Raw genomic sequence first — 72,089 nt, forward strand, 5'->3', positions numbered from 1 at the left:
CATACACTTGTGACACCATGTCTTGGCACACACATTGGTAGAATTTGGTGTCTTATATTTTTTTCTTGGATTCAAATTTTAACGATATATGTCTAATTTATTAGTTGGCTTGCCTAGCTATGGTGTTGGGCGCCATCACGACCTATAGGTGACATTGGGTCGTGACATGATACTTACTGGGTACCGACCGTGGTGTACTCATACTACACTTCTGCACATTTTTGTGCAGAGCCAGGTATTGTAGATATCGGACTTGAATAGAGCCTAACTGGGATCGTAAGGATTCAAGATAGAGCTGCTTGGTTGTCGCAGTCCCTTGGAGTCTTTTCATTTCATTGTACTGTTAAGTTTTGATCAAACAATATTGTATATTCAGTCCTCGTGATCATTCCATGTATTCGGTTAGATTTCGTGACTCAGTACTACCAGTCTTGGGAGGTTGTCTATCTATATTTGTTCCGCTGTTAGTTTTGATTACTTATTTAATTTTTAAAAAAATAGGTTCAAAATGTAATTGAAATCGGCTTACCTAGTCTTAGAGACTAGGTGCCATCACGATGCCTGTGGTAGGATTTTGGGTCGTGACAAGTTGGTATCAGAGCTCTAGGTTCATAGGTTTTACGAGTCAAGAACGAGTCTAGTAGAATCTTACGGATCAGTACGGAGACGTCTGTACTTATCTTCAAGAGGCTACAGAATTGTCATGAAATTTCCACTTCTTTCATTCTTGTCATGTGGAATTTGTCGAATTTGGAATTTGAGCCTTCGTATCTCTATTCTCTCGCAGATGGTGAGGACATGTGCTACCGAGTTAGTTGAGCAGGCATCTGCACGTACTGCTAGGGCTGCAAGAGGTCGGGGCCGAGGTAGAGGTCGAGGAAGGGTACGTGTTGCGATTAGAGCGCATGTCAGAACAACAGTTGAGGAGCCACCAGTAGCTCCAATTGGGGGACAGGTACCAGAAACACCTGTTGTTACTCCTGGACTTCAGGAGACTTTAGCACAGTTCCTTAGTATGTATGGTACATTAACTCATGCGGGATTGATCTATGTTACACCAAATATTTCGCAGATCGGGGGAGTAGCTCAGACTCCTGCCACAACTCCAGAGCAGCAGGTTCACGTTGGTCAGATGCCGGGTGTAGTACCGGTACAACCTGTTATTCCGGTTCGGCCTGAGGTCAGGTCCGAGGCATCAGAAGAAGAACAAAAGAACTTGAAAGGTTTAAGAAGTATAGTCCACCTACTTTCAGTGGCACAACTACAGAGGATGCCCAACGATTTTTAGAAAATTGTCACTGTATTCTCCGCACCATGGGTATTGTGGAGGTGAGCGGAGTTACCTTTACTACATTTCAATTGTCAGGCGCATCGTATCGGTGGTGGCAAATCTATAAAGAAGGTAGACCAGCCGATGCAACACCACCAACTTGGGATCAATTTTCGGAAATGTTCTTGAAAGAGTTTGTTCCCCAGACTCTCCGAGATGCGTGGCACACAGAGTTTGAACGGTTGCGTCAGGGCATTATGACAGTGTCAGAATATGCTATCAGGTTCAGTGAGTTAGCTCATCATGCACCTATCTTAGTTCCTACAATCAGAGAGCGGGTCCGCAGATTCATTGAGGGGCTCAATTATGAAATTAAAATATGCATGGCTCGAAAATTGCAAACTGATACTCTATTTCAACAAGTAGTGGAGATTGCGAGAAAGATTGAGGTTATTTTAGGCGAGGAAAGGGAGTATAAGGAGGCCAAAAGGTCTCGAAGATCTGGAGGGCTCAACAGATTTTACTCTTCAACTAGGACCCATTATAGCGGAGGCTCGCACAGTCGGCCAGCTCAGTCCACACATCAGATTACTCAGAGTGCTCCAGTAAGTTCTTACGATGCACCACCGGCACGGAATTCCTATAATGGTTATTCCAGTTATCCGGCACAGACTCAGTACGAACAACCGCGACCTCGGAGGGGTTGTTATGAGTATGGTGATACTAGGCATATCATGAGAGATTGTCCCAGACTTAGGAGGGGTAAATTTCATCAGAGCACTCAAGCTACAAGTTTTATTCCAGTTAATACTCCACGTACACAATCAGTTAGAGGTGGAGGACAGGCGGGTAGAGGGCGCCAAAGAGGTGGAGGCCCGACCCGTTGATATGATAGCTATGATTTGGCTGAGGCCGATACACCATATGGTGTCGTTACAGGTACGATCCTGATTCTGTGATAAAAGGATATTTTTTTCCTTTAATTTGATTATGTTCTGAATATTGAGGTGAGTCCTCCTATTATGCTCCACTTATGGGTGAGCTTCGTAATTTTTGTGACCCACTTATATATTTATCCTTGTTGGGAGATTTGAAGATGTGAGCCAGTGTCTGTCATTTTATTTTTGTACACCATGGAGGGCTATAAGTCCAAAAGTAATTTTTTTTTTATTCATGAACAGTGGATTTAATGTGTTTTGGAATAATTAATTCCATTTTTTTATGAATTATATGCCCTATCGGTACGAGGGTTCATTATGTGTTGTAAAAATTGTTTATGAAATATATTGAAAATAAGAAAGAAAGGAAATTGAAATTTCAGTTGGCACAATGTGCATAATACTCGTAATTCGGAGTTGAGGACGAGATCCTTGCATTTTTATATGATGTAAAATATTTAAATCGGGCTACAAGCCGCGGTGGAAGTTATATAAGGACGAGGTCCTTGTGGTGAAATATTTATGAGTTCAAAATTCTTCCTGTGTGAAATTTAATTTGTACAATAATATTAATAGGGAGTCATGCCTGTTAAGCTTATTTGATAATTCTTGAATATTTTCTGTGCATATTCAGCCATTTTTGTGTTGTAAACATTGAGTTTTAGCCTATGAAGTGAGTGCTAATGTGGCGTTAAATGTGACTGATTAATCCGAGTAAGTAATCATGAGGTCTTCATGCCTCACATTCTGTTATCAATGTTGTGAAAATTTGAAATGAGGTGTTGGTTAAAATGAGATTAATTGAGGATGCTGGAATTAATTATGAATAACTTTTAAGACCAGAGATGTGGTGATAAACATATATATGATGTGCTTCATGTCCTGATATCATTATGATAATGCAGTGTTTGTAATACCGAGATTGGTGTTATTGATATATACCTTGTGGTATTTTACTGGGTTGTGGATGTGTTGTTAGGAGTTGTTTTGGTGTTACTCTGGCAGGTGGATAGGCCCAATTACAGGTGAGACTCTGCCGAAATTTTTGAAAAATTTGGGAGTTAGAAAATAAAAAAAAATTGGGAGATTGATATGTGCGAAAGGAGAGATAAATTATGTTATATGTTTAAGGGCGAATGATCCTAAGCGGGGAAGAATGTAACACCCCAGAAAATTTTTGAAGTACTTCAATACTATCAAGAAAGTTGATATGTGCGTAGACACGAGTTGCTATAGCCAGTTGAGACTAATACCGTGCGTTGTTGTGAAAAAATCAGGCCTTTTGAAAATGTTGGAGTGTAAAAAATTGATCTTAAAGTTTACAATTATGGATAAAAGAAATAATCTCAAATGAGATGGTATTGTCGGGCTTATCTCAAATACGGTAACGTGGGATCAACTGTAAGAATATGTGTAAAAGTAAAATCATCAATTTGGTAACCTCAGAATAATTCTTAGCACGTTCGAGGACGAATGTTTGTCTAAGAGGTGGAGAATGTAATGACCCGATCGGTCGTTTTGAGAATTTAAGTCCCGCTCAGTGGCATAAGGCCCTACGTAGCTTCGTATTATGTGTATTGACTTGCGTGCATGGTGGAATTCAGTTACCGGATAATTCAGAGTGATTTGGGACACTTAGTCCCTAAAACGGAAGCTTAAGTCTTAGGATTTTGACCGTAGTCGGAATTGTATGAAGACGATTTCGGAATGGAGTTATGTCAGTTCCGTTAGCTCAGTTGGGTGATTTTGGACTTACGAGCATGTCCGGACTGTGAATCTGAGGTCTGTAGCTGATTTAGGCTTGAAATGGCGAAAGTTAAATTTTTGGAGATTCGGACCGGAAGTGGATTTTTTGATATCGGGGTCGGAATCTACTTCCGAAAGTTGGAGTAAGTCCGTAATGTCAATTATAACTTGTGTGCAAAATTTAAGGATAATTGGAGATGATTTGATAGATTTCGGCATCGATTGTAGAAGTTGAAGTTTCAAAGTTCATTAAGTGAATTGGGGTGCGATTCATGATTTCGATGTTGTCTGATGGTATTTGAGGTCTCGAGTAAGTTTGTGTTATGTTATGGGACTGGTTGGTATGATTGAATGGGGTCTCGAGGTCCTCGGGTGTATTTTAGGGTGGTTTCGGATCATTTCGGGCTATTTCGGAACTGTTGTACCTGGTATCTGATTTCCTTCTTCGCGAACGTGAAGAGAGCCACGCGAACGCGAATAAGAAATCTTGGGGGTGCTGGATTTGGCCTTCGCGAACGCGAAGTAGAAATCGCGAACACAGAGAGATGCCTGAGGAGCCTATGCGAACACGAGGGGCCAGTCGCGAACACGTAGAAGGAAATGGAGGAGTTGGGCCTGAGGTCGTTTGGTCTTCGCGAACGCGAACGCGAAGGAGCAGGTCATCTGGTCATCGCGAACGCGACGAGGAAATGTGGGAGCAGGAACATTTGGCCTTCGCGAACACGAAACTGGTCACGCAAATGCGAAGAAGAATTTGAGGCAACTGGGTTTTGGCCAACGCAAGACAGAGGTCGCGAGCGCGAAGAAGGCCTATCTGGGCAGAATTAAAAGTCCCAAAAACGGGGGTTTGAGTTCATAGCACAAAATCAAATTGGGAGCTCGATAGAAGGCGGTTTTTGGAGAGATTCTTGCGTGCGTGTTTGGGGTAAGTGATACGTATCTAGTTTTGATTAAATTCCATGATTATGCCTTTGAATTCATCATTTAATTCGGATTTAAATGGAGGAAAATCAAATTTTTTGTAAAATCTTCCAAAAATGAAAATTTAAGATTTGGAGGTCGAATTGTTATTGGAATTCGATAAAATTGGTATGGTTGAACTCGTATCGGAATGGCTATTCGGATTTCATGAAAATTATGTCGAGCTCCGAGGGGCGGGCCCCATGTTGACTTTTTAAAATAAATTTTTCAGTTGATGTTTTATTATCCGGAAATGTTTCCGATGAATTTTAATGAAGTTATACAATTAATTTGGATAGATTTTAGCTGTCCGGAGGTCAATTTAAGCAAGAAGACTATTTTGGATTACCGGCCTACTTCAAAAAGGTAAGTGTGTCTTGCTTAACCTTGAGTGGGGAAATTACTCTTTAGGCATCAGGTCTTATATGCCATTTGTGATATGTGAAAAACCGAGTACGTACTTGGGTTTATATGTGCAAAATTTATTGAGTTTAAGTCTTGAAAATATTGTGTAGTAAATTAGATAATTGTTGGCATATATTTAATTATCTATTTGCCATGCCTCAAATCACATTTATTGAATTTGTTTTTATATGACAATTTGATGTAATTATTATTTGTTCATTTATGTGAATTCCGTGAGTTTGATGGTTGATATTCTTAGAATTTAATTTTCATTATGAATTTTCTCTATGCAAATAATTAATTAAGCAAGCTTAAGAAGATGTGCTAATACAATTACCTAAATTTGGATTAATGAGGGCTTTGCTTTATGCTGAATAATTTCTATCTCTGTTGATTATTTTTGTGGTGTTATACACATTGTGTGGAGTTTTCGGCTATTTGTTGCGAAACTAATTGACTTGGTTGTATCTTTGAAATTTTTGTTGTGGCCATTGGGCAAATTGTGATATGAATTGATTTTGTTACGTTGTCGTGATAATTTTCCGTGTAAATTATTGTGTTGTGTGAGTTATTCGGAAGAGTAATAAAATGCGGGGATATATACTTATCAATCAATTCACTACCAGAATACCGACCTCACCTTTCAAAATATTCAACAATAATTCCATGAAAATGATCAAATAAATAAGGAGTAGTAACTTAAGTAGGAATATCTTAATTAAATAGGCAATTCTTCACAATAAACAAATTCCACCTGCATGCTTTGACTCAACCATAACACATAAGTACTGGTCACCTCACATATACATTGTACCCGCACATTAAATCACGTAGCAAATAGACAAATAAGTCTTACTCCCTCAAGTCAAGGTTAACCACGATACTTACCTTGATTTGCAACCAAATTCAAGATTCCAATAAACCTTTACCTCGCGAATTCGTATCCGAAATCCTCAAATCTAGTCATAAACAATTCAATATACTCAATACAAAACGTAGGAATTGATTCCATATGAATTTACTAATTTTCCGGATTAAAATTCTAAATTCATTTTCAAAATCGACAGTGGGACCCACATCTCAAATCCCAAAAAAAATTACGAAAACCGAATACCCGTGCCGATACGAGTTAAGCCATATAAAAATTATCAAATTCCGACATCGGATTTGCTTTCAAATCTTCATTTTACATTTTTGGAAGATTTTATAAAAATCCCAATTTCTTCCATCTAAATCCAAAATAAACGATGAATATTGACATGAATTTATGAAATATAATCACTTTTAGATATAGAATACTTACCCAAGTCGAAATCGTGAAATATCCCTTTTGAATTGCCTAAATCCGAGACTCAAAACTCAAAAATGAGTAAAAATGGCTAACTTCCGATTTTATGGGTTCTGTCCAGCATTTTTGCACCTACAGACTATATTTTTGCACCTGCAGACTCGCATTTGCGAGACAAAGCTCGCATTTGCGGAATAGGGCTACCCAGCAGAGGACCGCATCTGCGGTCCTTCACGTTGTAGAAGCGAGTCCTCCGCATTTGCGGTCTCTCAGCCGCAGAAGCGGCATCGCTCCTGCGCGAAATGCACCGTAGAAGCGGTCAAGAGGTGACCAGTACCCATGTCACATAAGCGACCAAAATTCTGCAGAAGTTGCCTCGCACCTAAGGCCAATATTGCGCAGGTGCGACGCACTGGAACCAGACTTGTGTTCTTGAACAAAAATGTTTGAAATTCATCCGAAACTCATCCGAGCACTTCGGTACCTCGTCTGAATATTCCAACAAGTCCCGTAACATAATGCGGACTTACTCGAGGCTTCAAATCACGTCAAAGAATATCGAAATTACAATTCACACCTCGATTCAGTCTTTTGATTTTTCAAACTTTTCACTTTGCAAAACTCGTGCCAAAACATATTAAACAAACCCGGAATGACTTTAAATTTGCCACACAAGTCATAAATGACATAACAGAGCTATTCAAATTTTCGGAATCTCAATCTGAGTCCGATATCAATAAAGTCAAATCTGTGGTCAAACTTTGGAAACCTTTAGCCTTTAGATTTCTAATTTTAGTTAAATGGCGATAATTTGAGCTAGGGACCTCCAAATTCAATTCCGGGCATACGGTTAAGTCCCAAATCACAATACGAACCTACTGGAACTGTCAAAATATAGATCCCGATCCGTTTGGTCAAAATGTTGACCGAAGTCAACTCGATTGAGTTTTAAAGCTCTATTCCACATTTTTATTAATTTTTCACATAAAAACTTTCCGAAAAATTATACGGACTGTGCACGCAAGTCGAGGAATGATAACTAGTGCTTTTTGAGGTCTTAGAACACAGAAATAAATGTTTAAATTAAAGATGACATTTTGGGTCATCATATTCTCCACCTCTAAAACAAACGTTCGTCCTCGAACGTAATTAGAAAAGTACATGAGCTGGTGAAAAGATGTAGATATTTACTCTGCATGTCCGACTCGGACTCCCAGGTAGCTGCCTCAATTGGTTGACCTCTCCATTGCACCCGAACTGAAAGATAACTCTTAGATATCAACTTCGGACCTGCCGGGCTAGAATAGCCACCGGCTCCTCCTCATAAGTCAAATTTTTATCCAATTGGACTGAGCTGAAATCTAGTACATGGGACGGATCACCATGGTATTTCCGGAGCATGAATACATGAAACACCGGATGAACTAGTGATAAACTAGGTGGTAGTGCAAGCCTGTAGTCTACTTCACCCACCCTTTCAAGAATTTCAAAGGGTCTGATATACCTAGGGCTTAACTTGCCCTTCTTTCTGAATCTCATTACACATTTCATAGGTGAAACTTGGAGCAATACTCTTTCTCCAGCCATGAATGCAACATCACGAACTTTACGGTCGGCATAACTCTTTTGTCTAGACTGAGTTGTACGAAGTCGATCCTGAATAATCTTGACCTTATCCAAGACATCATATACCAAATCGGTACCCAACAACCAAGCCTCTCCCAGTTCAAACCAGCCAACGAGCGAACGACATCGCCTCCCGTATAATGCTTCATATGGAGCCATCTGAATGGGTCAACTAGTGTCACGACCCAAATTAACCCTCCGTAAGGTGTCGTGATGGCACCTAGTCTTTACGACTAGGTAAGTCTAACATTTGCGGAAAATATAAAGAAAACACAATATTTTAAAGATAAACAGTATATTTTAAATAGCCAAGAGTAGTACCACTCGGCATACACAAAATAATTTCCCAAGATCCGGAATATCACTAAGTCACAAGCTGCTATAATTTATGTGGCTCTATACAAAAGTCTGAAGATAATAAAGAAAATCTCTAGACGAGGGAGTAGAAGGTGACTCCGAAGATCTGCGGACGCAAGCAGAAATACCTTGAAGTCTCCTAGAATCAGCAGCACGCACTAATCCCAAGGCTGATAGCTCGTACCTGGATCTGCACACGAAAAACATGTGCAGGAAAGGGCATGAGTACACCACAATGGTACCCAGTAAGTGCCAAGTCTAACATCGATCAAGTAGTGACGAGGTCAAGTTAAGGCCCTATCGGAGTAAATATAGTAATTTAAACAGTAAAAGATATAAGTAAAATTTACCATAACACAGTTAAAAAGGGAGCCCTCGGCTCAGAACAAGGTAAACACAGTGGAAAATCTCTCGGGATATCATCCCATAGTATCAAATGAATATGCAGTACATGGGGGATCTCCCGGAATACGTCCGTAGTCCCAAAGTAAATATGTAGTGTTAGGGGATCTCCCAGAATACGTCTGTAGTCCCAATTTAAATATGCAGTACATGGGGATCTCCCGGAATACGTCCGTAGTCCCAATTTAAATATGAAGTATCGGGGGATCTCCCAGAATACGTCCGTAGTCCCAATTTAAATATGCAGTACATGGGATCTCCCAGAATACGTCCGTAGTCCCAATTAAAATATGCAATGCAAGATGAAATGGCAGGTATGGCATCGAGTTATACAGTTTATACTGGACACAGATAAGGAAAATAAGGACTTAACTAAACAAGACGCACAGAATGTCAATTAGGCAGTTAAAACATGTAAGCATGCTTCTCTAGTCTAAGTTTCACAATTAAACGTATTAGTGCAATTTAATAAGAAAAAAAAATTTATGATTTAGAAAGGAAAATGGGATGTTTGCAATAATAGCCTGTGTACGTACTCGTCACCTCATGTACACGGCGCCCACACACCAAATAATATTAAGATATCCTAAGGGGGAAGTCCCCAATACAGGGTTAGGCAAGCCACTTACCTCGAACCGCTCAAATCAATGATATCACGTTCTTGCCACGAGTATCCGACTCCAAATGGCCCGAATCTATTTAAAATAGTACAATAACATCAATACGCGCTAATGGAATGTATTCCACAAGAAATCTACAAATATTAGGCCAAAAACCTGAAATTGGCTCAAACCCGGCAAGTCACAATAGCAAAAAAATATTTGGGGAAAGCAGTTAATAGGGGATCGGGGCTATTACTCTCAAAACTACCGGCCGGGTCGTTACATCCTTCCCCTCTTAAAACAATCGTTCGTCCTCGAACGAGTATAAATACATACCTAAAACTGTGAAAAGATGAGGGTACTGGCTGCGCATATCCTGCTCGGTCTCCCAAGTCATCTCCTCGACCGGCTGACCCCTCCACTGGACCTTTACTGAAGCAATATTCTTTGACCTGAGCTTTCTGACCTGCCTGTCCAAAATGGATACTGGCTCCTCAAATAAGATAGATCTTTGTCCAACTGGACATAGCTGAAATCCAATACATGAGTCGGATCACCGTGATACTTCCGAAGCATAGACATGTGGAACACCGGGTAAACTCCTGCTAGGCTGGGAGGCAAGGCAAGCTCATAAGCAACCTCCCTAACTCGCCGCAATATCTCAAAAGGACCAATGAACCTCGGGCTCAGCTTTCCTTTCTTCCCGAACCTCACGACACCCTTCATAGGCGGTACTCGAAGCAAGACCCACTCACCAACCATAAATGCCAAATCACAAACCTTACGGTCTGCATAACTCTTCTGCCTGGACTGGGCCGTGCAAAGTATCTCCTGAATCACCTTCACCTTAACCAGGGCATCCTGGACCAAATCTGTACCCAACAATCGGGCCTCGCCCGGCTCAAACCATCCCACTGGAGACCGGCACCGCCTACTATACAAATCCTCATACGGTGCCATCTGAATGCTGGACTGGTAACTGTTGTTGTAAGCGAACTCTACAAGTGGCAAGTATCGGTCCCATGACCCTCCAAACTCTATCACAGAGGTACGGAGCATATCCTCAAGAATCTGAATTGTGCGCTCGGACTGCCCGTCCGTCTGAGGGTGAAAGGCTGTGCTCAACTCCATCCTAGTACCCAACTCCTGCTGTACGGCTCTCCAAAATCGTGATGTGAACTGTGTACCTCTGTCTGAAATGATGGATACTGGAATACCATGAAGGCGGACAATCTCTCTGATATAAATCTCAGCCAACCTCTCGGAAGAATATGTAGTCAACACTGGAATGAAATGGGCTGACTTGGTCAGCCGATCCACGATCACCCAAATAGCATCGAACTTTCTCAAAGTCCGAGGAAGTCCAACCACAAAGTCCATGGTGATCCGCTTCCACTTCCACTTTGGGATCTCTAACCTCTGAAGTAATCCACCCGGTCTCTGATGCTCATATTTCACCTGCTGACAGTTGAGACACTTGGCCACAAACCCAACTATATCCTTTTTCATTATTCTGAACCAATAGTGCTGCCTCAAGTCTTGGTACATCTTCGCGGCACCCGGATGAATGGATTACCGCGAGCTATGGTCCTCCTCAAGAATCAACTCCCGAAGCCCATCTACATTGGGCACACAGATCCGGACCTGCATCCTCATCACACTGTCATCACCAATAGTCACATCTCTGGCATCACCTCGCCGAACCCTATACTAAAGAAATAGAAGATGAGGATCATCATACTAGCGTTCCCTGATACGGTCATAAAGAGAAGACCGAGCAACCACACAAGCTAATACCCAGCTAGGCTCTGAAATATCCAATATCACGAACTGGTTGGCTAAGGCCTGAAAATCCAAGGCTAAGGGCCTCTCATCTGCTGGAAGATATGCCAAACTCTTTGCCCGGCGACTCAGGGCGTCGGCTACTACATTGGCCTTCCCCGGGTGGTATAATATAGTGATGTCATAATCTTTAAGTAGCTCCAACAACTTCCGCTAACGCAAATTAAGATCCTTCTGCCTGGACAAGCACTGCAAACTCTAACTGGATAATTCTTCTCATGCACCTTCAACTGTCTAGATGCGTAGGCAATCACCCTACCGTCCTGCATTAATACCGCTCCAAGGCCAATCCTCGAGGCATCACAATAAACAGGCATCACAATAGACAGTGTATGACCCTGAACTTGTAGGCAATACTAATACTAGGGCTATAGTCAAAGCAGTCTTGAGCTTCTAAAAGCTCTGCTCACACTCTTCAATCCACCTGAACGAAGCACCCTTCTGGGTCAGCCTGGTCATAAGTGCTGTAATGGATGAAAATCCCTCCACAAAGAGACAGTAATACCCCGCCAAACCAAGGAAACTGCGGATCTCTGTAGCTGATGACGGTCTAGGCTAACTCTGCACTGCCTCCACCTTCTTCGGATCTACCTTGATCCCATCACAAGACACTATGTGGCCCAAGAATGCCACTGAATCAAGCCAGAATTCACACTTAGAAAATTTTGCATACAACCTCTTCTCCCTCAAAGTCTGAAGCACGGTCCTCAGGTGCTGCTCATGATCTTCCTGAGACCGGGAATATACCAGGATGTCGTCAATAAACACAATGATGAAGGAATCAAGATAGGGCCGGAATACACTATGCATCAAATGCATAAAGGTTGTTGGGGCATTGGTCAGCCCAAATGACATGCCAAGAAACTCATAGTGACCATATTTGGTCCTGAAAGCAGTCTTCGGGATATCCGGCTCCCGAATCTTCAACTGATGATAGCTAGAACGCAAGTCAATCTTGTAAAACACCCTGGCACCCTGTAACTGATCAAATAAATCATCAATGTGAGGCAAAGGATACATGTTCTTCAGTGTAACCTTGTTCAATTGCCGATAATCAATACACATATGCATAGAACCATCCTTCTTCTTTACAAATAAAACCGGAGCACCCCAAGGTGACACACTAGGCCGAATGAAGCCCTTATCAAGAAACTCCTGCAACTGCTCCTTCAACTCCTTTAATTCAGGAGGAGCCATACGATATGGAGGAATAGAGATGGGCTGAGTGCCGGGCAACAAATCAATGCCAAAATCAATATCTCTGTCGGGCGGCATGCCTGGAAGATCAGCTGGAAACACATCTGGGAAGTCCCTCACTACTAGAACTAAGTCAACTATAGGGGTATCAATACTGACATCTCTCACATAGGCCAAATACGCATCACACCCCTTCTCAACCATTCGCTGAGCCTTAAGAAATGAAATGGCCCTGCGGGGAGTATACCCTAAGGTACCTCTCCACTCTAATCTCGGCAAACCTAGCATAGCCATCGTCACATTCTTAGCATGACAATCAAGAATAGCATAATGGGGTGACAACCAGTCCATGCCCAAGATAACATCAAAATCTACCATACTGGGAAATAATAAATCGACTCTGGTCTCAAAACCACTAAGAGCAATCAAACACGACCGATATACGCGGTCTACAATGAGAGAATCTCCCAGAGTAGTAGATACATAAACAGGGGAACTCAGAGAATCCCGAGATATCCCCAAATGTGGAGCAAAATAAGAAGACACATATGAATACGTAGAGCCTGGGTCAAATAATACTGATGCATCCCTATGACAGACGGGGACAATACCTGTGATAACTGAATCTGAAGGAACGGCCTCTGAACGGGCTGGAAGGGCATAGTATCTGGCCCAGCCTCCCCCTCTAGGGCGACCTCGACCTCCCCGACCTCCACCTCGAGCTGGCTGAGAAGGTGGGGTAGCAGCCGGTGCTAGAAGAATGGCCGGAGGATCCAGTGGAGCATGTGGAGGCTGATAAGTCTGTGGAGGTGCACCCCTCCTGGCTCTGGGCAATCTCTAACCAGGTGACGAGTGTAACCACACTCAAAACAACCTCTCGGAGGACGCGGCGGCTGAGTCTGACTCGGACCTGGCCGCTGGACTGGCCGGTAATAGCACCTTGAGTATGAGGCATACTGGATACTAGCGGTGCATAATAGGGCTCCTGAGGTCTAGGAGGAGCTGGGACACCGCTAGCTGTTGGAAGAGCTGAATGAACAGGGCGACTCACAAAACCCCTACCATATCGTGCTACTGGTGCACAAGCTCCTGAATAATGACCAGTCTCTCGAGACCTCTTGGCCTCTCTCTCCTCTCGGTCACGGGCGAACATGCCCTCCACTCTCCTGGCAATGCTCACTGCCTGCTGATAAGTGATGTCCATCTCCAACTCCCTGGCCATACCGGTCCGAATACTAGGGTGGAGTCCCTCAATGAAGCGACGAACCCTCTCTCTGACTGTAGCAACCAGAGCTGGTGCATAACGAGCTAACCCACTGAAACAGACTGCATACTCAAACACAGTCATAGAACCCTGACGCAACTGTTCGAACTCTGCGCGCCAAGCATCCCTGAGGCTCTGAGGAACATACTCACGCAAGAACATCTTTGAAAAGTGAGTCCAAGTGAGTGAGGCTGCCTCGTCCAGACTACTCAGCTCATAGGCATGCCACCACTGATATGCTGCTCCCCTCAGCTGGAAAGCGGTGAAAGAAACACCACTCATCTCCACACTGCCCATAGTGCGGAGAATACAATGACACTCCTCAAAAAAACCCAGAGCATCATCTGAATCTAGTCTGCTGAAAGTAGGTGGGTGGTACTTCTTATACCTCTCAAGTCTGAGCTGCTCTGCCTCAGAAGCAGCTACCCTGATCTCATGTTGAACTGGAGAAACTGAGGGCATAGGAATATACTCTGGGGCCTGATCAACCTGGACCCTCTGCTCAGGGGTGCGGGCTGCGGGAGTCTGTGCCCCTCCCCCGGCCTGAGATGTAGCGGGAGCTATCAGAAATAGTCCAGCCTGAGCCAGAGTGCTGAACATGCTCAAGAACTGAGCTAAAGTCTCCTGGAGGGCTGGAGTAGCAATAGGGATCTCCGGAGCTGGCCCTCCAGCTGGAGCTGCTGGGGGCTCCTCTGACGCAGCTCTTGCAGGTGCTCGGGCTGCACTGCATAATCGTCCTCTACCCCGACCCCAGCCTCTGGGGGCTCTAGCAGCGGGCTCGGATGCCTGATCATCGGTCCTCCCATTGTGGGTCCTCACCATCTGTGAGAAAGAATAGGATAGAATCTTAGAATTTTTGGTGTCAATAACTCGCACGACAAGGAAATCAAAGAAATATTATTGTTCCTAACAGTTACATAGCCTCCCGAAGATAATTACGGACGTCTCCGCACCAATCCGCGAGACTCTAATAAACCGGCTTGTGACTCGCGACTCCTACGAACCTAGTGCTCTGATACCAACTTGTCACAACCCAAATTAACCATCCGTAAGGTGTCGTGATGGCACCTAGTCTTTACGACTAGGTAAGCCTAATATTTGCGGAAAATATAAAGAAAACACAATATTTTTAAGATAAACAGTATATTTTAAATAGCCAAGAGTAGTACCACTCGGCATACACAAAATAATTTCCCAAGACCCGGAATATCGCTAAGTCACAAGCTGCTATAATCTATGTGGCTCTATACAAAAGTCTGAAGATAATAAAGAAAATCTCTAGACGAGGGAGTAGAAGGGGACTTCGAAGATCTGCGGACGCAAGCAGAAATACCTTGAAGTCTCCTAGAATCAGCAGCACGCCCTAATCCCAAAGCTGATAGCTCGTACCTGGATCTGCACATGAAAAACATGTGCAGGAAAGGGCATGAGTACACCACAATGGTACCCAGTAAGTGCCAAGCCTAACCTCGGTCAAGTAGTGACGAGGTCAGGTTAAGGCCCTACCGGAGTAAATACCGTAATTTAAACAGTAAAAGATATTAGTAAAATTTATGATAACATAGTTAAAAAGGGAGCCCTCGGCTCAAAACAAGGTAAACACAGTGGGAAATATCTCGGGATATCATCCCGTAGTATCAAATAAATATATGCAGTATATGGGGGATCTCCCGGAATACGTCCGTAGTCCCAAAGTAAATATGTAGTGCTGGGGGATCTCCTGTAATACGTCCGTAGTCCCAATTTAAATATACGGTATAGGGGGATCTCCCGGAATACGTCCGTAGTCCCAATTTAAATATGCAGTACAGGGGGATCTCCCGGAATACGTCCGTAGTCCTAATTAAAATATGCAGTACAGGGGGATCTCCCGGAATACGTTTGTAGTCCCAATTTAAATATGCAGTACAGGGGCATCTCCCGGAATACGTCCGTAGTCCCAATTTAAATATGCAATGCAAGATCAAATTGTAGGTATGGCATCGAGCTATACAGTTTATACTGGACACAGATAAGACAAATAAGGACTTAACTAAACATGACGCACAGAATGTCAATTAGGCAGTTAAAACACGCAAGCATGCTTCTCTAGTATAAGTTTCACAATTAAACGTATTAGTGCAATTTAATAAGGAAAAAAAATAATTTATGATTTAGAAAGGAAAAACGGGATTTTTGCAATAATAGCCCATGTACGTACTTGTCACCTCACGTACACGGCACCCACGCACCAAATAATATCAAGATATCCTAGGGGGGAAGTCCCCAACACAGGGTTAGGCAAGCCACTTACCTCGAACCGCTCAAATCAACTTGATATCATGTTCTTGCCACGAGTATCCGACTCCAAATGGCCCGAATCTATTCAAAACAGTACAATAACATCAATACGCGCTAATGGAATGTATCCCACAAGAAAACTACAAAGATTAGGCCAAAAACCCGAAATTGGCTCAAACCCGGCAAGTCACAATAGCAAAATAACATTTGGGGAAAGCAGTTAATAGGGGATCGGGGCTATTACTCTCAAAATGACCGGCCGGGTCGTTACAGGTAGATGTTATTATAGGCAAACTCTGCAAGTGGAAAAAACTGATCCCAAGAACCTCCAAAGTCTATAACATAAGTGCGAAGCATATCTTCCGATATCTGAATAGTGCGCTCTGACTGTCCGTCTATTTGTGGATGAAATAATGTACTCAACTCAACCCGTGTACCTAACTCATGTTGTACAGCCCTCCAGAAGTGCAAGGTGAACTGCGTACCTCGATCAGAAATCATAGACACGGGCACACCGTGAAGGCGTACAATCTCGCGGATGTAAATCTCTGCTAACCGTTCTGAAGAATAGGTAACTTCTACTGAAATAAAATGTGCTGACTTGGTCAACCTGTCCACAATGACCCATACTGTGTCGAACTATCTGTGAGTTCGTGGAAGCCCAATAACAAAATCCATAGTGATACGCTCCCACTTCCACTAAGGAATTTCTAACTTCTGAAGCAAACCACCAGGTCTTTGATGCTCGTACTTGACTTGCTGACAATTTAAACACTGAGATACATACGCTACTATATCCTTCTTCATTCTCCTCCACCAATAAAGTTTTCGCAAATCTTGATACATTTTGGCGGCACCTGGATGAATAGAATACCTGGAACTGTGGGCCTCTTCCAGAATTAATTCACGAAGCTCATCCACATTAGGCACACAAATATGACCCTGAATCCGCAGAACTCTATCTTCCCCCACAACAACCTGTTTGGCACCACAGTATCATACTGTGTCCTTAAGGAGAAGCAAATGAGGATCATCATATTGTCGCTCTCTGTTACGCTCATATAAAGAAGACTAAGTGATTATGCAAGCTAGAACCCGACTAGGTTCTGAAACATCTAACCTCACGAACTGATTAGCCAAAGTATGAACATATGCAGCTAACAGTCTCTCACCAATCGGATTATACGCAAGACTGCCCATACTCACAGCCTTTCTACTCAAAGCATCGTCCACTACATTGGACTTTTCGGGGTGATACAAAATGGTGATATCATAGTCTTTCAACAACTCCAACCATCTTCTCTGCCTCAAATTGAGATTTTTTTAACTTGAACAGATATTGTAGGCTACGATGATCAGTGAATACCTCACACGAGACATCGTAAAGGTAATGCCTCCAAATCTTCAGAGCATGGACAATGGCTTCCAATTCTAAATCATGAACATGATAATTCTTCTCGTGAACTTTCAACTGTCGCGACGCATATGCAATCACCCTGACATCTTGCATCAATACTGCATCAAGCCCAACGCGAGATGCATCACAATATGCCGTATAAGATCCTGAACCTGTGGGTAATACCAACAATGGCGCCATTGTCAATGCAGTCTTAAGCTTCTGAAAGCTCAACTCACACTCATCTGACCATCCGAATGGAACACCTTTCTGGGTTAGTCTGGTCAATGGGCTTGCTATAGATGAAAACCCTTCCACGAACCGGCGATAATAACCCGCCAAACCCAAAAAACTCTGTATCTCCGTAACTGAAGTATGCTTAGGCCAGTTTTGAACTGCCTCAACCTTCTTAGGATCCACCTTTATGCCTTATGCCGATACAACATGCCCCAAAAATTCAACTGAGTTTAACTAAAATTCGCATTTTGAAAATTTGGCATATAACTGATTATTATTCAGAATCTGAAGCACAATCCGAAGATGTTGCTAATGCTCCTCTCGACTACTGGAGTAAATCAAGATGTCATCAGTGAATACAACCACACATGAATCCATATGGGGATTGAACACCCGATTCATCAAATCCATAAATGTTGATGGGGTATTTGTCAGCCCAAATGACATCACTAGGAATTCGTAATGCCCATACCGAGTCCGAAAAGCTGTCTTAGGGACATCAGATGCCCTAATTTTCAAATGATGGTAACCAGACCTCAAGTCGATCTTTGAAAATACCTTGGCACCCTGAAGCTGATCGAATAAGTCATCAATTTTTGGCAGTGGATACTTGTTCTTGATAGTAGCCATGTTCAGCTACCGATAATCTATACACATTCGCATTGAACCATCTTTCTTCTTTACAAATAATACTGGTGCACCCCAGGGCGAGACACTAGGTCTAATAAATCCCTGATCAAGCAAGTCTTGTAACTGCTCCTTCAGTTCTTTTAATTCCTGCGGGCCATACGGTATAGTGGAATAGAAATGGGCTGAGTGCCCGGAGCCAAATCAATACAGAAGTTTATATCTCTGTCGGGTGGTATACCCGGCAAATCTGCAGGAAATACTTCTGAAAATTCACGAACAACTAGTATTGAGTCCATAGAAAGAACATCCGCACTGGGATCGCGAATATAAGCTAAATAGGCTAGACACCCCTTCTCGACCATACGTCGAGCCTTCATATAAGAAATAACCCTGCTGGTAGAATGACCAGGAGTTCCTTTTCACTCTAATCGAGGTAACCCGGCATGGCTAGGGTCACCATCTTGGCATGACAATCCAATATAGCATGATAAGGTGACACCCAATCCATACCCAAGATGACATCAAAATCTACCATATCAAGAAGTAAAAGATCTACACTAGTCTCAAGAGTCCCAATATTAACCACACACGAATGATAGACATGATCTACCATAATAGAATTTCCCATCGGAGTGGACACAAATACAGGAGCACTCAGAGAATCACGAGGAATCACCAGATATGAAGCATAATAAGAGGACACATAGGAATAAGTAGATCCTCGATCAAATAGAACTGAAGCATCTCTATGGAAAACTAGAAAAATACCTATAATCACAGCATTGGATGATTCAGCTTGAGGCCTTGCTGGAAAAGCATAAAATCGGGGCTGGGCCCCACCACTCTAAACTGTTCCCTAGGATGACCTCTGACTGGCTGGCCTTTACCTCTAATGGCCTGACCTCCACCTCTAATGCCATGACCTCCACCTCTAGCTGCCTGACCCCTACCTTTAGTTGGTTGGGCAGGCGGTGAAGCAACCAGTGCTGGAATCATAGCACGAGAACCCTACTATTGTATGCTACCTTGAGGCCTGGGGCAGAATCTAGCAATGTACCTCAGATTACCACAAGTATAACAAGACCTCAGCTACTATGATTGTTGACCCTGAAACTATCCCTGTCATCCTGAGTAACCACCTTAAAAGCTCTGGATCGGAGGTGTACTGATAGGAGTTGTGGTACACTATAGGATGCCTGGAGCGCTGAATGAAATGGCCTGGGAGGATGACCCCTACCAAAATTACCCCTGCATCCAGACGAGGCACCACTTAACCCACCGAACTGATGAGGCCTCTTATCAGACCTCCGCCCTCTCTCATGTGCAAGAACCATCTCGATCCTCCTAGCAACATTAGCAGTTGCCTGAAAGGGAATCTCACTTCCGGTCTCCTTGGCCATCTGAATCCTGATAAGGTGAGTGAGTCCATAAATAAACCACCTCACTCTCTCTCCCTCAGTAGTAAGTAAAAGGAGAGCATGATGGGCTAGATCCACAAAATGGGTCTCGTACTGAGTAACAGCCATATTGCCCTGCTGTAGATGCTCAAATTGCCTGAGGTAATATTCTCTCATAGGTAGGAACTTCTCTAGAAATAGCTGTGAGAACTGCTCCCAAGTCAATGCAGGTGACCCAGCTGGTCTGGTCAACATATAATCTCTCCACCACCTCTTGGCAGAACCCGTCATCTAAAATACAACAAAATCGACCCCATTGTTCTCAACTATACCCATGTTCTTTAACACCTCATGGCAGCGGTCAAGATAATCCTGTGGGTCCTTAGAAGGTGTAACACTGAAGTGAACTGGAAAGATCTTAGTAAACTTGTCCAACCTCAATAAAGACTCAGAAGATATGGTGGGCCTATCACCGGCCTATGCCGCAATAACTGGCTGAACTACCCCAACTAGCAGGGCTGCTGGAGCCTGATACTGGGGAGCCATCTACTCTAGAGCGGGAGTAGTGGGAGTCTATGCTCCTTCTCCAGCCTGTGAGACGGCTAGTGCCACTGAAAATGTGCCATTTTGGGCCATACCCTCCATAAGGATCACCAAACGGACTAGAGCGTCCTGAAGTACTGGAGTAGCTATGAATCCTTCCGGGATCTGGACTGGTACAACAAGTACAGTCTGAGCTGGAACCTCTGCTTCCAAATCTACCTGAGGTTCTACAACAAGTGATGCTGCTCAAGCTCTAGACTGAGCTCTACCCCTGCCTCTATCTCGGCCCCTGGCACGACCTCAGCCTCGACCTCTACCCCTAGTCAAAGTTGCCACCGGGGGATCTGGTCCCTGTCTGTCGGTAGATGTATTACGTGTTCTCGCCATCTGCGAGAGAATAATAATAGAATGATTCAATCATCAATGATAGAATAAAATCGCACGACAGAATAAGAAATAAGTGATATTGTTCCTAAACTTCATATCCTCTAAGAGATAAGTACAGACGTCTCCGTATCGATCCTTCAGACTCTACTAAGCTTGCTCGTGACTCGTGAGACCTAGGTAACCTAGTGCTATGATACCAACTTGTCACGACCCGAATTCCCACCTTCGGGACTGTGATGGCTCTTAACATTTCACTTGCTAGGCAAGCCAACGTTAGAAAAAAAATCTTAACCATTTTTAAACAAATCAATTTAAACGGAAGTCAATTACTAAAATAAAGTGTGAAAGACCACGACAAACGAATCATCAAAATACATCCCCGAATCTGGTGTCACAAGTGTACGAGCTACTAGGATAATATAAATAATGGTCTGAATAAAATTCAAATTGTTTGCAAGATATTACACAGCTAAGATAAGATAGAAGGGGACTTCATAATTGTGGACGTTGTATAGTTATACCTCAAGTCTCCTCTGGGTAGCTGAATCCGAGCAATTCTATGGTACGCTGCTGGGAGCAACTCCAAAATCTGCACAAGAAGTGCAGAGTGTAGTATGAGAACAACCGACCCCCATGTACTCCGTAAGTATCGAGCCTAACCTCTATGAAGTAGTGACGAGGCTATGACAAGACACGTACGTAAATAACATGTACAAGTATATACAAATATGAAACAACAATAACACAATAGATAACAATTTATAAATTTGGGAGGGAACATGCGAAGGGGAATGATATAGAAATTTCAGCAGGAGAAGTGTCACGTAGCAGCCAATTAATTCATCAACAATAAAATGAGCAGCTGATAATATAAAAATGGAACGGCACCACCCTTCGTGCTTTTACTCTCATTCTTTCCATAAATTGATAAATAAATAATAAGATTGACATGACATTACCCTTCGTGCTTTAACTCTCTTCTGGCACGGTATCACCCTTCGTGCTTTAACTCTCTTCTGGCACGGCATCACCCTTCGTGCTTTAACTCTCTTCTGGCACGGCATCACCCTTCATGCTTTTACACTCTTTGAAAATGATACGGCATCACACTTCGTGCTTTAACTCTCTTCCTCACTTCATAATTCAATAAATAATAATGTGAAATTGGTACGGCATCACCCTTCGTGCTTTTACACTCTTCCTTACCATGGAAATAATAATATAAATTCGGAAGAGCATTAAAATATGGGGATATATACTTATCAATCAATTCACTGCCAGAATACCGATCTCACCTTCCAAAATATTCAACAATAATTTCATGAAAAATGATCAAATAAATAATAATGACTTGAGCAGGAATATCTTAATTAAATAGGCAATTATTCACAATAAACAAATTCCACCCGCATGCTTTGACTCAACCACAATGCATAATTAATCGTCACCTCATATATACGTTGTACCCGCACATTAAATCACGTAGCAAATAGACAAATAAGTCCTACTCCCTCAAGTCAAGGTTAACTACGACACTTACCTCGATTTGCAGTCAAATTCAAGATACCAATAAACATTTGCCTCGTGAATTCGTATATGAAATCCTCAAATCTAGTAATAAACAATTCAATATACTCAATACAAATCGTAGGAATTGATTCTATATAAATTTACTAATTTTTCAGATTAAAATCCAAAATTTATTTTAAAAATCGACAGTGGGACTCACATCTCGAATCCTAAAAAAACTCACGAAAACCGAACACTCGTTCCGATACGAGTTCAACCATATAAAAATTATCGAATTTCGACATCGGATTGGCTTACAAATCTTCATTTTATATTTTTGGAAGATTTTACAAAAATCTCAATTTCTTACATCTAAATCCGAAATAAACCATGAATATTGACATGGATTTATGAAATGTAAACACTTTCGGATATAAAATACTTACCCAAGTCGAAATCGTGAAAATCCCTTTTGAATCGCCTAAATTCGAGACTCAAAACTCAAAAATGAGTAAAAATGGCTAACTTCGAATTTTATGGGTTCTGTCCAGCATTTTTGCACCTGCGGACTATATTTTCGCACCTGTGGACTCATATTTGCAAGACAAAGCTCGCATTTATGGAACAGGGCTGCCCAGCAAAGGACCGCAATCTGCGGTCCTTCACGTCGCAGAAGCGACTGCGCAGAAGTGCGAAGGAAGCCGCAGAAGCGAGACCTCCACATTTGCGGTCTCTCAGCCGCAGAAACGGCATCATTCCTGCGTGAAATGCACCGCAGAAGATGTCAGGAGGTGACCAGTACCCATGTCGCAGAAGCGACCAATTTTTTTGCAGAAGCGGCCTCGCACCTGCGGCCAAAATTGCACAGGTGCTACGTACCAGAACCAGACCTGTATTCTTGAACAAAAATGGTCCGAAATTCATCTGAAACTCATCCGAGCACCTCGGTACCTCGTCTGAATATTTCAGAAAGTCCCGTAACATAATACGGACTTATCGGGGTTTTAAATCATGCCAAACAACATCGAAATTATAATTCACACCTCGATTCGGACTTTTGATTTTTCAAACTTTTCACTTTGCAAAACTCGTGCCAAAACATATTAAACGAATCCAGAATGACTTTAAATTTTTCACACAAATCATAAATAACATAACGGAGCTATTCAAATTTTCAGAATCTCAATCCAAGTCTGATATCAATAAAGTCAAATCTGTGGTCAAACTTTGGAAACCTTTAGCCTTTAGATTTCTATTTTTCGTTAAATGGCGATAATTTGAGCTAGGGACCTCCGAATTCAATTTCGAACATACGATCAAGTCCCAAATCACAATACGAACCTACTGGAACTGTCAAAATATTGATCCGAATCCGTTTGGTCAAAATATTGACCGAAGTCAACTCAATTGAGTTTTAAAGCTCTATTCCACATTTTTATCAATTTTTCACATAAAAATTTTCCGAAAAATTATACGGACTGCGCACGCAAGTCGAAAAATAATAACTAGTTCTTTTCGAGATCTTAGAACATATAAATGAATGTTTAAATTAAATATGATATTTTGGTCTTCACAGTATTAGTCTACGGCATAAGGAAGTTCGCATTGAACTGTCATGACAATATACTCATGACTATGCATTGCACTATAATAAGTATCATGCGGTTATTAAGGGGTATAGTGATGCAAATGGGATCACCGGATCAACCTAAATTAAATCCACAAGTAGATATATTTTTACAATTAATGGAGGAGCAGTGTCTTGAAAATCGTCCAAACAAACGTGCATTGCCGCTCTACAATGGAGCCTGAGTTTATAGCCGTAGACAAGGCCGGTGAAGAAGTTGAATAGCTCTGAAATTTCTTGAAGAAATTCCATCTTAGCCCAAAATATTGGCACCTATATGCATACATTGCGATGGTCAAGCAGCAATAGGAAGGGTCGGGAGCATTATCTATAAATAGAAATCATGTCATATACGACGAAGGCATAAAATCGTTAGGCAACTACTCTCTAGGGGAATTACCATAATTGACTATGTGAAATCAAGCGATAATGTGCCGGTTCCATTTACAAAAAGGCCTAACTAGAGAGGTAGTTGAAAGATCATTGAGGGGAATGGGACTATGGCCGAGGACAAGTCATTGTGGCAGTAATTCTACCTAGAAGACTGGAGATCCCAAGATCTAGGTTCAAGGAGCTCAAACAAAGTCATTAATGACGGTTCAACATTATCAAATAAAATTTGTTTTTGGTCAATTCTCGTGATGAGACAATGTTCAGTACCAAGGATAAAGCGTTAAGACTTTTTAATGATTTCTAAGTTTGATACGGGGTATATCAAATAGTTTATCTACGGGATAATACGTTTAGGAATCACCTATGTAAGTGTGAAGTATTAGCCGCTTCAAGGAGAGTTCTGTACGGCCAATTCTCTATGCACTTATGAAATTAGGCGGTGTTCATGGCTAAAATGGACACAATAATGAGAACCAAAGATGGTTAAGGGTTGATTGTGTGACTTATGGATGTCTAGGTATACACCAAAGCTCGACGGTTCAAAGATATCAAATCTTCTGATTGACTGAGTATATCCGACATATGTTCACTACAGAAAGTTCAAAGGGAAAACAGCTTATCCAGATGCGATTAATCCTTACTTGCAAATCACACAAGTTCTTTTTCATGTTTTTTAAAATATATTGTCATTTTCTATTCATGTGGGGGATTGTTAGGTTTCGTGAATGGGTGTGAATGGGAAATAGAAGAGGCACATTTTGAATTGCACCTCTTCATCTCACACTATCATTGTCTATAAATTTAGAGGCTTAGCCTCTTTTTTGATACATGTAAAATCTAAAAACTTCTCCCCTCTTTTCTATATTGTTGCATTATTTTTCCAAATAAATAAAGTGTCAAGTGTGATTTGCTCCGTTTGTTGAGTTCGTTGAAGTTCTGTAATTTCGATTGTCAGTATTACATAATAGTTTTCCGCTCTATCCTGGGAGGAAGTAATCCATAACCTTGGGCAACAGTGAGGGGATTAAATTTCTTAAGGACACATAAATAACTTGTGGGTTCGAAATTATTTTACGATTGTTTATTGAATTAACGTTTCTTTTTCCTCTGATTTTCTGGTTTCGAACGCACTGATACTAACATAGATATCACACGCGTAAATGTTATCCAAGTTAAAGGCTAAAATAATTGAAAGCGAATTCGAATGCGGAAAAAACCCATATTGAACTAAATAACCTGATGTAGCCAAATCAAAATTATGAGAAACTCATTAATATCTTTTAGGACTCGACTCAAATGGAAGGATGGTATTTTTTCCTTCAGACTACTTTCTATTAGTCTTAGATAAGTACGTTGCGTGTGAACCCTGTCTGAACAATATAAAATTTTAATGTAAGCTTCCGAAAATGATGAATATTGATCCTACTTAGCTTACTCAATAAAGTAGGAAACTTTGCCCCACAAAAAGTCCTGACTTATATTGGTCAATATATTCAACTTAAAATTTATCCTAGTTTTATAACTTCATTACTTAAACTTCACAAATTATCACACTTCCTTTTTTATTTTAGCTAGAACATATAACCTTTAATATTTAAGAGCTTTTTCTAAAAGAATTCTTGAAAGGCTATATATTTATATGTGTTCTTAAGTTTATTCTAGAAGACACAACGGGTTAACTAACTGAAAAGACGTCTTTTTTTCTTCTTGCGAGCAAATGCAACTTGTTCTATTTCTTTTACCATTAAGAAATACTATATGAATTATTTTCAATAAATTATAACAGAATAATCACTACTGCAAAAGTAGAATCTAGCCGCTACATTTTGATTATTCCACTTTTTCTTCATTTTAGAGAGAGCTTTCTTTCTCTATCCAATCAAATAACTATACCTCCAAATTCTACATATATTTAGGTTCATCTGAATGTTATCTTTTTATGAAAGCAAGAGTCTATGATTATAATGAAATTCTTGTTGTTGAAGAATTTTGAAAGTACTACAATAATATATATTACCCTATGTTAGATTTAGAACTTATTCTTTGAAGCAATTTCCACGAATTTGGTGTTTTAGTTTTCTTGTGTGTCTAGAATCGGTTCATAATGTAAATTCTAATTTCAATAAGAAGCCTTCCAACAAACAAATCAAGTTTACCTTTCAAGTCTAAGTTTCATTAAATACCTAACTTCTTGTAACATATGAAATTTAGATATTTATTTCTCGATTCTCGGGTGTTTCTTCATAGTGTAGAATAAAAGTAATCTAGTTTGAATGTGTAAGTAATCGTTGTAAGTAATTTATTACAAATTATAGAGAAATAAGTATAATAAGTTTAATTAAAGGAAAAGAAAAAACCCACATAGAAGCAAGTATGTAGACATGTAATTGCAATAAATCGTGAATTTTATTGATAACATCATTTTGTGAAAAAATTGAAAACAATCATTTAGTATCATTTCTATTCTAGCCAAGTTATTCATACAAGAAAAAAAGAAACAAGAACTTGACTTGACGACATTATTATGAAGAATCAATAAAGAATGATGTAAAATAAAGAATGACGCGATTTCCATATTCTCTGACTGAAAAAACAAGAATCGCTAGTAATAGTTGGTGTAATCTTTCTTTTGCCCTCTTATGATTCTTCCAAGAACCCATTCTTCTATCTGTACCAAAACAAAAGAAGAGAGATTATTTCATAAACGAAATAATTTGATAATGTAATAAAGAGACTAAAGCAAAATATTTTCATAATATTGCAGTCACTTTGTCTTTAACTTAACAAAAAAAATAGTTTTTTTCCAAAATTAAACCAAAACCAAATGCAAAACCAACCTACTTTATTCTATTAAACTTCCCAATATTTTATTTTTTTAAATTGTGTGAGTGTACATATGCACAAACGTTTAATAACTTCCAAAAATATTTGATAAAATGATAAATTACATGAATTGTATTTGAAAAGGGTAAAAATAATTTATGAAAAAAGCCGGAGTAAATCCACTTTCTGGAAACTATAAGATTGAAAGATATTTATTGTTCGATTTATTCTGAAAATGAATATAATTTTTAATTTTCATTTAAAGAAGGTAGAAACCTGTTAGAGGAATAAATGAAAATTCAAGAAAATGCAAGGGAAAATTTATATACTACTATTTTCAAATTTGTATAGTTACCTCTTCGTCATCAGTACTGGCACATTCAAAATTTAGACGGTACTTTTCCATTATCCAAGTATTTGTTTTAGCTGATCTGGAACAGTACTTCAAATTAATCTTGAAGCCCACCACATCTCCTTCTGAATTATAAATTGGAAATTCTTTTCCCAAGCACTGCCAAAAACCTATTTCATTTCCAACAATCTGAAATTTTTCAATTTTTCCTCGAAAATACTCATCTTGATGGATGAAGAAGAACCATTCTCCTTCGCCGCACATGTTTTCCACTATAAAAAAAGGAAAAATAAATAGTCAAATGACAAGTTTCTTTTTCAATACACAAACTTGTACTAAAATATATTAAGCCCAATTTAATTATCTTTGTCTTTTTATTTTGATCTGAAATACTTTTTCAGCTATATGACTTATTTTTTCCTAGTTTTGCTAATGATATATATACTAATAAAATATTGTCTTACATTTAATAACTATAGAATTTAAAAGTAAAGTGACGACAAACTTGTTTAAGTAAAAAGGTTGTGATAAAATATAGTAGTGATGTCAATGATGAATGTAATTTTAATGATAATTCTAGCAATTCTAATAATTAGTGATAATGATAATAATAGCAAACTAATAAATGTCAATAGTATATGGTAACTTTATTCTATATTTGACTATGTTAGTCAAATACAAATATATATATATATATATATATATATTAAGTATGATAACATGGTAAAAAAAGATAAATTTTATTTTTAATTTAAATTCAAATTTTAGAACTTTATTTATAAATTCAAAATTATCTTTTAATTCAAATTCCATATATATATATATATATATATATTAAAGCAAGAAAGTTACCATATATAATTGACATTATGGTTAAGCCAAGCGGCAAGCTAATAAATGTCAATAGTATATGGTAACTTTATTCTATATTTGACTATTTTAGTTAAATACAAATAATATATATATATATATATATATTATTTGTATAATATATAAACTGAATTTGAATTAAAAGATAATTTTGAATTTATAGATAAAGTTTTAAAATTCATAAAAATAAAGTTTATCTTTTTTTTATCATATTATAATACTTAATTCGGTTAATGATCAAATGCAATCATGTTAGAAACCTTTGTTATCTTTTCTAATTATTTAAATACTACCTCGCCTCTAGCAAAAAAAAAAATTACTCCATATAACTATAAAGCTCTTTCACTTTTAAAACCTTATAATTATAGTTCTTTAAAACACTGTAGCTAGATTTGAATAAAGCGACTTTATTTTAAAATAAATGTAATATATAGGGTACACGTCTATGTTTATCCAAATAACAAAAAGAGTTTAAAAATTGAATAAAACTTTACTTACATATATAATGAAGTAAACATACATATTGGAGAAAGAAACATCACAAAAATCAGTCAATATTTAAAAAAAAATATTTTTTTCTTTTCTTTTTGAAGAATATTTGTTTGAAGAGTCAATTTGTATAAATGGATATCAAATAAATAACAAAACTTTGGCTATACAATTGCTATCATTAATTTCAATTTAGCACATTCTAGGAATTGAAGAGTATAAGCTGAAACCTCTTCATTTAGCTGCAGGCAAGCCAATATTGCAAGGGTATAATATTTTTTTCGTTGAAGAATATTAGTTTTGAATCATTAGATTATGTGAAAGATTTTTTTTCTTCTCGAACTCAACAAGAGAGATATTGATTTCTAATTGATAGTTTCTATAGCGATTTTCAAGTATAACAAAGAGTATATTTTTATAAAAAAAAAAAAAAAAGGTATGACATGAAATATTTTTTTTTAAATGTAAATAAATTATTTCAAAAAACACTCTTTACTTTTTTCTACTTCAAAGATAATAAAAAGATAAGATATTTTTGAACATTAGTAGAGAGTTTTAAAAATTATTATAAGAGAAGTCATATCATGGATAAACTCAAAAAATTGAAATCTTATGAAATATTTACATAAATATCCAGCCAGATTTATTGTTTACTTTTCATAGCTAATATAAATAAATATTATACCGACAACACATGATAATACACATATTATATATGGATTATATATAAATTACACATCCTTCAATTTTTAAATTTAAGTGGTCGGGTGAGCACCTATTTAGGCTGATTAGATAAAGCCAAAAGAAAAATATGAAAGAATTTCAGCCAAAGACTAAAAATATAAATAAAGATCTTATGTAGATAATTTCTATTAAAACTCATCCTTTTATAGTGAAATAAATTATTTTTTTGTAACAAAAGAAAGAATGACATAAAAATAAGATAAAAGAAAATAAATATATAAAAAAATGTATGAAAGATCTAAAAACCAGAAATAAGAGATGACAACGAATTTCTTCTTATGTTTCATCTTTGTTGAGTATAAAAAATTTGGAAGTTAATCTCATCGATTTTAAATATTTTTTTCAACTCAAATACATAGATTATAAGATAAGGATATCTTAGAATATATTTTTTTTATTTACATTGTGTGTTGTTTTTGAAAATTCACTATTTCTAACAAACAGATATGATATTCAAATTTCAATTTAAATGCAATTTGAGTAGTTTGTATGAGGTTAAGCCAAGTATGGTGCCGAAAAATAAATTATTTGGCAATTTTAAGACAATATATGCAATGTTATATAATAACAATCAGCTAATTTAATATTTAATGATTCAAAGAATAATTTTTTGTATATATAGGGTATTAAAATTCAAAAGTTGTGGCTAGAGATATCGATAAACTTAAAATGGAGTGATACTGAAATAAAGTTTTTTCGGCCAAAGAATCATTTAAATTTTTAGATATCTGATTAAAGTGAATTTTAAATTAAGGATAATATCTTCACCTGCATCATTATAAAGATAATCATTATTGAAATATATATATAAAGCTTTAGAAATTGAAATTTCAAAAAAGAAATATTTTTTTAAAGATAATATTATACCAAATATGAGTTCGAGTCGTAGTATAAGAGTCACGTCGTAATCAAAGAATCGTTTATATTGTGTCAACATTTGTGCTTTGCCATAAATGTGAGTTATTATTTCGCTTTGTGGCTATTTTTAGGTTCCAATGACACCAATGAGAATAATGCAAAAATAAAATTATCACTACGAGATTTGAGAAAATGTTAGTCTTTTTTCATGTAGTGTTTCTTAATTAATATCTAACGATTATCTATAATTATTTAGAAGGTTTAAATTTTAAGGTTATTTACATATAATTCAAATAACTCAGATATTTAACATGGTTAATGTTAAATATCAAAATAGAGTCATACTGGGAGAATAAATTCACTGGCTAAAAAAATTTTAAAATTTTTAGATAGCCAACTAAAATGAGTTTTGAATTAAGGATAATATTTTCACTTACATTATTATAAAAATAATTATTATTAAAAAATAAAGTTTTAGAAACTAAAATTTTAAAATATATATATTTTTTAAGAGATATCAACACACCAAATAAGAGTTCAAGTGTAATAGTAAAAGAGTCAAGTCGTATCCAAAGAGTCATTCTTAGTCTCAACATTTTATTGTTTTGCCATAAATATGAGTTATTATTATTTTGCTTCCTGACTATTTTTAGGATTCAATTAAATTAATATCCAATGAAAAAACACTATGTAGTGTTTTTTATTAATATCCAATGATTATCTATATTTACCGAGAAAGTTTAAATTTTAAGATTATTTACATATAATCCAAATAACTTATTTATTTGACATGATTATTATCCGCGCATCCGCACGGGTGCTAATACTAGTTACTGAATAAATAAAAGAAGAGAGGAACAAGAACAAGGAAGGAAATATGAGTAAACAGAATAAATTTGAAACTTTTAGCACTATATCTTAAGCTATCAGGGATATCTAGCATATCAGCGGATTCATGATTAGAATTGTATCCACTCGGGATGCCGCTTATTTAAATTTATGGATTCAATTTAATATCTGTACATATCATATACATGATTTAAGCTAAAATCTACTAACTTCAGTTAATTTTGAAGCTTATAATAAATCCGTTCTTGCTTGTTACAATGACTACAAGGCAATTAGGACTTGCCTTTCCTATTTGGAAGGACAATTCGGACTCAAAGGCGTATTAGTGAAATTGGACGTATAAAGCTAAATTTTAATAAAATACCTTAAACATTTTTAATAGAATTTATATACACAGGTGCAAAAAATGAGTGTCTTATAGTGTAGGGTTTTTTTTGGTGTAGTATTCTTACAAAACATAAGCATTTAACTTCACATAGTAATATTATTATTTATATTAATAACGGCTAATTTAAATTAATAAGACGTTAGTCATGTGTTTGCTATACATTAGCTTAGATCTTGTAGTAAAAAGCTTCATTTATTAGTATAAAAATTTTAAAAATTTAATTCAAAGTTGAAAATATTTCTAATGTTATAAGCTAGTAAGCATATAATACGATTCACTATTAAAAACGTTTGGGGCTTAATATTTTGGGGCCTAAAGAAAAGCTTTTCTAGCCTCCCCATTGAGCCTCCCCTGTTCGGACTTTGGTATTTTGAGTAATATGTTGTTCAAAGACAGAAATGATAAAGAAAGAAATAATGAATATAATTACCAAGAGCTTCAGGAGATTCGTTGTAAAATTCCTTAGCATGGATGTCTTCAATGAATAGAGCTGGAAAAGGTTGATAATGGACCTTATTTTCAAGGTAATATTTAACCAATTCCTCATCAGTAGGCACAAATCTGTAGCCAGGGGGAAATTCTGTGATCAGATCATTATGTTCAGTTGCCATTACAATTTACAAAATGAAAATTTATTTTGTTCAGATCCCCTATGAATTGTCCACTTTTATATAGTTAACAAAAAGAAAGGGAAGGAGCATTTGGAGTTCTATGACTACTTGAGTTCTACTAACGTCATTCACTGGGGAAAAAAAACATGAATTGACCTTTTCAAATTCTAGTTAGAGAATGTGTGCTTATCTAGGATGAAAGGAAAACACTAGTAGGAGAACTTTTTTATTATTATTATTTTGTTTAGAGTTTGGTAAAAACTTAGCCATATTAGGTGTTTACTTGCATTATGGTCTTATTTATGGGTGGAGTCATTTTCACTGCAGCTAGTTTAACTTTTAACTTCATATTACTTGCATCAACTAACACTTAGACATAATTATTAATCTTTAGTACTCAAAGAGTTTTATCAAAACAATTGGAATTCCAATTTATTTATATTATTATTACTCTTTATATATATATATATATATATATATATATATATATATATATATATATATATATATTTCATTCACCAATCAAACATCAAAAATATTTTCCATGGAAGATAACTTCCGTTGTTCCAAACACACCCTTAAAAAAAGTAATGGGCATAATGATAGAAACGTGCATTAAAAACCCAAAGGTGTCGTAAAACATTAATTAGGGGAAAATAAATCTATGCAAATGCTGCAAATTCAGACAGATGAAACTCTCTGTTGTGCATTGCCATCTAAAATCTTAAGCAAAAACAAAGTCCACATTATACTTAAAGCTGACTTCCTTTTTACTTCTTAATAAAGTATGCTTTACAGAGTTATATCAAGAAGTGTTCCCTTAAAGTTTTAAGCAACCGCGGTAAGAACTGTGAAAAATTTGAGTGGGAACTATATGCTTTAAACAACTGTACTGGAGAAAAGAAACCACAACTTTATAAAGATATTTGCATTGTTTCAAAAGAGTTTATAAGCAAAACTCCAAATACAATCTATAAATATCTCAATATTCGACTCCACCTATGTTAACAGCAGATTACAAGGCTGCACCCTCTTCCTCATAGTTCAATGATGAACAATGGCTGCAAGAAGAGATTGAAAATCAGATACAGCAGAATATGCCAAAACTTTAAGCTAAATTTATCCAAACCAAGAGAGAGAGATACATACCGTGTCCACACTAACAGGCTTACCATCCTCTGCTACTACCTCCACTACAGTTCCAGATTGATCAGCCTAATAAAAGGATTCAAAAAATACGATAAGAGGAAAGGGTGGAAAAGGAGTTTGAAAATCTCATATGTATTGCGATAGTCTTAGTTAAAATACAGCGACCCATGCAACTTCACCACACATAGCTCAAGAACTTCACAAGATAATTCAATATTACTTTCAATTCTAGACATTAAAATTCAACAACTTATAATTATGGGTCTTTTGCAGGTAAACGTCAAAATGTAAAATACTGATATATTTTAAGGGCACCTTTAAAAAACAATATTACATGGAAAGTGTAAATGTTGGATATTGAGCCTGAACTTACCTCGATCTCATTCATCAATTTCATAGCCTCAATGATGCAAATTACTTGTCCTTTCTGGACCTTGTCTCCTACCTGGGGAATTATCAGTTTAGTCATGTTTATGAGACAACTGCATGACCAAGATGGCAAGAACATAGAAAGTAAAAAGGTAAATGAGCAGGCTACCACAAAAGTATGAGAGATATTAGCATGAATTTCCCCTTAATTGGTTGGTTGCCTGGTTTCATGACGTATTCAAACAAGTAAAATTGTAATTCAAGGAAAACAATCGTTAAGGCAAAACAAATAGACTTTTCTTCTAATTTCCTCACTTCATTTGTCTTTCATGACAATTTCAAGGAGGTCCCGTTGCCTATTGATAATGGAACACTAGCCATGTACCAGGAACCAATCGCCACCTCTCCCCCTTCCCCCGCTGCCGAAATTGTAATAAGAGACAGAAAAGGGGGTAATATTGTACGGAATGTAGACCATTTACATTCAATTTAGTAAACCTGAAAAGAAAAAAGACACCGAGTAACAGTCAATCAGTAGGATCCATTTAAGTGTCCATTTTCTCCCAGTTTCCGAGCGCCAAAATGTGCAACATCTATCCACACAAAGAAGGTAGAAGGATCCTGCTTTGACAAATCTACTATGACCCAAACTTTAAGAAGATAATGCAAGTTTACTAGCTTTAGAGTTGTTAGTCCTTTATCTACTTGCTAATTCATTAAACACGCCAGGAAGATACCTATAGCACACTTCAACATGACCATTAAAGATAGGTGAAAGCATTGTGTGTATTTACCTTAACAAAAGGTGGGGCCCCTGGGGCTGGAGAACGATAAAACGTCCCAGCCATGGGACATTTGAGTGGAGGATGTGATGACTTAGGCTTTGAAAGTGCAGGTGCGGAAGATGCTGGAGCTGCAGCGGCAGGGGCAGGGGCACTCGCCGGAGGCAATTGTGGTGCCTGTGAAAAAGAAGGAGGCGCCATAACAACAGGAGCCGCCACAATGTGTGGTTGGTGCATTGCTTCCTTCTTCCTTATGACTATTTCACAGTCATTTTGCTTTAGCTGCAGCTCCACGATGTCCCTCGAATCCACAAGCCTAAACACAAGAATACAAATAAATGGAAAAAATGAATCCTACCCCCCAAAAAAAAATTGAACAATATTCATGACAAGAGTTCAACGCACTTAACGAGATGGGCAGCTTGAGACATGAATTCTTGAATGGATGAAGCATCTGCAGTTGTGTGCTCAGGTTTTGGAACTTCCTCTTCATTTTTCTCAGAAACTAGTTTGGAATTGGTAGACTTCTCGAGGATAACAACCTTAAAATTGCATAACAAAATAAACATATTCAGACCAACATTTCCTCTATGTTGAAGTTCAAGATTTTAACATGCAAACGTGAATTACCATTTATGGCGAGCCTTAGCGGAATAATAGAGCAAGGGGTTAATTTCATGATGGTTACTCAACTTTCACTTTATTGCACTAAAGTCATTAAATTATTTTTTTGTAACGAAAAAATCACTCAACTTTACCAAAGTATCACGAAAATCACTATAACTATTTTTCGATAACCAAAAAATCACTCAATTTTGCTTAAGTATCACAGAAACAAAGTTTAATAACCTTTTTGTTATAAAACAAATTTGCTTACTGACTTTTGCTATTCTTATGCAAAATTGAGTGAGTTTTTTGTTACAAAAAAAAACTTAGAGACTTTTTGTAATACTTAGGCAAAATGGAGTACTTTTTTTTTGTTACGAAAAATAGATTAGTGACTTTGGTGCAATATAATAAAAATTGAGTGAATTTACCCCCTACACTGCATTTAAAAGAAGAGAGAAGTAAATTACCTCATTAAGCTGGGCACACACCTTAAACGCCTCAGATTGGAGTCGAGTAGACCCCTGAAACAAAACCCATATTCAAAATCAAATTGCATTCAACAAAAATCATTTAAAAATTCAATCTTTGAGCAGTAAAAATGGAAGAAAAAAAAACCTGGAGTCGAGGGAACAATGTAGAGGTGGATCTCAAATCAGATCGAAAGGAAACAGAAGCTTGTGGCTGATTGTGGGTGGTGTTGGACTGTAACGAAGCATTCAATATAGCAGAAATCTTGGGACATTGAACAGTGAAAGAAGCCATTGCCAATCAACAAATGAATCAAAAAAAAAAATGTGATTTGTATGAATTAGGAGAGTGAAAAGAATGGATTTAAGGGGGTTTTGTAGGTAAAAATGAGCGGTGAAATTGATGAGATTTAACAAGGAAATCAGAAAACACCTAGCAAGAGACGATATACACGAGGGAAAGGGACGAGGAGTTTTTGTTTTAAGATGCAGTGATGAGTGAGAGTGGAGGTATAATCGACTAAAAAAGGAAGGATTTTGTCTTGATGTGTGAAAATTGGTTTATTTCCACTTTTCCCTCCATGTTTACGGCTGGTAGTTTAACTAATGTACACCCACCAAATTATTTGAGCTATGATTTTTGGGAGGGTGGAAATTAGTGGGTGCTTTGACATAAGAATTGTAAAATTTCGAAAAAAAAGTGAAGAAAAAAAAAATTAACTAAAAATAGTATTTAAAAATTGGAGCTGTGTTCGGACATGAATATAATTTTGGATTATTTTTAAATTTTTATGAGTAATCTAAAGTGAAAATTGGGAAAAATAGCTGTTTGGAGTTTTTAAAATTTTCGAAAAATTCTTAAATTCATCTTCAAGAGGAAATCGAAAATCTCATGGACAAACACTGATTTCGAAAAAAAGTGAAAAAAAAATTATTAAAAAAAAATAAAAATATGGCCAAACAAGCCCTAAATTCTTTTTCATTTTTAGTATTTGTTATCCTTACTTGCACATTTTAGGCCCCCGTCTGGCCATATAAAAAATTATTTTTTTCGAATCATTGTTTAGCCATGAAAATTTCAAATTTCACTTGAAGTTAAATTTCAAAAATTTTCAGAAATTTGAAAGACTCAAAAAAATTATTTTTCAAAATTCACTTCAAATCACTCACAAAAATTCAAAAACAACTCCAAATTGTATTCACGTCCAAACATAAATCTAATTTTCAAATATTATTTTCACATAAATTTTTTTTACATTTTTCAGAAATTTTACATTTCTTATGTCCAAACGCCCACTGAGTTTTAATCGAATTCGGAGGTCTTCAATTCTCTTTTTTCTTTGCTTAAAGAAAACTATTTCATTTCGCCTTCCAAAGCGAACACGCTTCTCCCTCGTAAAATGCTATCAATATCAGCCATTTACTCATAAAATACTATTAATATTAATTCAATTGGCTATTTATATATGTCACGACTATAATTTTCCTCTGCAGGATGTCGTGATTGCACTTAATTTCTAATATATGTAAGCCTATCAATCATGCGGAATACAAAACTAAAACTCAAATCTACATATAAAATAAATCAAACCGCGATTCAAATAGTTACAACTCCCCAAACCCAGTAGAAATAAGTCACAAGCTTTTAAGAATTTATTCTAAGTGTCTCTATACATCAGAGTCTAAAGAGAATAAGGAAAAAATAACATAATAAGGATAGAAAGGGACTCCGAGGTCTGCGGACGCTGGCAGATATACCTTGAAGTCTCCGCATACGGGTAGTTCACTAATGTCTGGTCTTATAGGAAGTACCTGAATCTGCACAAAAAGATGTGCAAAAGCATAGTATGAGTACACCACAACGGTACCCAGTAAGTGTCGAGCCTAACCTCGGTAGAGTAGTGATGAGGTTAGGTGAGGCCCTACTGGAATATAATAATGGCAAGGTGAAAAGTTTAACAATATAATAATAATAATAATAATAATAATAATAATAATAATAATAATAATAATAATAATAATAATAATAATAATAATAATAATAATAATAATAATAATAATAATAATAATAATAATAATAATAATAATGATGAATGAATCAAGTAAGGAGTATGTCACAATTTAACTGCATAGAATAAGAGCAAATAATACATCCCGGAAGAAAAAAAATAGGAATTTACATATTCAAGGAAGAACAAAACAATCAAGACAAGTGCAGCCATAGAGAAATATCAACAAGGACATTCCCGAGGTACCACCCTGTAGTCCCAAATCATAAATAAATCCACAATATCTCATTTTCTTATATCACCGCGGGAGCCTTCACATTTAATTTTAAAGAAAAATATTTTTCTCGAAATAGCATCCCGCGTTTTAGCCACCCTTATCACACCGCATAACTTCTAGTAGTTCCCCTACTAGCCACGCGTATCAAGCCACCCTTATCTCACCGTATGTGTTTCAACACCCAGAACTTATACCACCGCATGCGTATCAATATCACAATATATCACAATTTGCACCTCAAGTGCCCAAATATTTCAACTTGCCAAAATAAATCAACAACAATATTATTTCCACAATAAGGAGCTCACGGCTCAATCACAATGAATACAAAAATCTCACAAAATATTCGGAAGTGAATAACTCAATAAAAATAATATTTCACAAATTTAATACCTTGCCTCAATACTAATTTTTTAATATCAAATACTTCATATTAATAATAATTCAATTAGCAAATTAAACTTTCAATTAATGAGCACATAATAAAAGAAACAAAGTTTCAACTAAACAAGTAAAACAATTTGCAAGAAAATGTCAAACAAATTTAAAATATAAAAATAGATCAATGATAATGAATATAACTGGATAAAATAATTTAATTAATGTGTAACAAAAATTTACACAAATTTAATACAGAGTTTTTCACATTTAGCCCGTGTACACGCACGTCACCTCGCGTACACGACTTTCAACACATCACAATTTTCATATCAATATCAATCCTAAGGGAAATTTTCTCATACAAGGTTAGACAAGACACTTACCTTGAACCGTAAAATTCTTTACTCTACTATGCATTTGCCTCGTGAATTGGCATCCGAAAGTCTCGTATCTAGTCATAATAATTTTGATTCACTCAATACAAATTATTGGAATTAATTCCATACGAAAATACTAATTTTTCAACAAATTAAAAAATTTAACTAAAAAATCGCACGTCTCGGAACCCGACAAAAGTTAAAAATATGAACGCACGTTCAACCACGAGTCCAACCATACCAAAATCACTAAATTCCAACATCAACTGGACCCTCAAATCTTCAATCTAAACTTAGGGATTTTCATAATTTTTTCAACTTAATCCACCAATTAAATGTTACAAACTATCATAGATTCGGGTATTTTAACAAAAAACTGAGTTAAGAATACTTACCTCGATGTTTTCCTTGAAAATCTCCCGAAAATCGCCTCTCCCCGAGCTCCAAATCAATAAAAATGGAAAATAGGACGAAGTCCCATTTTTAGAACTTAAACTCTTTGTCCAGACATTCCTTCTTTACGAACGCGGCAGATCCCTCGAGTTCGCGAAGCACAAAATTATGCTACCCAAAATTACTTCGCTAAAGCAAAGTCAACCTCGCGAACGTGATGCCTTTCCAAACTTGGCATTCGCGAACGCGAAGCTTTAATGCCCATTACCCCAGTCTGGCATCTCCCTTCTACGTGAATGTGAATGCCTTCACACGTTCACGATGAACACTACCATCACCCTTAGCGAACGCGGTCCTTTCTTCGCGAACGCGAAGAACAAATTCCTTCTTGTCCCAGTTCCCCTTCGCGAACGCGAGACCTCTCTCGCGAACCCGAATAAGCAAACCAGAGCTGGATACCAGAAATTCTTCAGTTGTTTTTTCAAGTCCAAAATCGATCCGTTAACCTTCCGAAACCCACCCGAGACCTCAACCAAATACTCCAACAAGTCCTAAAATATCATAAAAACGTAGTCGAAACCTCAAATCACATCAAACAACGCTAAAACCACGAATCATACCCCAATTTATGCTTAATGAAACTTAAGAATTTCCAACTTCTACATTCGATGCCGAAATTTATCAAATCAAGTCCGATTGACCTCAAATTTTGCACACAAGTCATAAATGATATAACAGACCCATTCAAATTTCCAGAATCGGATTCTAAACCCGATATCAAAAGGTCATCTCCACGGTCAAACTTCCAAACTTAAACCTTTATTTTAGCCATTTAAAGCCTAATTTAACTACAGACTTCCAAATAAAATTCCGGACACGCTCCTAAGTCCAAAATTATCATACGAAGCTATTGGAATCATAAAAACTTTATTCCGGGATTGTTTATACATAAATCAATAACCTGCCAACCTTTTCAACTTAAGCTTTCAACCTTGAGACTACGTGTCTCAATTCATTCTGAAATCTCTCCGGACTCGAACTGACTATCCCAGCAAGTCACAATACAGCTATAAAGTACATAATGAGCAGTAAATGGGGGAATGGGGCTACAACTCTCAAAACGACCGGTCGGGTCATTACAATATAATTCTTCATTCTCTTTAGTCTATAGGATAAGAGGATCACCTCCAATCAAGAAATTGTAATTGTGCCCAAGTTGGATCAAGAATGGTTTTTAGCACTTTTCCATGATCAGTTTTGAATCTTGGATGTCAATGACCAAATTCCAGTAGAATAATTATTCTTATCTGAAAATTGCGTTCCCTCCAACATTATTTTTTATAATAGAAATTTTCAGAAACCACTATTGTTTAGTAGCTATTAACTTTCTATAGCTATCATATATATAATTACTCCATATATCTATTATTTAGTTGTTACGTGATTGTATTCACTGTATTCACACTATTATATTCATGAATACAGTAGTATAAGATGTAACGACCTGGAGGTCGTTTTGAGAATTGTAGACCCATTCCCCCATTTACTATTCTTTTGTATTGTATAGTTGTTATATAACTTGTCGGGGTAGTTAATTCCCGGGTCTGGTGAGGTTTCGGAATAAATTGAGACACTTAGTCTCAAGGAGGAAAAACTTAAGTTGAAAAGGTTTATCGGATATTGACTTATATGTAAACAACTCCGGAATAGATTTTTGATGATTCCAATAGCTCCGTATGGTGATTTTGGACTTAGGAGCGTGTCCGAAAAATTATTTGAAAGTCTGTAGTTAAATTAGGCTTGAAATGGCTAAAATATAGAATTTAAGTTTGGAAGTTTGACCGGGGAGTTGACTTTTTGATATCGGGGTTGGAATCTGATTCTAGAAATTTGAATAGGTCTGTTATATTGTTTATGACTTGTGTGCAAAAGTTTAGGTCAATCGGACTTGATTTGATAGGTTTCGGCTTCGAATGTAGAAGTTGGAATTTCTTAGTTTCATTATGCTTGAATTAGGATATGATTCATGATTTTAGCGTTGTTTGATGTGATTTGAGGTTTATACTAAGTTCGTATGATTTTTTGGTACTCCTCAGTGTATTTGGTCGAAGTCCCAGGGGCCTCTGGTGAGTTTGGATGGTTAACGGATCAATCTTGGACTTTGAACTCTACTGGAATTTTTGTGATGCATTGTCTGGTTTCCTTCTACGTGATCACGTGAGAAGGTTTGCAATCGTGTAGGCTTAGCTGGCCAGAGGAAAAAAATTATTCTACGCGATCACGAGAATGGGGTTGCGATCGCGTAGCTTTGGACGCTAGTGCACCGCGAACGCGTGAGGCATGTCGCGTAAAGGAAAAATAAGGCAGTCAGTGCCACGCGCTTAATGCTTTGCGATCGCGTGAATGAGTCCGTGATCATGTAGGCCTGTAGAACTGTGCTTCTTGATCGCGTGAGATTTTCGCGATCACGTAGGGTTATTTTTGGGCAGTGTAAATTTGTGCTTCGCGATCGTGTGAGTTGGTCCACGATCGCGTAGAAGAAATGCCTAGACATAGAGTTTAAGTTCTTCGTCCCATTTTCCATTTTGACGAATTGGAGCTCGATAAGAGGCGATTTTTAAGAAAACATCGATGTAAGTGTTCTTAACTCAATTTTGGTTAAAGTACCCAAATCTATGGTAGTTTTTTAACATTTAATTGGTGATTTAAGTTGGAAGATTTAGAAAACCCTCTTAGTTTAAATTGAAGATTTGAGGGTCGAAATGTTATAGAAATTTAGTAATTTTGGTATGGTTGGACTCGTGGTTAAATGGGCGCTCATATTCTGTAATTTTTGTCGGGTTTCGAGACATGGGGCCCACAGGCGATTTTTGAGTTAAATTTAGGATTTTGTTGGAAAATTAGTATTTTCATATGGAATTAATTTCAATAATTTGTATTGATTAAATCGAATTAATTGTGACTAGATACGAGGCTTTCGGAGGCCAATTCGGGAGGCAAAGGCATAGCGGAGTAAAGCATTTCACGGTTCAAGATAAGTAACTTGTCTAACCTTGTGTGGGGAAATTCTCCCTTAGGATTGGTATTGATATGATAATTGTAATCTGTTGAAAGTCGTGTACGCGAGGTGACGAGTGTGTACGCGGGCTAAACATGGAAAACTCTGGTTTTAAATTGTGTAGATCTCTGATACACATTAATTAAATTATTTTATCATGTTATATTCATCATCATTGATCTATTTTTATATTCTAAATTTGCCTGACATTTTTCCTGCTAATTGCTTTACCTGGTTAGTTGAGACTTTGTTTCTTTTATTTTGTGCTCAACGAATGATTGAGAAGGGGTGTGATGCGTATTTGGCCTATATGAGAGATGCTAGTGTTGATACTCCTACCGTGGAGTCAGTTTCGATAGTAAGGGATTTTTAGATGTATTTCCAGCAGATCTTCCAGGTATGCCACCCGACAGAGATATTGACTTTGGCATTGATTTGTTACCGGTCACTCAATCCATTTCTATTCCACCATATCGTATGGCCACAGCAGAATTGAAAAAATTAAAATAGCAGTTACAGGAGCTGCTTGATAAGGGTTTTGTTCGGCCAAGTGTATCCTTTTGGGGTGCTCATGTCTTATTTGTGAAGAAGAAAGATGGTTCTATGTGGATGTGTATTGATTACCACTAGTTAAACAAGGTTATAGTGAAGAACCGATATCCATTGCCACATATTGATGACCTATTTGATCAACTTCGGGGTGCCAGGGTGTTCTCTAAGATTGACTTGCGTTCAAGCTATCACCAGCTGAAAACTCGGGAGCCAAATATCCCGAAGACTGCTTTCAGGACTCGGCATGGTCATTACGAGTTCCTTGTGATGTCTTTTGGGTTGACCAATGCCCCAACAGCATTTATGCATTTGATGAACAATATATTTCAACCCTATCTTGACACATTCATCATTGTGTTTATTAACAACATTCTGGTGTACTCCCAGAACTGGGAGGATCATGAGCAGTACCTGAGGACTGTGATTCAGACTTTGAGAGAAAAGAAGTTATATGCAAATTTTTCAAAGTGTGAATTCTGGCTTGAGTTAGTGAGATTTTGGGGTCATATAGTTTCGTGCGAGGGGATCAAGGTAGATCCGAAGAAGATTGAGGCAGTGCAGAGTTGGTTCAGACCGTCCTCAGCTACGGAGATCCGAAGTTTCCTTAGTTTGGCCGGGTATTATTACCGATTTGTATAGGGTTTCTCTTTTATTGCTGCACCTATCACCAAATTGACCCAGAAGGGTGCTCCGTTCAGGTGGACAGAGGAATGCGAGGAGAGCTTTCAAAAGCTCAAGACAACTTTGACTACAACCCCAATATTGGTATTGCCTATAGGTTCAGGGCCTTATACTGTGTATTGTGATGCATCGCGTATTGGTCTCGGCGCAATTTTGATGCAAGACGGTAGGGTGATTACATATGCGTCCAGACAGTTAAAGGTACATGTAAAGAACTATCATGTTCACAACCTTGAGTTAGCAGCTATTGTTCATGCCTTGAAGATTTGGTGGCATTATTTGTACGGTGTCCATTGTGAGGTCTACACCGATCACCGAAGTGTGCAGCATATGTTTAAACAGAAGGATCTTAACTTGCGACAACGGAGATGGTTGGAGTTGCTTAAGGATTATGACACCACCATTCTCTATCATCCCAGGAAAGCCAATGTAGTGGTTGATGCCTTGAGTCGTAAGGAATAGAGTTTGGGCAACTTAGAATATCTATCGGTAGTAGAGAGGCATTTAGCCTTATATGTTAAGGCCTTGGCCAAACAGTTTGTTATATTGGATATTTCCAAGGCGAGTCGAGTTTTGGCTTATGTGGTTTCTCAGTCTTCTCTATATGACTGTATCAGGGAGCGTCAGTATGATGACCCTTATCTGTTTGTCCTTAAGGACATGGTTGAATACGGTGATGCCAAGGAATTCACTATTTGGAGATGAAGGTGTATTATGGATGCAAGGCAGGTTATGTGTGCCCAATGTGGATGGTTTGCGTGAGTTGATTCTCCAGGAGGTTCATAGTTCGCGGTACTCCATTCATCCAGATGCCGCAAAGATGTATCAAGACTTGAGATGGCATTATTGGTGGAGGAGGATGAAGAAAGACATAGTGGAGTATGTCTCTCGGTGCCTAAATTGTCAGCAGGTGAAGTATAAGCATCAGCGACCGGATGGATTGCTTCAGAAGATAGAGATTCCAGAGTGGAAATGGGAGCGGATCACTATGGATTTTGTTGTTGGACTCCCACAGACTCAGAGGAAGTTCGATGCAGTTTGGGTGATTGTGTATAGATGGACCAAGTTAGCTCATTTCATTCACGTGGTTACTACTTACCCTACAGAGTAGCTAGCTCAGGTTTACATCCACGATATTGTTAGGCTTTGTAGCGCCCTCTTTCTCGTGAAAGCAAGATTTCGACGTCGTGACAACTCTTTTGGATGGGAGATAGAGTGTTAAAGAAGAGAAGAGTCGCCACCTAACGATTTTTAAGATATGTTAGGGCACCTATCATGCAAATGACTCTATTTGACTAGTAAACGCCACCAAAGATCGGGTAAGGGCTCAAATTACCTTAAAGAGAAGATGTTAGGCACTCTTCGAGGTCCACAACTGTGGGTCCCGGCATAACCTAAGACTGTATGAATTATAATTAGGCAAGATAAATAAAGAGAGTACGGGTCAAATAAATTTATTAACACAATAAGAAGTAAGGATTACAAGGATATAACTATTAAATCTGTATTAGATGTTAAACGAATAAAGAAGAAAAAAGGGGTCCTAAGTGTTTTAGCCTAAAGGATCACCCAGTGCAACATAAATAATACTTCGCAACTCCTTTCAGGTAGGGAGTTACTCATATTATTCAGTGGGCACAAACTATCATCTTCTGCTACCCGATTACTATGTTAAAGTTGTTTACCTAAGCTCTCTAATTTAATTCTAAGTCGTGCCTTATGCGTGCACTACCCATCCCATACCTATGGTCCAGGAGGCATTGGACCTCTATTTAGGGATGTTCTAGACTTAACTTAGGCTGCTCAAAATGATAAAACTAGGCGACATACAAAACAAATTGGACTTCAAATGAGATCAATTAAAGGCTCAAATTAACCTCTACACTTAGACAACAAATGCACGCGAAACAGGTTTTCATGTTTTGCCATTTCAGAATTAAGAACCTTAAACCCTATAGACATGATTTCTATATGACTATGCATTAAAACATACAAGCAGTTTCAGAGGCTAGGCCATGCTTATCTTCAAATAATTAAACGATTGTTGCATGTTGCGTCTAGGTGATTTACGCACTAAGTGACAATGAAATTTATTGGAGGAAAGCCCGGAATTATTCATGTTTTTTGAGAAGCAAACAACGTTTAGAAAATTAACACTTTTTGGCGAGTAGTAATACCCTATAGGCACGATCTCTAACAATTGGCGATTGGAACCAATTCTATTGTTATACTTTAACCTTATAGGCATGTTTTCTAGGTGAACAGTGCGATACAGTAGCAAATGAAATGATTAAAATCCTATATGCATGATTTCTAGTGGATATGTTGCAGCGGTGCAAATTGAAAGAAAATTCAATGATATTTATTTCCTATGGGCAGGTTTTCTAATAACATCTAGCAGGGATAATTGAAGCATTTGAACTCATGCTTTGCTAGTAGACAAGTAGTGTGAGTGTGTGCTTCTCTTAATGCCATGATTTCTACAGTGCACATAGAGATTGAATGACATATATAGCAGATGAATCATTTAATCCTATAGGCATGGTTTCTACCCTTGCATGCAAACATCAGAATTTACTCACCCCCTGTTTTTACTAACACCCCAATTGTTTATTACAAAGTTATTACAGACCCAATGATAAATGTAATTACAAAATATTATACAAGCAATGACAGTAAGCCACATCGGGCCCAAAAGGAAATACCCAGCATTGCCTGGGCTTTCAACAACTCTCACATAGCATATCCAGATTCCCAACAGGGAACTAATATTCATCAACACAACCCAGAAGCCATAGGAGAACTCGGGCCAAACCAAACAACCATATATTGACCAATATTACCTAGACATTGAATCACTTAAACTAACCAGTTTACATATTCAGCAGACAGTAAGAAGAAAGAGCTGAGTGTCAGAGACATCATAGGTCTCAGTTGTAAAGAGAATGGCTAAAAGACCCTAAATCCTAGAGTGTCAAAGTTCACAAGGGTCTCAAATGGACCCCGAGCAGTGCTCACACTATGGAGGTCAGTAGTAAGAGTCTTGGTGGACTTGGCTTTCAGCCGGCCAAGAATGATAGGTTCAGAATAACACATGTAACAAATGAGTGGGAGTGGATAGTGGCGAAGGGACAAAAGTTGAGGAAATACACTTATAGTTTAGAAAGCAAACATAACAAAGTTGAGAACACAGAATAATTAATCAATAGGTCAACAAGATTTAGAAGGAGGTTCAACACTTAGCAAAAATAACACATTGGTAGAAAGCACATTGGGAGTTGGAGTAGAGTCAAGTTCCCTGAAATTACAAGATCAACCAGATTATCATACTAAGGTGCATATTATCAAACAAATCTAAGTGGGGTACTAACTTAAAAGGTTTAAAACTTAAAGGTCCAAATTATGCTAAGGATTCATCACAATATCATAAGACAACCATGTTAACTTATATCATGAAGCAAAAAGGTATCAAACATGGTATGGAAACACAAACTAAGATAACCATTCTAAAGGTTTCAAACAGTTACTAAGGATATAGGATTAATCAAAAACAGAGACATGATGTGAGATACATTAACATGGGAGCAGATCATAGTTGATAGAAAAAGGTCTTAACATGGACTACAACACATTACATGTGCAATTCTCTCATTACAGAGATTCAGAACAGAGTGAGAAAGCAAACTCATGTCAAATAGCAAAATAGGCATTCAGGTATTGACATAGTAGACTAATGAACTTAAGAGGGTTCAAATTATTCAAATTAGGCATAAACATATCCCATAACTTGCAGCATTAGCTAAAATTAAATACTAAAGAGGTTAAAAACAAATGCAAAACTAATCAAAGTTGCACAAAAAAGTAGTCAAAAAACACATTAAGCCATAAATTTCAGAGGTAAGAATATGCGAATCATAAACACATAAGAACGAAATTGCAAATCTAATTGACTTGCTAGTTAAACGGACAATAAGAAAGAACAAATTCCACACTGTTTTTGAGTATCAACAACGAACAAGAACCCAGAATCTCAATGCGTCAAAGTTCCCAAGGGCTTCAAAGGAACCCCGGGCAATGTTCACACCAAGAAAAAGTTGAAAAGTTGAATCTCGGTGGCCTTGGCTTTCAGTCGACCAAGAATCAAGGTATAGAATAAGAGAACGAGATAACAAAAGCACAATAACTTCAATTTTTTAGTGAAATCTAACGATTAAAGGTCTGTCTTAAAGGGGAATAGGGAGGGGTTTATATAGTAGTAGAAATTGAAAGAATAAATATGGAAAACAATTAATTAAGCACAAATAAGGAAAGACAATATCACATGCAAATCGAAATCAGTAAAGGAGATGGAGAGACTCAAACCCTAATTGGGTTCAATCGTCTGAAACTCGAACCAAGAGTGGAAATCTCTCTTTGTTGAGCGTATATAGACGGAATAACACCCAGGATCAAAAATTCGAGTCATTTTAGTCTGATCTCGGAAGTGATACTTTCCAAACTTAGGCAAGCACCTAAGTAACACATAAATGGACGACCAATAGTGAGAGAAGATTTATAAGGTAAGTATATCATAGGTAGATTCCATCTCCAGGTTGGAATCAGAGAGGAACTAGGGTATGACGGCTAGGGTTCGTGAAAGAGAAGGGAGTGGAGAGTGTTTTAGGGTAGCTGGGCAGAGTGAATGTGAGGATTAGGGTTGGTGGATAATTTAAAGAGAGGGTTAATCGTGGGTCATTGATCTCTTAAGATCAACAACCATGATTTTAAAGGGACTGGGGCGGGTTATTTCAAACGGGTCGCGCCCGGATTTTAAAAGGGCTACTTGGATTGGGCTGGAAGGTTGGGCTAAAGATTTGGGCCAAAACTGGTCCGAAAATTGGTTTAAAGCTAGGCTACTATTTAAATACACAAAATTTATCAAAACTAATTTCTAAAAATATTTAATAAATAAAATATAAATATTATTTATGCACTAAAATTATTAAAAATAATTATTTGGCATTACCAAAATATAAAATTCTATTTTGGTATAAATAAAAAGCAATTATGCATGAGTATAGGCTATTACTGCAAAATTGTGCAAATAGCTTTAAAAAATACTAATATAATTATATAAAATGAAGTAAAAATATATGAAACATTTATTATGGATGCAAATAATAATTTAGGTAATTAAGTCATCACAAAATAATTTAAATGAGTAACTAATAAATTATTCAAGTAATTTAAATGCAGAAAAAACAAATTTAAAGCTCTAAAAATTATAAACATATTGTAGAAAAATGCTTGTATAGATTTATAAACTAAATAATGATGAAAAATGATGCTTTGAAATATTCATATTAATTGAAAAAATATGAGGGCAAAATTGGGTATCAACAGCTGCCCATCTTTACCCGGGAATGATGAAAAAGTTGTCGGGTAAAGAAAATGATGACCAATTTTTGCCGAATAGAATGAGGAATGATGTGATTTGAAAAAAATGGAGATCGAACCTTGGTTCTTGAGTTGCCTACATATACTTGGTGTTACGGGAATCAGGTTGTGTGTAGTTCTGGATCCAACGGTGAACGAAACCGATGGAGTTATTATAAGAATGGTCGTATGTTTCGGAAAGGGTTCTTTTGGGTAGGATAGTATCGGATGAATTTATGCGAAGTCATGAATGTGAATTTGAAACGTTATGGATGTATCACAGAGCAGATATCTGAACGGTCATAGAGTAAAATGTAGGCAATTATTGGTGGTCGGTTACGTTTGAAACAATTAAAGGATGTGAACGTTGTGAACGGAAACCGGAGCGAAGATTGCTCCCGTTTTGTAGAACGGTTACCTCCTGAATTACCTGCAAAACTTAAAACATGGTGCATGCGAATATATATATGGATTATTGCAAAAATTTAAAACATGATGCAAATTCCCTTTGAACCATGAAGGTTGTCTTTGGACGGTGAGGATGATATCCTTAGACCATGACGTCCTGGGCCATGAAGCGCATGACAAGGATTCGCAGGCCATGAAATATTGTCCTCGGGATATGATGATGATGCCTCTGGACGATGACACCTTTGAATAATGATGTGCAATATTGAGAGACCCTCAGGCCATGGCATGATGTCTCCCAGCTATGAGGATGATGCCTTCAGACTATGACGCCTTTGGACAAAATGGCGATGTTTCAGCCCATGAAATGTAAAAAAATGATGCTTGGTCACATGCGAAGGTGAGACAAAATAAGGCTTAGTCTTGTGTAAGATGAGGGCAGTGCTTAGCCCTAGGCGAAGAGAGGGATAGTGCTAGGTCTTAGGTAGCGTAGTGGAGATAGTATTTAATCTTATGCAAGGAAAAGGCGATGCTTAGCCTTATTCCAAAAGGGGGACCAATGCTTAGTCTCGTGCGGGGAAAGGAAATACTTGGCCTTATGAAATTAGTGAGGCAATGCTTAGCCTTATGCAAGAAGAGGAGACAATGCTTAGTCTCATGTAGGGAAAAGCAGTGCTTAGCCTTATACAATTAGGGAGGCAATGCTTAGCCTCATGCAAGAAGAGGAGACAATGCTTAGTCTCATGCAGGGAAAGGCAGTGCTTAGCCTTATGCAATTAGGGAGGCAATGCTTAGCCTCATGCAATAAGAAGAGACAATGCTTAGTCTCATGCAGGAAAGGCAATGCTTAGCCTTATGCGATTAGGGAGGCAATGCTTAGCCTCATGCGAGAAGAGGAGACAAAGCTTAGTATCATGTAGGAAAGAGGAGACAATGATTAGTCTCATGCAGGAAAGGTAGTGCTTAGCATTATGCAATTAGGGAGGCAATGCTCAGCCTTATGCAATAAAGGCATTGCTTAGCCTTATGCAAGAAGAGGACACAATGCTTAGTCTCATGGAGATAGTATTTAGTCTCATGCGATTAGGAGAGATAATGCTTAGTCTCTTGGAATTAGGAATGCAATGCTTAGCCTCATGAAAGAAGAGGAGATACTGCTTAGTCTCATATAGAAAAGCCAGTGCTTAGCCTCATGCAATTAGGGAGGCAATGCTTAGCCTCATGAAAGAAGAAGATATAATGCTTAGTCTCATGCAGGGAAAGGCAGTGCTTAGCCTTATGCAATTAGGGATACAATGCTTAGCCTCATGCAAGAAGGAGAGACAATGCTTAGTCTCATGTGGGGAAAGACAGTGCTTAGCCTTAGGCAATTGGGGAGGCAATGCTTAGCCTCATGCAAGAAGAATAGACAATGCTTAGTCTTATGCGAAGAAAGGTAATGCTTAGCCTTATGCAATTAAGGAGGAAATGCGTAGCCTCATGCAAGAAGAGGAGGTAGAGCTTAACCTCATGCAAATGATGAGAAGACAATGAGAAAGTAAAGTACTTCTTAGCTGGAGGTGTCTGCGCTAGGTAATTTGTCGCCATGAATGTAGTGACTTGATGTATCTGCAGATGTTATTTTATCATGCCTGCATCCAAAGAAAAATCGTGAATTTTATGTGGGGTGGGGGAGGAGGTTCGTGCTTTTGTATTCTTACTCGTCCTTTGCTCCTGTTTTGGGATCCTGTTTAAGTTACCCTGAGCAACATTTGGATGTCATAGAAATAGAATTTTCGAAAGATATGTAATGTATTTGATAAATATAGTTATTTGAAATGTGGTACTATGCGACATCAAATAATTTAGATGAACTGATGACTATGACACATTTTATAGACATTGCGACCTCCTTGCCTTAAATTCTACCCTGGTTTAAATGCATACTTATGACAATACTTTTGGTTGTTCCGCATATGACGAAGTTGGTTGAACTTGCGATCTTGCCCCAGTTTCTGATCGTGGGGAAAATGAAGATTTTAGTAATAAATGACTGAACCCACATGGCTGCCTACATATCCTCTCATAAACGGGAATCAGGTCAAGCATAGTTTAATTGCATCAAGTGAAGACATGTAAACAATCCTAAACATAGTATCTCTTGACTGCATCCGAGTTGATAAGTTTTGGCCAAATCTCTCCATCCATTTCTGCAAGTATGAGTGCTCATCCTGTTAGTACTCGATGAACCATGTAGGGACCTTGCTAGTTGGGTGAGAACTTTCCCTTGGCTTAGTCCTGATGTGGGAAGATCCGCTTTAGCACTAACTGCCCCGGTGTGAATTGTCTTGGTTTAACCTTTTTGTTGAAAGCTCTTGCCATTCTATTCTGGTAGATTTGACTGTGACATACCGCATTCATTCTTTTTTCCCTCGATGAAAGCTAGTTATTCATATCGGCTCTGAACCCATTCTGCGTCGCTGAGCTCAACTTCTTGTATGATACGGCTCGATGACTCGAGCAATTATTTCAAAACAAAATACTGAAAATGTCTTAGATGCTCAAAAGATTGCTTTAAAATAATTGATGTTAATTGCCAGGCTACCCAGGAACTCGACGGGCCTAGGATGGTGCAGCGGTCCAATTCTTAAGAGCATCTCCTTTTTCAACGGTCTGAATGGTAAGGTCTTCATCTTCCTCCTCCTCCTCAACTATCGCACCGCAATCCATGTCTTCGTCATCTAGAAACAGCTTCCCTATGCCAGCTAAGGCTTCATCTTCCTCAGACTCCCATATCATGTCAGCTTGATGAAATATCTGGTGCAAATGTGGTACCGGTTGTTTCAGCAAATAATAAGGATCGCGCCATGGTGGCGACCAATCATGTCACTCAGGACAAGTATATTCGTACCCAAGTCTGAAAGTTGTTCCATGATGCTTTGGTTGTATCGGTTTGGTGATCCCTTTGAGGTTCTTGCCGAGACCTTGCTAGGTTCATACCCTGTCCATAGAAGTATACTTTCTATCTTGTTGCTCCACCATTTATCCTTTTCAATTGTGTTGATGCGCTCAATGCGATGGTATGTTTCTCCACCTAACTTCTTCTTATTCTTGATAACTGGTACAGTATGATTGGTATAAATCAGATTACTTCCGTCTCTGTGGATGATCACCTCCTGGTGGTTCCACTCAAACTTCACATCCTGATGCAGAGTAGAAGATACGGCCCCAGCGGCATGTATCCAGGGTCGTCCCAACAATAGATTGTAGGTAGCATATATATCCAGCACTTGAAACTCAACATCAAACCAGGTTGGGCCCATCTGTAAGCTGAGATTGACTTCCCCGATTGTGGCCATCTGAGATCCATCAAATGCCTTCATATTCATGCTTCCTTCTCGTATCTCGTGCAGGCCTTTACCTACTCTCTTCAGAGTAGTCAGTGGACATATGTTGAGACTTGAACCCCTGTCTATCAGGACCCTGACGATGAATTTGTCCTCAAATTGCACTGTGATATGTAGTGCCCTATTGCGACTTAGTCCTTCGATGGCAGCTCGTCTTCATGAAAAGTGATTTTGTGGTTTTCCAATACCTACCCGACCATGTTGGCCATTTCCCCACTAGTGATGTTGGTTGGAACATAAGCTTCACACAGTACCTTCACCACGGTATTCCTGTGTGTCTCGAAGTTTTGCAGCAGTGATAAAATGGATATCTCAGCAGGAGTTTTGTTTAGACGGTCAACCACAAAGTATTCTCTCGCTTGCACTTTTCTCCAAAGGTCGTCAGGGCCAGTCTCAATGACAGGCGGCTTAGATGCAGCTTCTTTGCTTGTTCCTCCCAAGTGCTCGGGTGTATAAACCCTACCAGTTCTAGTCATGCCTTGTGTTGCACATGTTTCTTCCATTTTTGCTTTTCCTTTCCTTCTTGCTTCCGCAACATAATCTCATGGTATAATATCAGACTTATAAGATGGTGTAGGTGCTACCATCATGGTAAAGGATGTGGTCACCTCGACTTCAAACGGCGCTAGTACGGCTACCTCAACTTCAACTGGTGCCTGGGTTTGTACCACGATAGGCGTGAGAGTGATTGTGGATGTTTTAGGATCATCCCCCTCCCGAATGAGTCCAATTGACCCTTCTGGATCCCATTCTTCATCGGTCTCTATCACATTTACTCCCTCACCTCTATGATCCGGAAGAGGATTGTTACGAACATTGTGTGCAACCTCCTTTGCATGTATGACTTTAGTGTCAATTAATATTTGAATCTTGTCCTTCAGAGTTTGACACTCATCAATGGTATGACCCTTCATGCCTAAGTGATAGGGCACATGTCTTGTTTGGGTTAATCCACTGAGAAGAGCTTTCCATAGTAATAACGGGAATAGGAGTGACATAACCAACAACCTTTTAGTCTCTCATACAGTTGGTCTATGGGTTCAGCGATGGGCGTGTATTATATGGGTAGTCTGCGGTCGAAGTTTGATCTTGGTTTTTGGTAATTTTGGCGGGTGGATGGTGGTGAGTGATAATATGCGGGTTGGGTGTTATAGGTGTGGTAGGTGGTGGCAAGTTATTGGTATCTGAGGGGTAAAGGCTGGTATGTGGGTGAAGGTAATTGGTATGTGAGAAAAGACTTAGGACCCTGGGCCACCATTACAACACCCACTTCTTTCTTCTTAGAGATACCTCATGACTACAAAGCTTTATTTGTGGCATGTAGTGCTTCGAAATTTATCACCATTCCACTCTTAATTCCTTCTTCTACTCTTTCTCCCAGCTTGATGATGTCAGAGAATTTATGGTTTTCAATAACCATCAGCCTTTCATAGTACTGCGGGTCTTGAGCTCTAACGAAGAACTTATTCATTTGTTCTTCTTCAAGCACTGGCCTTACCTTTGCAGCTTCAGATCTCCACCGAGTAGCATACTCACGGAAAGTTTGTGTTGGTTTCTTCTTGAAATTTTGAATGTAGAAAACATGTGGTGCATTTTCTGTGTTGACCCTGAATCTATCCATGAAATCTGACGCTATGCTCACCCAATTAACCCACTTCTTCGGGTTTTGACTGATGTACCAAGACAAAGCATCTCCTGTGAGGCTTCTCATGAACAGCTTTATACGGATTCGTTCATCTTTGCCCACTCCTACAAATTTGTCACAATATGTGCTTAGATGTACCTTCGGATCACCAGTTCCATCGAACATTTCGAACTTGGGAGGTTTGTAACCCTCCGATAGCTCCATATCTGGTTGAATGCACAAATCCTCATAATTCAAACCTTCAATTCCCTTACCACCTTCGACGCTCTGAACTCTACCAGTGAGCTTCTTGAGTTCTTCTGCCATATTCTTGATGAGCAGGTCCTTCTCGGTTGATTCCGGTATATATAGGGTTTGTTGTGGGGTGTAGGGTAAAGTTTCCACATATATGAGATTGCTTTGGTGAACTCCGAGAATCTGGGCATAAGGGTGGTCATTGGTTGAGTTTTGGGTATCTAGAGTAGGTTGTGGTGCATTATGGGGAGCGTGATAAGTGGTGGTTTGCGGGTATTGAGGTGGATAATGGTGGTGGTGTTGAGGAGTAGGAACTAGGGGGTTGTGGTTCTGAGGAGCTGTTGTGTATTGATGTGGTGCATGAGGATTCGACGGTGGATTTTGGGGAAGTGTCGGGTTTTGAGCGTTTGGGTTTTGTTGGTTGACATCAGGGACATTTAAGGTGAGGGAAAGGTTTGCTATGTTCCGTACCTGCTCAAGTTCTCCTTGTAGCTCCAGTATTTTCTGTTCCAGGCGTAAGACCAATTCGTTCTGTGCTGGAGTACTCCGACCATCCAAAGTTTCAACATTTTCTATTGTCCTTCCTGACACCACTTAAATCGTCCATCTTTCCTTTCCCTTTTCTACTGCCTTTAGAATCACTTGGTGGAGGATGAGGTGGAGGACCTTTGGATCTAGTGTGATATGCGGATGATGCCAGTATGCACGAACCAACCTTGGGGAATGGGAATAATCAAAAGAAAGAAAAATAAAAGGTAACCAAGTTAGTAAGGATATTGGAAGAATGCTCGCAATATTAAATATGTTTTGCAAAATCACATAATGAATCGCGTCCTAATTTGGGGGACCTCATTGTGCCCGAGGTAGGCCTAAGCGACACATAGACTTGGAGAAAATTGATGCCAATAATTGTATCATTTCATTAATGCGAAAATGAATCAAATCCTTACTAAAATGACAATAATGAGAAAGTTACTAATGACATTTGCCTTATTACAGTTGAAATCTAAACTAAGCTAAAAAGAAGTAAAGGACATCATTTCCTGATCTACTTGGTCCCAGAAGGACCTTCTCCATGATTGGCTCTCTTGACTCTGTCAATCAGGTTCCCCAGGTCGTGCATATCCAACAATAGGTAAGCCTTTGCTAGATACCCTCCTTCATTGCCATATGTGTTCTAACAATCTGAAAGCCTCTTCCTCATCTTTCCCTCAAACTCCATCAACCCTTGTCCAAATATTCCAATCTCTCGGTGGACTTAGTGGCGATTTCCTTCCATTCATTAATTGCCTCATGTCCACTTTATGTTATTCCAGATGTCTAGCTTCAGACTCAAAAACCCTTTTGCAAAGCCTTCTATACTTGACTTGTGCCTCGACATCATCATCAATAATACTATTTTCCAAATTGACCCCTGGCTTGACGTCTCCCGCTATATAATCTACCAACCATGATGGATAGAAATACACATGACCGGCATGGTACATGTCTGGCTCGATAGTCTTTCTTTCCACAATGACATTCTGGTTTCACATATATTGTGCCTCGAACTTGAAAGGAATGATATCCCTTTTGAAATCTGCCTTGTACTCGACCATATTGGAAACCCGAGGTATGACCTGTTTTCTTCATGGTTGTCTCATTACCCTTATAGGAGCATAAGGATAAATGCCTCGCAACCCGATCAATACCAAATGAGTAGTATCCCTCGACTTGATGATGAAATCATTGTTGGGAAACCACTCAAACATCCAATGTACCTTCTCGTCTGTCAGATTGCTGAGGAAACGTACCCAACTTACAACACCTCCGGTGTGTGCAAACCTTTATGGGATGAATGTCATTTTCTTTGGGTGATGGTAAGCTATGTAGTCATTCAACGGTCATCGCAGAATCTCTTGGCGGTATTCTCCCATCTGAAAGTGTTCTAATAACCAGACTTGCAAAAATAGATTACAACCTTCAAAATGTCCGAACCCCTGCTTGCACCGATCTAGAGCGCGGTACAGTTCAGCTAGGATCATAGGGATGATGGTGTAGGTTTGCCCCTCGATGCCTTCCATTAAAGTTCTTGCGACCATAGCTAAACGAGTGTGAATCCTTCCCCATTTCATTGGAAATATCAACAAATCCAAGAAGCAAATGATGAATACATAAAATCGGCAGTGCATCCAACCTAAGGAGGTAATGACAAGTTCCCCATGATGAAGACGATATGACTTACTGTGCCTGTAACGCTCATAAAGGAATTCAAATGGGATGTATGACTTCTTCAAACAAATCAACTCATCATTTTTTTTGAAACCTAATATTTTTAGAAAATCGCGAGGGGTGCGATTCTCTGGCACTAATAACCCCGGACTATCACATGGCAGCTTAGCGAAGTCTCCCATTTCTTCTAGGAGAGGAGTCATTTCTATGTCACCAAAGCGGAAGACGACCCTTTTCTCATCCCAGAACATGGTAGCGGCCTCAATCAATGCCCTATTTGGTCGGATGTCTAGCAAGGACGACAAATTACCAAAGACCCTATTTGGTCGGATGTCGCAAGGCGCAAGATTTTTCCACCAATCAAGTAGCATAGGTGAGATGTTTTGGACCATTCCGAACCTGGGGACTTCGTGCTTCATTTTCTGCAAGCAAATAGAGTTAGCCCTCTCCCCCTCCAAATTCGACCATTTACATAATAATGATCAACATATTGGCATATTTTCTCCAAGTAATGCACATAACATGGTAATGTCCATTGGGATTGTGGAAATCCCGTCGGACTTTGGACAAGGCTTATGTTAGCGGGCTATTACGATAACAACGTCATAACCCGTACTAGGTTTAACATGATGCATGTATATTTAATGATGGAGTAAGGTTTCTAGAATGGTCTAGACTAGTACTCTCAAGTAGAAAACTTGAGAGGAAAAGACATGGGACCATCGACTGCACCGTTGATCGACTAGTCTACCACAAATAAGCCTTTCCAATTTAAAAAGGGTAATTCTGAAAGAGCGCGGACACTCATCAAGTGACGCTATGTTGATAATTGGCACGAGTGGAGTATGATGTGGAGCATGCTTTATGCAGAGATAATAACACATTGCCAAGTATTTGTATGATAAATATGTAAAAGCAGCAAATACGGTAATAAGTTAAAACATGAAAAGCATAAGAAAGAAAGACAAAAGAAGAAGTTAGTTCGTGGAATAAATGATAATGTAATAAAGCAAGCAAGGGAGTAGGGATGGGAGAGGCATGATATAGCAGTATTTAAGCAAATGAAGAGCAGTTAAAGCAAATAAGGTCGAATAGGGAAAGGGATGTGCATGTTATAACAAATTTAAGCAAATAAATGTGGAGACGGGAAGAGATGTGCATGTTATAACGAGTTTAAACAAGTAAAGGTGAACGGGAAAGGGATGTGCATGTAATAGCAAAATTTAAAAAATAAAAATGGAAAAGGAATGTGCGTTTTATAACAAAGAAAACTAATCCACATAAGCCAAGTTCATTATGGTAAGAGCCTAAGTATCCCCAGCAGAGTCGACATTCTGTCGCGCCCTATTTTCTCGCGAAAGCGGGCTTTTGACGTCGTGACAACTCTTTTGGATGGGAGATAGAGTGTTAAAGAAGAGAAGAATCGCCACCTAATGATTTTTAAGTTGCGTTAGGGCACCTATCATGCAAATGACTTTGTTTGACTAGTCAACGCCACTAAAGATTGGGTAAGGGCTCAAATTACCTCAAAGAGAAGGTGTTAGGCGCTCTTCGAGGTCCACAACTGTGGGTTCCGGCCGAACTTAAGACTGTGTGGATTATAATTAGGCAAGATAAACAAAGAGAGTACATGTCAAATGAATTTATTAACGCAATGAGAAGTAAGGATTACAAGGATATAACTATTAAACCTATATTAGATGTTAAACGAATAAAGAAGAAAAAATGGGGGTCCTAAGTTTTTTAGCCTAAAGGATCACCCCGTGCAACATAAATAATACTTCGCAACTCCCTTGAGGTAGGGAGTTACTCATATTATTCAGCGGGCACACACTATCATCTCCTGCTACCCGATTACTATGTTAAAGTTGTTTACCTAAGCGCTCTAATTCAATTCTAAGTCGTGCCGTACCTGTCCCATACCAATGGTCCAAGAGGCATTGGACCTCTATTTAGGGTGGTTCTAGACTTAACTTAGGCTACTCAAAATGATAAAACTAGGTGACATACAAAATAAATTGGACTTCAAATGAGAGGAATTAAAGGCTTAAGTTAGCCTCTACACTTAGACAACAAATGCACGCGAAACAGGTTTTCATGTTAGGCCGTTTCAGAATTAAGAACCTTAAGCCCTATAGACATGATTTCTATGTGACTATGCATTAAAACATACAAGCAGTTTCAAAGGCTAGGCGCTGCTTATCTATAAATAATTATATGATTGTTGCATGTTGCGTCTAGGTGATTTACGATTTCCAGTTATTTAACCTATAGATGCTGCATCTAGGTGATTTACGTACTAAGTGACAATGAAATATATTGGAAGAAAGCCCATAATTATTCATGCTTTTCGAGCAGCAAACAACGTTTAGAAAATTAACACTTTTTGACGAGTAGTAATACCCTATAGGCAGGATCTCTAACAATTGGCGATTGGAACCAATTCTATTGTTATACTTTAACCTTATAGGCATATTTTCTAGGTGAACGGTGCGATACAGTAGCGAATGAAATGATTAAAATCCTATAGGCATGATTTCTAGTGGATATGCTGCAGCGGTGCAAATTGAAGGAAAATTCAATGACATTTATTTCATATGGGCAGGTTTTATAATAACATGTAGTAACAGGGATAATAGAAGCATTTGAACTCATGCTTTGCTAGTAAACAAGTAGTGTGAGTGTGTGCTTCTCAAAATGCCATGATTTCTACTGTGCACATAGAGATTGAATGGCATATATAGCAGATGAATCATTGAATCCTATAGGCATATTTTCTACCCTTGCATGCAAACATCAGAATTTACCCATCCCCCGTTTTTACTAACACCCCAATTATTTATTACAAAGTTATTACAGGACCAATAATGAATATGATTACAAATATTATACAAGCAATAACAGTTGGCCACAACGGGCCCAAAAGGAAATACCCAGCATTGCCTGGGCCTTCAACAACTCTCACATAGCATATCCAGATTCCCAACATGGAACTATATTCATCAACACAACCCAGAAGCCATAGGAGAACTCGGGCCAAACCAAACAACCATATATTGACCAATATTACCTAGACATTGAATCACTTAAACCAACCAGTTTACATATTCAGCAGACAGTAGGAAGAAAGAGCTGAGTGTCAGAGATATCTTAGGTCTCAGTTGTAAAGAGAATGGCTAAAAGACCTTAAATCCTAGTGTGTCAGAGTTCACAAGGGTCTCAAATGGACCCCGAGCAGTGCTCACACTATGGAGGTCAGTAGTAAGAGTCTTGGTGGACTTGGCTTTCAGCCGGCCAAGAATGATAGGTTCAGAATAGCACATGTAACAAATGAGTGGGAGTGGACAGTGGCGAAGGGACAGAAGTTGAGGAAATACACTTATAGTTTAGAAAGCAAACATAACAAAGTTGAGAACACAGAACAATTAATCAATAGGTCAACAAGATTTAGAAGGAGGTTCAACACTTAGCAAAAATAACACATTGGCAGAAAGCACATTGGGAGTTGGAGTAGAGTCAAGTTCCCTGAGATTACAAGATCAACCAGATTATCATACTAAGGGGCATATTATCAAACAAATCTAAGTGGGGTACTAACTTAAAAGGTTTTAAACTCAAAGGTCCAAATTATGCTGAGGATTCATCACAATATCATAAGACAACCATGTTAACTTATATCATGAAGCAGAAAAGTATCAAACATGGTATGGAAACACAAACTAAGATAACCATTCTAAAGGTTTCAAACAGTTACTAAGGATATATGATTAAGAAACAACAGAGGCATGATGTGAGTCACATTAACATGGGAGCAGATCATAGTTGATAGAAAAAGGTCTTAACACGGATTAGAACACATTACATGTGCAAGTCTGTCATTACAGAGATTAAGAATAGAGTGAGAAAGCAAACTCATGTCAAATAGCAAAACGTAGGCATTCAGGTATTGACATAGTAGACTAATGAACTTAAGAGGGTTCAAATTATTCAAATTAGGCATAAACATGTCTCAGAACTTACAGCATTAGGTAAAATTAAATACTAAAGAGATTCAAAACAAATGCAAAACTAATCAAAGTTGCACACAAAAGTAGCCCCAAAACACATTAAGCCATGAATTTTAGAGGAAAGAATGTGTGAATCATAAACACATTAGAACAAAATTGCAAAGCCAAGTGACTTACCAGATAAACAGACAATAGGAAAGAACAAATTCCACAATGTTTCTGAGTATCAACAAAGAACAAGAACCCAGAATCTCAATGTGTCAAAGTTCCCAAGGGCTTCAAAGGAACCCCGGGCACTGCTCACACCAAGAAAAGGTTCAAAAGTCGAATCTTGGTGGCCTTGGCTTTCGGCCGGCCAAGAATCAAGGTATAGAACAAGAGAACGAGAGAACAATAGCACAATAACTTCAATATTTTTGTGAAAACTAACGATTAAAAGGTCTGTCTTAAAGGGGAATGGGGAGGGGTTTATATAGTAGTAGAAATTGAAACAATAAATATGAAAAATAATAAATTAAGCAAAAATAAGGAAAGAGAATATCACCTGCAAATCGAATTCAGAGATGGAGAGCCTCAAACCCTAATTGGGTTCAATCGTTTGAAACTCGAACCAAGAGTGTAAATCGCTTTTTGCTGAGCGTATATAGACGGAATAACGCCCAAGATAAAAAATTCGAGCCATTTTAGTCCGATCTCGGAAGTGATACTTGCCAAACTTAGGCAAGCACCTAAGTAACACCATAAATGGACGACCAATAGTGAGAGAAGATTAATAAGGTAAGTATTTCATAGGTAGATTCCATCTCCAGGTTGCAATCAAAGAGGAACATGGGTGTGACAGCTAGGGTTCGTGAAAGAGAAGGGAGTGGAGAGTGTTTTAGGGCGGCTGAGCAGAGTGAATGTGAGGATTAGGGTTGGGTGGATAATTAAAATAGGGGGTTAATCGTGGGTTGTTGATCTCTTAAGATCAATGGCCAGGATTTTAAAGGGACTGAGGCGGGTTATTTCAAACGGGTCGCGCCCGAATTTTAAAAGGGCTACTTGGATTGGGCTGGAAGGTTGGGCTAAAGATTTGGGCCAAAATTTATCCGAAAATTAGTTTAAAATTAGGCTACTATTTAAATACACAAAATCTATCAAAAATAATTTCTAAAAATACTTAATAAAAAAATAAAAAAATTATTTATGTACTAAAATGATTAAAAATAATAATTTGGCATTATAAAATATAAAATGCTATTTTGGTAAAAGCAATTATGTATGAGTATAGGCTATTACTGCAAAATTGTGCTAATGGCTTTAAACAATACTAAAGTAATTATATAAAATGAAGTAAAAATATATGAAACATGTGTTATGGATGTAAATGATAATTTAGGTAATTAAGTCATCACAAAATAATTGAAATTAGTAACTAATAAATTATTTAAGTAATTTAAATGCAGAAAAATCAAATTTAAAGCTCTAAAAATTATAAATAATTATAGAAAAATGCTTGTTTAGATTTGTAAACTAAATAATGATACAAAATGATGTTTTGAAAGATTTATATTATTTGAAAAAATATGAGGGCAAAATTGGGTATCAATAAGCTTTATGGCATACCGGTATCTATCATCTCTGATTGGGGTACACAATTTACATCACGTTTCTAGAGAGTCGTACATCGTGAGTTAGGTACTCGGGTAGAGTTGAGTACAACATTTCACCCTCAGACAGGCGGACAGTCCGAGCTCACTATTCAGATATTGGAAGATATACATCGTGCGTGTGTGATGGATTTTGGGGGTGCTTGAGATTAGTTTTTGCCACTTGCGGAATTTGCTTACAACAACAACTACCAGTCGAGCATTCAGATGGCTCTGTATGAGGCCTTATATGGGAGGCGGTGCCGGTCTTTGGTGGGTTGGTTCGAGTCGGGCGAGGCTAGACTATTGGGTATGGATTTGGTTAAGGATGCTTTGGAAAAGGTTAAATTGATTCAGGATCGACTTTGTACAACCCAATCTAGACAGAAGAGTTATGCGAATCAGAAAGTTTCGTGATGTTACATTCATGGTTGGTGAGCAGGTCTTACTCCGGGTTTCGCCTATGAAGGGTGTTATGAGGTTCGGAAAGAAGGGCAAGTTGAGCCCGGGGTATATCGGACCTTTTGAGATTCCCATGAGAGTTGGAGAGGTGGCTTACAGACTTGCACTACCACCTAGTCTCACTGCAGATCATCCAATGTTCCATGTTTCCATGCTCTGGAAGTATCACGACGATCCGTCTTATGTGTTATACTTCATCTCAGTCCAGTTGGACAAGGATCTATCTTATGTTGAGGATCTAGTGGCCATTTTGGACAGACGGGTTAGAAAGTTGAGATCGAAAAGCATTGTTTCAGTGAAAGTACAATGGAGGGGTCATCCGATCGAGGAGAAGACTTGGGAGACCGAGCATGATATGTGCAGCCGTTATTCTCATCTTTTCACCACTCCAGGTATAATTCTAAACCCGTTCGAGGATGAACGTTTATTTAAGAGGGGGATATAACGACCTGGCCGGTCGTTTTGAGAATTGTAGCCCTGTTCCTCCCCCTCCCCCCCCCCCCTCACTTACTACTTATTTTGTACTTTATAGTTGTTATATGACTTGTCGGGGTAGTCAGTTTGGGTCTGGTGAGGTTTCAGAATTAATTGAGACACTTGTCTCAAGAAGGAAAAACTTAAGTTAAAAAGGTTGATGGGATATTGACTTATGTGTAAATGACTCCCGAATAGAGTTTTGATGATTCCAATAGCTCCGTATGGTGATTTTGGACTTAGGAGCATGTCCGAAAAATTATTTGGAAGTTTGTAGTTAAATTAGACTTGAAATGGCTAAAATAGAAATTTAAGTTTGGAAGTTTGACCGGGAGTTGACTTTTTGATATCAGGGTCGGAATCTGATTCTGGAAATCTGAATACGTCCGTTATGTCATTTATGACTTGTGTGCAACATTTTAGGTCAATCATACTTGATTTGATAGGTTTCGACATCGAATGTAGAAGTTGGAATTTTTTAGTTTTATTAGGCTTGAATTGGGATATGATTCATAATTTTAGCTTTGTTTGATGTGATTTGAGGTTTCAACTAAGTTTGTATGCTATTTTAGTACTTGTTGGTGTATTTGGTCGAGGTCCCAGGGGCCTCGGGTGAGTTTCGGATGGTTAACGGATCAATTTTGGACTTTGAACTCTACTGGATTTTTTGTGATGCAATGTTTGGTTTCCTTCTTCGTGATCGCGTGAGAATGTTCGTGATCGCGTAGGGTGGACGCCAGTGCATCGCGAACGCGTGTCGCATTCGCGTAGATGAAAATAAGGTAGTCGGGGCCACGCGCTTAATACTTCGTGATCGCGTGAATGAGTTCGCGATCACGTAGGCATGTGGAACTGTGTTTCGCGATCACGTGGGATTTTTCGCGATCGCGTATGGTTATTTTTGGGCAGTGTAAATTTGTGCTTAGCGATCGCGTGAGTTGGCCCACAATCGCGTAGAAGAAATGCATGGACGAAGAGTTTAAGTTCTGAATCAATTTTTGATGAATTGGAGCTCGGTAAGAGGCGATTTTCGGGATTTTCAAGGAAAACATCACGGTAAGTGTTCTTAACTCAATTTTGGTTAAAGTACCCGAATCTATGGTAGTTTTTAACATTTAAGTTGGAAGATTTAGAAAATCCTCTTTGTTTAAATTGAAGATTTGAGGGTTGAATTGTTATCGGAATTTAGTAATTTTCGTATGGTTGGACTCATAGTTGAATGAGAGTTCATATTCTGTAACTTTTGTCGGGTTCCAAGATGTGGGCTTCACAGGCAATTTTTGAGTTAAATTTCGGATTTTATTAAAAAATTAGTATTTTCATATGGAATTAATTCGAATAATTTGTATTGATTAAATCTAATTAATTGTGACTAGATACGAGGATTTCGGAGGCCAATTCGCGAGTCAAAGGCATAGCGGAGTAAAGAATTTCACGATTCAAGTTAAGTGACTTGTCTAACTTTGTGTGGGAAAATTTTTCTTAGGATTGGTATTGATATGATAATTGTGATGTATTAAAAGTCGTGTACGCGAGGTGACGAGTGTGTACACGGGCTAAATATAGAAAACTCTAGTTTTAAATTGTGTAGATCTCTGTTACACGTTAACTAAATTATTTTATCGAGTTATATTCATCATTATTGATCTATTTTTATATTCTAAATTTGTCTGACATTTTTCCTGCTAGTTGCTTTACCTGGTTAGTTGAGATTTTGTTTCTTTTATTATGTGCTCATTATTTGAAAGTTGAATTTCTTAATTGAATTATTATTAATATGAAGTATTTGACATTAAAATTTTGGTATTGAGGCAATGTGTTAAATTTGTGAAATATTATTTTGTTGAGTTATTCACTCCCGAATATTTTGTGAGATTTTGTATTCATTGTGATTGAGTCGTGAGCTCCTTATCATGGAAAATAATGTTGTTGTTTATTTATTTTGGTAAGTTGAAATATTTGGGTACTTGAGGTGCAAATTGTGATATATTGTGATATTGATTTGCATGCGGTGGTATACGGTCTGGGTGTTGAAACACATGTGGTGAGATAAGGGTGGCTTGATACGCGTGGCTAGTAGGGGAACTACTAGAAGTCATGCAGTGTGATAAGGGTGGCTAAAATGCGGGATTCTATTTCGGGGGAAAAATAATTTCTTTAAAATTAAATGTGAAGGCTCCCGCAGTGATATAAGGAAATGAGATATTGTGAATTTATTTATGATTTGGGACTACAAGGTGGTATCTTGGGAGTGCCCTTGTTGATATTTCTCTATGGTTGCACTTGCATTTGGTTATTTTGTATTTTCATTGAACATGTAAATTCCTATTTTCCTTTCTTGAGGTATTATTTGCCTTTATTCTATGCAGTTAAATTGTGGCATACTCCTTAGAAATTTACATTTATTATTATTATTATTATTATTATTATTATTATTATTATTATTATTATTATTATTATTATTATTATATTGTTAAACTTTTCACCCTGTCTTTTATTATTACCAGTAGGGCCTCACCTGACTTCATCACTACTCTACCGAGGTTAGGCTTGGCACTTATTGGGTACCGCTGTGGTGTACTCATACTACGCTTATGCACATATTTTTGTGCAGATCCAGGTACTACCTACGAGACCGGGTATCAGTGAGCTAGACTGTACGCGGAGCCTTCAAGGTATATCTGCCATCGTCTGCAGACCTCAAAGTCCCCTTCTATCCCTATTATGTTATTTTTTCTTATTCTCTTTAGACTCCGATGTATAGAGATACTTAGAATAAATTCTTAAAAGCTTGTGACTTATTTTTACCAGGTTTTAAGAGTTGTAACTATTTGAACCGCGATTTGATTTATTTTATATGTTGAGATTTGAGTTACAGTTTTGTATTCCGCATAATTGATAGGCTTGCCTAGTCTTAGAGACTAGGTGCCATCACGGCATTCTACGGAGAAAAATTGGGATCGTGATAATAATTCGTCTAAAAATAGGGGAGTCCATTTGTGGGACTATATTCGTTGTATTCGCGCTACTGTATTCATGAATACAGAAGCGAAATTCGCCTTAAAATAGGAAAATCCATCTGTTTAATAACGGAAAGATGATCAATTAGCGTGTATCACACCTAATATAACTCAACAAAATCAATTGTACATAAAATTTGCTGCTACTATGTTGTATTCTATGTATTTGCGCGACTGTATTTATAAATACAGTGAGGTAATCAAAAAATATGGTGTATACCATTCTATTCAATTCGATTGTATACATTGTACTCAATCCATAAATATTCATTATTCACTATTATACATTATATTCAATTCACCGTATTCAATTTGACTGTATTCAAACAAAAAAAATCACAAAACACAGTGATATTCGATTGTATTAAAAAAAATACAAACCTTCATAATAGATAAATATATGAGAAAAAATAATATATTTTTACAAAAATACAATGTATTTGAGTGTATTTGTACATAATACAATGTATTTGTATCATTGTATGTGGCTAAAATAATAAAGAAGAGAAGAAAGTTCGTCGGAGATAACTTTTTCCGGCCAAGAAAAAGACTGTATGCATTGTATTAAAACTAAAAATTGAGACGAACAAAAATTCAGCCCTCAAATCTTCTCCGGCGTAGCCATTGCCAGATCCGTTTGCCTAAGAGGATGAGCCAATAGTGGATGATGACGCCAACAATTCTAACACCAACGATCAAAATTGAGTGCTTTAGTGGGTATATCTCGTGTAACCCTCTTCGGAGTTGTTGAATCAGCCATCGAAGACGAAATTTGAAGTTTCATCCTCAAAACCTAACAATGGCGAAAACAAAAAAAAATGAGTGAAGAGAAAAAGAAGAATGGCAGAGTAATTTGGCGTGAACCGACCAAAAGCTTTACCAATTACCACGAACTTTTGGAGCAAAAACGTTAAGGATTAATTCCGAAAAATTTGTTCCTACAATCTTGTTGTGAGGTAGAAAGATCGTGGAAAGAGAAAGAAGAAAAATCTTGTTGTGATTTGAGAGATAACGCGTGTTAACTGAAGAAAGAGAGAGAAAAAACATAAATAACGTATTTCACGCATATATGGTAGTGTATACAATAAATACCTATGTTGATATAAAATATAAATGGTAGCTATAGATAATAATATTTTAAAACGGTTTTGGTTTATAATAAATAAGATGTAATAGTTTGCTGTAGTAGGTAAAGTTTTTTTTTAATAACTTGGTATTTGAGCGAGTTTGTACGCATCTCGACTACTTTTATAGGTTACGTGCTACTTCCCGCTATTAAGAGTATCCGCTAACTCTGTCCACCAAAGCTTGGACATATAAAAAAGTCGCTTAGTAATGTGTTTGTCTCAATTGAGATTTAAACTTGAAACCTCATGATTCTCCATTAGCATCATTGATTACTATACTACATCCTTCGAATTCTCCTCCAGTAGTTTTTACAAGTAGTTGCGAAATATACAAGATTACATCAAGCAATAGGGTAGTAGTTTCATGAAACTTAAAATATTTGCAAACGTTATACATAAAGCATAATTTAGAGATACTCTAATTGGTAAAAAATTGCATCTTGATTCTAGTAATAATTTCTTTTATAAAACTTCACTGAATGTCAAAGCTCACTCGAATTTGAATTGAAAATTTAGGTTTTCCAAAATAGAATTTGTTTCGAGCAGACGTTGTTGAGGGTATGTCTAAACGAGCTGAATTTCAATTTTGGAACGATTTGGCGAAGATTTGAATGAAAAATTCAAAGTAGAAGATAAACATTGAAGAAGATAAGATCTATGTATCACTTATGTATCCTATATTATGTATCCTATATGTATTATTTGTATATCTATGTAAACGTGTGTGTGAAATACATGTGACACATATATTTTTAAACTCTATATCAACTACGAACTTTGACTCCAAATTAGTCCAATTCTTTTCCAATCTTTCTCAAAATTTATTTATTGGCTCATTTATGTGTTTTCAATAAATTTTAACCATACCTATTAAGAAAAATATTTTTTTGCCTAAATTTTTTAAATATTGTATATCACTGATAATGAATTTTGGTTGCAAACCGGTCCAAATTTGCTCCAATCTTTCTCAATTTTTGAATATTGCCTCAATTCAACTAATTTTAACCATGTCCATTAAAAAAAGCTTTTTTTTCCTAGTTTTTTTTTTTACATTATATATCATTGGCAAGTTTCTCTAGCTATTTATGGTAGCATAACTTAATGATTAATTATTGGTAAATAGCATATATTATTTATTTATTTATGTAGTTCTCTCGTTTCTCTAAAATATTATACTTCAATTGCTTTAAATTCGAAATACAATGTCCTTATAGCAATTACTTCCAAAATCTTTGACAATTTCAAGTGAACCGAGAAATATATATTCTTTTTGTTTCATTTTATGTTGTATTTGGCTTAATACAATGTTATTTGACTTTTAACTTACATTAATAAAAGCAAGACAATATTGAACTAATAATTGAAAAGTTAGTTTGATAAAAGGACGATGCATCAAATTTTAAATTTTAAATAGTTTAATGAATTTTAATTCTTGAAAGTTATGAAATTGTACGGAAATTAAATTGTGTCAATTCATAGAATATTTAGAAATAGAAAGAGTATCACACAAATTAGTGTGAAATAAATAAATAAATAATTCATGACATTTCACCAATGGATAAGTTATGTAAAGGAGCACCCAAGAGTGTGAACTAATAGTCAATTGATTGAGAATTATGAGTTATTAGGTTCAAACTCCAGCGAAGTCAAAAAGCACAAAATAATTTATTCTTATGTTGTTGTTCATGGGAATTAACAAGTACGCGTAAAACTAATTTATTCTTAATTTAATTTACTTAGGCAAAATACTAAATTGACTGGTCGACTGAAACTAATTATAATCGCAAGCCAAAAGTACATAACATATGTATATAATACATACATATATAAATAATATATATTTTATCGGCTATTATTTTTGGGAACGGCTAAAAATATATACATTTCATAACCACAAGAAACTATTATTTTCTGCTGCATACACTAATTTTCAAGTAAACATTGCTGGGGGTGTCCTATTTGTTCGCCCCCATTTAACCTGTAGCCGCTTTTTTTTTTATATTTTAAACTAGTACCCAAAGTTTAAACAACTTAAGGCTTTTTTCTCCTCCTCCTCCTTCTTCTTATGGTGGGAATGATTTTATATGGTGTTTGTGAACATATTTTAAGATAGTTTATGATATTTTATTGTGGTGAGTTGTTGTGTCGCTTTATTTTTTACTACTCCTTAGGGTTTTCTCTTCTTCTCCTTCTTCTTAATTGCAAGATGGATTTGTTAGATTTATCATTGTTTTGATAAATTGGTGATTGAAGTTAATTTTTGATGATATTTGAAGGTTATGTTTCAAATTTGAGTTCATTTGGAGTAGATTTAGGTGTTAAATCGTATATTAAATTGTTAAAATTTGAAGAACAAATTCGTGTTTTTGGGCAATTTGCACTTCAGACCTATTTGGCCTTAAGTGCATATGAATTGCAATTTTTTCACTTCAGACCTTTTTGCGTTAATTGCATGAAATCATTGGCTGCACTTCAGACTGTTTTGGCATTAAGTGCATGAAAGTATGAAACCACCAGTTGCACTTCAAATCTATTTGGCCTTAGGTGCATTTGAAATATAATTTTTTCATTTCATACCCCTCTGACCTTAAGTGCATGAAAATATTTGTGCTACTTTAGACCTATTTGACCTTCAGTGCATCTTAAGTGCAATTTTTGCACTTTAGACTTAATTGACCTTTAAGTGCATTACACTTCAGACAATTTTTTTTTAACTTCAGACCCGATAAGTCTGAAGTTGAACGTAAATTGGGTAGGTTTATAATATTTTTTTATAAAGTGGGTATAACTTCATTTGTGACCCCAAAACCGGGTATAAATGCAAAAGCCCCAATTTTCAAAGATGGAGGACACTGGACTTTTGTCGAATAAAGCCCAAGTTCTATGGGCTTATATAGGCCCATTCACAGACCGGGATTCAACAAATTACAGCAGCTATAAACCCTAGCATCCCCTCTTACTTCTCTTCTCTTACAAAAATCCCTCGCTGGAGCAACGTGAAGAGAGATCTGCATCGGCGCCGCAACAGCAGCAGAAGTGAAGATGGAGGCAGCGAGAACTGTGAAAGATGTTTCCCCTCACGAGTTTGTGAAGGCTTATGCCGCTCACCTCAAGCGCTCCGGCAAGGTATATGCGTTGAATGTATATATGTATTTGCGTATATAGATTCATTCGTTTATGTTTACAGTGATTGATAATGGCTCTTGTAATGTACAATGCTCGCTTAATGCATTCATGAATATGTAGAATTTGTTTATAAGCAGGAAATTTCTATGCGTCTTATTTATTTCTTATTAGCTTCGATTTTGGTGTATAAAATTTTCTGTAGACTGCTATAGGTTTCATATTAAAAGTAATTCGTCGTTGAGCATTTGGTAGACTCTAATTAAATTGCTAAATACGAAAGAACCAACTTACTTTTGACAGTCTTCTTCAAATGATATGCAGAATTATGGAAAAATTTTCTGTAGCTATCTGTTGGTATTAGGAAAAAGGCATTTTTCATTAGATAAAGACGTTTTTGATTTTTTGATTTAAACTTGCATTTGGTGTAGTGCTGTTTGTAGCACACAGCTGCTTAATTTAGTCCATCTTGTTTAGATAGTTACTGAAAGATTGAGGTAGAAAAAACTAGTTCTTGGAGAGTATAAGTAGATATTGAAATGAAATTTGTTGAGTGCACTTCGGATTGAGTGAAACGTCAACACCAAGTAAAATTGTTAGAAACGGGACACTTTTGTTTACTTATTTAGGCTTGCAGCACTGACTTGAATCTTTTCTTGAATCAAGTACATGGTAATATTTGATTCGTTGGTGTTGACTAAACTTGTTTGAGGTGTAGCAGTTGTTGTATTGGTGTCTGTGAGACTTGAATCCTAGACTGCTTGCTTACTCTGATATTACATGGATTGAGTGAGTCTGCTTCATCTAGATGCTTAAGTCTGCAGAGAGGGATACCTAAGAGGACAATTTTTGTTCTAGGTTTGCATATTCTAAACTGTTACAATGATTGTTTATCTTGAATGAGTTCATTGTTTGCTATATTTAAGAGCTAAATTCTGAACTATTTTACTGCAAATTATTTCTTGTGTGAAGTAGACATTTTGCTTTAACTGGCTCTATAGACCTAGCATGAAGGGTATGTCATACTCTTTATAGTTAATTTCTGGGCTTCCAGCCAATGTTACCGTTGCAATTTCTTCGAACGTTGAGTTTAAAATTGTGGTGATTGTGCTTGTATGTTCTTTTTGCTTTATGCAGATGGAGCTTCCTGAGTGGACTGATCTCGTCAAGACTGGTAAACTAAAAGAGCTTGCTCCATATGACCCTGATTGGTACTATATTAGAGCTGGTATGTTTCATTTCCACTCAGAAGCAGGAACTTATCTAATAGTAGTTTCCCTTCTTTCTAACATATTTTGATGTATGGCAGCCTCTATGGCAAGGAAGATCTATTTGAGGGGTGGTATTGGTGTTGGTGGATTCCGAAGAATCTATGGTGGTAACCAGAGGAATGGCAGCCGCCCTCGTCATTTCTGTAAGAGCAGTGGTTCAGTTGCACGCAACATACTTCAGCAATTGCAGAACATGAACATCGTTGACTTTGATCCTAAGGGGTAAGTAGCCCTTTTATAAAATCTAATTGCAGCTGAATTTTATTTGTTTCTTTATATTATGGTGGTTGTAGG

The 72,089-nt window shown here is 37.7% G+C and overlaps 3 protein-coding genes across 3 annotated transcripts in view; 1 reads left to right on the forward strand and 2 right to left on the reverse strand.

Moving 5' to 3' along the window:
• Positions 1 to 26,770: 26,770 nt before the first annotated feature.
• On the reverse strand, positions 26,771 to 32,294 carry LOC142169926 (NAC domain-containing protein 101-like). Its single transcript, XM_075231868.1, has 3 exons — positions 32,100 to 32,294; positions 27,475 to 27,743; positions 26,771 to 26,964 (listed from the first exon to the last, which is right to left on the reverse strand). Exons 1-3 carry the CDS (start codon positions 32,278 to 32,280, stop codon positions 26,899 to 26,901), a joined length of 516 nt encoding a protein of 171 aa, XP_075087969.1. The 5' UTR covers positions 32,281 to 32,294; the 3' UTR covers positions 26,771 to 26,898.
• Positions 32,295 to 33,193: 899 nt separating this feature from the next.
• LOC107802076 (biotin carboxyl carrier protein of acetyl-CoA carboxylase 2, chloroplastic-like) lies at positions 33,194 to 36,153 on the reverse strand. Its single transcript, XM_016625516.2, has 7 exons — positions 35,805 to 36,153; positions 35,657 to 35,710; positions 34,986 to 35,122; positions 34,593 to 34,896; positions 33,803 to 33,874; positions 33,430 to 33,495; positions 33,194 to 33,341 (listed from the first exon to the last, which is right to left on the reverse strand). Exons 1-7 carry the CDS (start codon positions 35,949 to 35,951, stop codon positions 33,318 to 33,320), a joined length of 804 nt encoding a protein of 267 aa, XP_016481002.1. The 5' UTR covers positions 35,952 to 36,153; the 3' UTR covers positions 33,194 to 33,317.
• A 34,178-nt stretch (positions 36,154 to 70,331) lies between these two features.
• The window catches only part of LOC107802077 (small ribosomal subunit protein eS19x), a 2,507-nt gene continuing 749 nt past the window's right edge, over positions 70,332 to 72,089 (forward strand). Inside the window, exons 1-3 of the mRNA XM_075231257.1 lie at positions 70,332 to 70,527; positions 71,662 to 71,752; positions 71,834 to 72,017. Coding sequence (XP_075087358.1) covers positions 70,444 to 70,527; positions 71,662 to 71,752; positions 71,834 to 72,017 — 359 coding nt within the window. The 5' untranslated portion in view covers positions 70,332 to 70,443. The remainder of the gene's footprint in view (positions 70,528 to 71,661; positions 71,753 to 71,833; positions 72,018 to 72,089) is intronic.

Source organism: Nicotiana tabacum, chromosome 15, assembly GCF_000715075.1.
Source record: "Nicotiana tabacum cultivar K326 chromosome 15, ASM71507v2, whole genome shotgun sequence".
Classification (NCBI taxonomy): Eukaryota; Viridiplantae; Streptophyta; class Magnoliopsida; order Solanales; family Solanaceae; genus Nicotiana; species Nicotiana tabacum.

What these genes read in the sequence shown, in the direction of transcription:
- LOC142169926 (XM_075231868.1), bottom strand. Translation starts at nt 32,280, where the DNA reads ATGGCAACTGAACATAATGATCTGATCACAGAATTTCCCCCTGGCTAC. An exon ending in CGAATCTCCTGAAGCTCTTG is followed by an intron (nt 27,744 to 32,099) that starts GTAATTATATTC and finishes CTTTTTTTATAG; the next exon opens with TGGAAAACATGTGCGGCGAA. An exon ending in CCAGTACTGATGACGAAGAG is followed by an intron (nt 26,965 to 27,474) that starts GTAACTATACAA and finishes GTTTTGGTACAG; the next exon opens with ATAGAAGAATGGGTTCTTGG.
- LOC107802076 (XM_016625516.2), bottom strand. Translation starts at nt 35,951, where the DNA reads ATGGCTTCTTTCACTGTTCAATGTCCCAAGATTTCTGCTATATTGAAT. An exon ending in TGTGTGCCCAGCTTAATGAG is followed by an intron (nt 35,123 to 35,656) that starts GTAATTTACTTC and finishes TGCAATTTTAAG; the next exon opens with GTTGTTATCCTCGAGAAGTC. An exon ending in GGGCCCCACCTTTTGTTAAG is followed by an intron (nt 33,875 to 34,592) that starts GTAAATACACAC and finishes ATAATTCCCCAG; the next exon opens with GTAGGAGACAAGGTCCAGAA.